General features: G+C 41.6%; 2 protein-coding genes across 10 annotated transcripts in view; both read right to left on the bottom strand.

Annotated features, from left to right (window-relative positions):
- The window catches only part of sh3glb2b (SH3-domain GRB2-like endophilin B2b), a 123,331-nt gene extending 114,570 nt beyond the window's left edge, over positions 1-8,761 (bottom strand). For all 6 annotated transcript variants that reach the window (XM_060912886.1, XM_060912887.1, XM_060912889.1 and 3 more), the window contains exon 1: positions 8,629-8,761. In XM_060912886.1, the coding sequence (XP_060768869.1) occupies positions 8,629-8,691 (63 nt within the window). In that variant the 5' untranslated portion in view covers positions 8,692-8,761. The remainder of the gene's footprint in view (positions 1-8,628) is intronic.
- Positions 8,762-19,385: 10,624 nt separating this feature from the next.
- Positions 19,386-67,697, bottom strand: pip5kl1 (phosphatidylinositol-4-phosphate 5-kinase-like 1). Of its 4 annotated transcripts, none has more exons than XM_060912264.1 (10): positions 67,596-67,697; positions 54,501-54,696; positions 39,542-39,592; positions 35,493-35,647; positions 29,799-29,923; positions 29,677-29,711; positions 29,524-29,576; positions 27,455-27,567; positions 22,892-23,054; positions 19,386-21,285 (listed from the first exon to the last, which is right to left on the bottom strand). In XM_060912264.1, the coding sequence occupies exons 2-10, from the start codon at positions 54,690-54,692 to the stop codon at positions 20,862-20,864; spliced, it is 1,311 nt and encodes a 436-aa protein (XP_060768247.1). In that variant the 5' UTR covers positions 54,693-54,696; positions 67,596-67,697; the 3' UTR covers positions 19,386-20,861. The 4 variants fall into 4 exon arrangements, with proteins under 4 accessions (XP_060768247.1, XP_060768246.1, XP_060768248.1 ...); XM_060912263.1 differs by having other exon boundaries at positions 54,501-54,692; XM_060912265.1 differs by lacking the exon at positions 67,596-67,697 and having other exon boundaries at positions 38,911-39,592; positions 54,501-54,546.
- Positions 67,698-72,089: the final 4,392 nt, after the last annotated feature.

Here is a 72,089-nt window from a genome sequence, read left to right as displayed (position 1 = left end):
TTCACAGACAGGAAAGAACTCTGCTGATACAACAGAAAACACAGGACACTAGAGTTCAACTTATTCTCAGACTCTCAGGAATGCCGCTGGTTTACTGTAGGTCTCTGCACACATACACGCGCACACATGCACAAAACCCACACAAGCTGTTCTCTTTCAAAACTCAGCACACTCACACAATCACAAATTCATGTCTATAATTCATTATATTTGTTCTACAAAGAAGATTTAACTCAAAGCCTGCAGTTATAAAAGTGTTAGATTGAGGTGGAGGGGGTGGAACAGTAGTCATTAGCAGTGTATAGCGCGCAAAAAAAAATAAAATGGCATTCACATCGCCTACTTTGTCAGATATTGTCTAACAATGTAGAGTATCAGTGTGCCCACACAGTGTTTAAAACCCCCAGCAAAGCTGCTGTATCTGATACACTCCCACCAGCACCCCACGCGCACACACACTATAGTTTGTGTGAGGCAACACTATCCATTTTAAACTATACAGAAACCAGAATGTCAACCCAAAAATTATATCTAACCCAACCAAAAACAGATAAACAGCTACTTAACTATCATAATCATGGGTTAAAGGGCATATCCTGGACCAATTTTTTTTTTTTTTGGGGGGGGGGGTTAATATGAAAGTATGTCCCTTTACAGTCTCATCCAGAAGGGTAATTTTGCACAAGGCCATCTGTCTACAGCAGAAAAAAATAAAATAAAACGCGTCTGGAAAAATCCCAAAGGAGTCTGGAGCCAGATTCGTGACATCACCTGTGGAAGCGCCAGCAGGCTGCGCGAGCTTTGCACGGTTTCAGTGCACAGCCTGTGTAGACCAAGCGCTCCCATTTCTCTCTCATTGTCCGGTCTTTTGGGAAACGCTGAGTACTAATCCCATCAAGATTGGTGTTGCTACACCCGCCGACGATACATCTGTTAACCATTTTAATAATTACGTGATAACGTTGAAGAAATTTGCAGAAAACCACCAGGTCGTTTTCTCATAAACAAACCAGCGCTGACGTAGGATTCAGAAGGAGACGTCTCGCACGCGACGTCACGAAAATCAATGTTCGCCAGGAAATCCAAATGCCAAGTTTTTTCAGAGGCGGACCAATTCGCCTCAAATGGCTTGATTTCAACTGAATGTTTCTGGTATTGCGCAAGGTAAAAAAAATTGCAGAGAATGCAGAATGTTACAGATATTTGACCAAAGTTTAATATAAAATAAGAGAATTACACTGGGCGGCACGGTGGTGTAGTGGTTAGCGCTGTCGCCTCACAGCAAGAAGGTCCTGGGTTCGAGCCCCGTGGCCGGCAAGGGCCTTTCTGTGTGGAGTTTGCATGTTCTCCCCGTGTCCGCGTGGGTTTCCTCCGGGTGCTCCGGTTTCCCCCACAGTCCAAAGACATGCAGGTTAGGTTAACAGGTGACTCTAAATTGACCGTAGGTGTGAATGTGAGTGTGAATGGTTGTCTGTGTCTATGTGTCAGCCCTGTGATGACCTGGCGACTTGTCCAGGGTGTACCCCGCCTTTCGCCCGTAGTCAGCTGGGATAGGCTCCAGCTTGCCTGCGACCCTGTAGAAGGATAAAGCGGCTAGAGATAATGAGATGAGATGAGAATTACATTGATCTTGCTCCTGAATTTACCCGTGATATGCACTTTAATGGTGGAATGGAGTTCAACTCTGAGCCAGGATTTGGGTGTTACAGGCATACAAGCACCTGTTCTAAAAACAAACACGGGTAATGTTTGATAGCTTTAGGTGTTCAGTACAAAGTCTAATGGAGCTAAATATTTGTATAGTTGAAATGAAAACTTGTTGGCATTTTGCCAATGGTAGACATGGAGGGTATGGAGCTTATAAGCTAACAAAAGTATATCCATTTTGTATACGTGTGAATTATTTACATACACCTTTTTTGTCTGTGGTGCATTTAATAAACTTTGCCCATATGTGGGTCTTCCCAAAACATACAACTCTATAGGAGGTTTGTGTTTCATTTCACTTCACTGAAGGCCTGAACCTGTTCCAGAACGATAATGTTCCTATGCACAAAGCAAGCTATATGAAAACAGTTTGCCAAGGTTGGGTTGGAAAAACTCGTGTGTCTTGCCCAGAGACTTGACTTCAACCTCACTGAACACGTTTGGGTTGGCTGAATTGGAACACTCACTGCACCACAGGCCTCCTCGGCCGGCATCAGTACCTGACCTTACTAATACTCTAATGGCTGATTGGACAAATCCACACCACCACTTTCTAAAATCCAGTGGAGGTTATTATAACAGCAACTATGGACTGCATTTGGAATGTAGTGTTCAAAAAGCACATATACAGTGGTGCTCGAAAGTTTGTGAAACCCTTTAGAATTTTCTATATTTCTGCATAAATATGACCGAAATATGATCAGATTTTCACACAAGGCCTAAAGGTAGATAAAGAGAACCCAGTTAAACACACGAGACAAAAATATTATACTTGGTCATTTATTTATTGAGGGCGGCACGGTGGTGTAGTGGTTAGCGCTGTCGCCTCACAGCAAGAAGGTCCGGGTTCGAGCCCCGTGGCCGGCAAGGGCCTTTCTGTGCGGAGTTTGCATGTTCTCCCTGTGTCCGCGTGGGTTTCCTCCAGGTGCTCCGGTTTCCCCCACAGTCCAAAGACATGCAGGTTAGGTTAACTGGTGACTCTAAATTGACCGTAGGTGTGAATGTGAGTGTGAATGGTTGTCTGTGTCTATGCATCAGTCCTGTGATGACTTGGCAACTTGTCCAGGGTGTACCCCGCCTTTCGCCCGTAGTCAGCTGGGATAGGCTCCAGCTTGCCTGCGACCCTGTAGAACAGGATAAAGCAGCTACAGATAATGAGATGAGATTTATTTATTGAGAAAAATGATCCAATATTACATATCTGTGAGTGGCAAAAGTATGTGAACCTCTAGGATTAGCAGTTAATTTGAAGGTGAAATTAGAGTCAGATGTTTTCAATCAATGGGATGACAATCAGGTGTGAGTGGGCACCCTGTTTTATTTAAAGAAGAGGGATCTATCAAAGTCTGATCTTCACAACACATATTTGTGGAAGTGTATCATGGCACGAACAAAGGAGATTTCTGAGGACCTCAGAAAAAGCGTTGTTGATACTCATCAGGCTGGAAAAGGTTACAAAACCATCTCTAAAGAGTTTGGACTCCACCAATCCACAGTCAGACAGATTGTGTACAAATGGAGGAAATTCAAGACCATTGTTACCCTCCCCAGGAGTGGTCGACCAACAAAGATCACTCCAAGAGCAAGGCATGTAATAGTCGGCGAGGTCACAAAGGACCCCCAGGGTAACTTCTAAGCAACTGAAGGCCTCTCTCACACTGGCTAATGTTCATAAGTCCACCATCAGGAGAACACTGAACAATAATGGTGTGCATGGCAGGGTTGCAAGGAGAAAGCCATTGCTCTCCAAAAAGAACATTGCTGCTCGTCTGCAGTTTGCTAAAGATCACGTCGACAAGCCAGAAGGCTATTGGAAAATGTTTTGTGGACAGATGAACTTTTTGGTTTAAATGAGAAGCATTATGTTTGGAGAAAGGAAAAACACTGCATTCCAGCATAAGAACCTTATCCCATCTGTGAAACATGATGGTGGTAGTATCATGGTTTGGGCCTGTTTTGCTGCATCTGGGCCAGGACGGCTTGCCATCATTGATGGAACAATTCATTCTGAATTATACCAGCGAATTCTAAAGGAAAACGTCAGGACATCTGTCCATGAACTGAATCTCAAGAGAAGGTGGGTCATGCAGCAAGACAACGACCCTAAGCACACAAGTCGTTCTACCAAAGAACGGTTAAAGAAGAATAAAGTTAATGTTTTGGAATGGCCAAGTCAAAGTCCTGACCTTAATCCAATGGAAATGTTGTGGAAGGACCTGAAGCGAGCAGTTCATGTGAGGAAACCCACCAACATCCCAGAGTTGAAGCTGTTCTGTATGGAGGAATGGGCTAAAATTCCTCCAAGCCGGTGTGCAGGACTGATCAGCAGTTACTGGAAACGTTTAGTTGCAGTTATTGCTGCACAAGGGGGTCACACCAGATACTGAAAGCAAAGGTTCACATACTTTTGCCACTCAGATATGTAATATTGGATCATTTTCCTCAATAAATAAGTGACCAAGTATATTATTTTGGTCTCATTTGTTTAACTGAGTTCTCTTTATCTACTTTTAGGACTTGTGTGAAAATCTGATGTTTTAGGTCATATTTATGCAGAAATATAATAAGTTCTAAAGGGTTCACAAACCTTCAAGCGCCACCGTAAATGTGATGGTCTGGTGTCCAAAAACTTTTGACCATATAGCTTATGTTATAGCTAGCTAATTGTACTTTACATGGGTGTAATTTATTACCTTGAATCAGGGCTCTTAGATCCATGTGAGCAACAGCAGTCCTCATGTGATACAGCCAGTTACTTTAGGGTACTGGGGGCGTCCCTATAAATTTATAGGGGGTATAGGAGGTCCCCATGAATTTTCCAATACAACATATCACATAGACTTGACAGTGCTTTTGTGATATATTAAGCATCCAAACAGTGCTGAGATCGATCATGGCTTGCTCGTACTCTTTTGAATCCAGTTTTTGATCCCGCCCACCAAGGTTGACAGGTGACATCATCAGTGACAGCTCATCACCTTATGGTGAGGCAGAGTTCAACCATACATCAACCATTCAAAAAAAACCTCACAACTCCATACAGTTTAATTACCTCTAAAGCAACCAACATTATTTTTTCAGAATTGTTTGCTATGACAAATATGAAATCAACGTTCCTTTGATTTGCTCATTTTTCTAGATGGTGCACAATCCACATCAAGTTCTTTATTTCTCATGAACAGAGAGAAACAGTGTATAACTCTTCCCGCATAATTATTAACCCGTGAGCCGCTTATGCCGCTTTTCCACTACCAACGCGGCTGAGTTGGGCTGAGCCGTGCCGTGCTGAGTTGAGCTGAGCGGGGCTGTTGGAGTTGCATTTCGACTACAACCGCGCTGAACCGTGCTGGCTGGAAGTGGGTGGACACATTGGGTGGAGTTAGCGAAAGTGGGTGGACGTCACGTGATGTCGTTAGGCGGCGCAAACAGTGACATCAGTGATCTTTTAAGTGGTAGTCTCACGACCCGGATAGTAAACAATAAACATGGAGTCGTTAGTGTTGCTGGTCTTGGTGCTGTGGCTTGTTGTCACCGACAACGCCAGCAGATACTGGCAGGAGCGTACAGATGAGGCGAGGCGCATAAGGCTTCAGAAATTCTCGTAATTCGTAATTCTTCTTCTTCCGGGTTTACGGTGTTTACAGATCCCAGCGTGCTAGCGGGGCATGTGTGGGCGTGTGAGGACACTCCTCCTCACCAATCAGTGCACAGGGGAGTGTCTCCTCACGCCCCTAGCCCCACTCGGCTCGGTTTGGCTCGCTTCAGCCCCACTCCAAAACCGTGCGAGTTTTGGGTGCTAAGCAGGGCTGAAGCGAGCTGAGTCGTGCTGCTCTAAGGTAGTCGAAACGCGAGCCGTGTCGGGCTGAAGTGAGCTGAAGCGAGCTGAAGTGAGCTGAAAAAGGGTAGTGGAAAAGGGCCATAAGGTAGTCGAAACGCAAGCCGTGTCGGGCTGAAGTGAGCTGAAGCGAGCTGAAAAAGGGTAGTGGAAAAGGGCCATTAGTGCAATAGTTATTATTGCACCTAGTGGTCAAAATAGGAACTGCAACAAGCGTTACCAGGTAAAATGGGACGGAGATCATTCGGACACTTATTCTGGGGAAAACACAGCAGATAGACAGCTAATAACTGGGTTGCTGGAAATTGTTGGAAGTTGCTGAAACCTGGCAACCCTGAGTAATGAGATTAGCTCTTATATGCACACCTCATTAGCAACAGGAAGACACCTGCTGTATCAAACGCTGTTGAACAAAGGTAGATCTAAAACCGCTTAAAACCAGATGATAAACTGTATGCTGGATGACTGTTGTTGACATTAAGCGGTCTATTTCAGGGTTACTCCAAAAATTCACTAGCCTATAGCATTAGTCAGTGTGATAGTCTCGTAATTGTGCTGTGTTTGAGGCAAAAAATAAAATAAAAATCTATGGTCACAAGCTACTCTTGGAAATAAAATAAATGAGCAAAGGAAAATAAAACCGACAAAGAAATGCCAAAAAGCTGAGTTTGGGCTACCGTCCGTGTGGTTTCTTTGTATGTTCTCACTGTATCCATGTGGGTTTCCTCCAAGTTCTCTGGTTTCCTCCCACTTCCCAAAAACATCCCACTAGGTGGGATGGTGACAGTAAATTTGCCCTAAATGGTAATGTGTGTTAGTGTGTGTGCACGATGTCCTGCAATGGACTGGCATCCCATTCTTCATAGCTCCACGATCCTCGGTTCAATCCTAAACTCGAGTTACTATTTGTGCGAAGGTTCACATGTTCTCCCTGCGTCTGTGTGGGTTTCTTTCCACTACACAGAATCATACAGGTGATTAAACTGCCCTGGATATGAAAGTGAATCTGAATGTTTGTGTACATGGTGCCGTGCAATGCGCTGGTGTCCCATTCAGGGTGTGTCACTGCCTTGCACTCAGTGTTCCTGGCTCCAGAGCCACTGCAGGATAAAGCAGTTACTGAAGATGAATGAAAGACTGAAGTTGAAATGTAATGTTATTTTGACTTGACTCACTGTTGCAAGATGGTATGCCTTCATTTCATTATTTGGAGTCATGTTGTTATTTTACTTAAATATTTAACATCTCACAATCTATCAGTAAGACAAATTGATCTCAATGGATATATTTTCCATTCCATTTGGCATCACACAGATAGAAAATAAGCCAGACGCTGCATCAAGAACACAATATATAGAACATAGATAAAATAAGATAAACTTCCTAGACAGACAGGCAGGCAGGCAGACACACACACAAACAGGGAGATAGATATACAGACAGACAGACACCAAGAACAAAGACAGGCACGCAGAGAAACACACACGCAGACAAAGAGGCAGACAGACACGCAGAAAAACAGACAGGTAGACAGAGACAGACAGACAAACACATGCAGAGAAAGACAGAGAGACAGACACACAAACACAGACAGGCAGAGAGACAGACACACAAACACAGACAGGCAGAGAGACAGACACACAAACACAGACAGGCAGAGAGACAGACACACAAACACAGACAGGCAGAGAGACAGACACACAAACACAGACAGGCAGAGAGACAGACACACACACAGACAGGCAGAGAGACAGACACACACACAGACAGGCAGAGAGACAGACACACACACAGACAGGCAGAGAGACAGACACACACACAGACAGGCAGAGAGACAGACACACACACAGACAGGCAGAGAGACAGACACACACACAGACAGGCAGAGAGACAGACACACACACAGACAGGCAGAGAGACAGACACACACACGCCCCTTTTCCACCAAATCAGTTCCAGGGCTGGTTCGGGGCCAGTGCTGGTTCACAACTCGTTCAACTTGCAAGCCAGCTGAGAACCAGTTTGCTTTTCCATCGCTCAGGGTGCTAAGGGAAGCCACGTCATTACGTCGCTGTATACATCAGTTATGTCGCTGCGTTTGCATAAACCTTGGCACGAACATTGAAGCAACAACAACACGGAGAAGAGAAGCAGCAACAACAACAACAACAATAATGGATGACTTCGCGTTTGTACAGCTGCTGCTTCTCGTCGCTTAAAAATGGCGATCTTTCGCGGTCTTGTTATTGTTGTTGGTCTTAACATCTCCGCCCCCCCCGCTGACGTAAGCGGTTCTTTCCTCTGGCCCAGCAGAGAGTTGGTGCTAGCCTGGAACCGGTTTTTCTGGCCCCAGAGCCAGTTCTTCGTCAGTGGAAACAGAAAACCCGGTTCCAAACTAAGCACTGGCCCCGAACCAGCCCTGGAACTGCTTTGGTGGAAAAGGGGCATGACAGACAGGCAGAGGAGACAGACACGCAGACACACAGAGAGACAGACACACAGAGAAAGACAGACACACACCGAGAAAGAGACGACAGACACACACAGAGAAAGAGAGACAGACAAGCAGATAGATAAATACACAGAACGATAGATTATTATTAATAATAATGTACATGTATCTGTGTATTATTATTATTAATAATCAGTTTGTTTGTTTTTCGACAGTTAATATGTAGACTAATGATTTTATGTGCTTTGGTGCACAGTGTGAGGCTGGGCCTGTGTGTGTGTGTGGTTCTCTCCAGGCGCCCTCCAGCAACACACACTTAGGCGCACAGCCATCAATAATAGATGCAGGCTTTAGTTTGTCCTTATCGGTTTACAGCAGCGGGGAATAAAACCGAGAGAAAACCGCAGGCGCGCGCACACTGTCCGTTTATAAAGCGTTTACAACAAACAAACAAACAAACAAACAAACAAACAGCGAAAGGGAAAATGAGCGACTCGCTCCTGTAGTCCTGCCTCCTGATCCCCTGCTGCTGCTGCTTTCATCGTCATCATCTCAAATGAAGTGAAGCAACACAAACACAGAAAGCACACACGCACATATGTTTAAACCCCACACACGCGGTCGAGTCCCCCACCTGCACAGCGCGCGTGAAGAAAACTCCAGCGTCACACGCCAGCTTTTTCACGTTGAAGTCCATGATCCGATCCGATCCGATCCGATCCGAGTCACATGAGCCGATCCTGCAGCAGGAGGACACAGGGATGGAGTGAAGCAGGCTGGAAGAAGAGTGTCGCTAATCCGCCTTCTCATCAGTTAGATCGGGCATCGTCCACACAGCCTGCTTAAAGGGACACACACGCACAGGGTGCTGATCACAGCCCAAACCCCGAGCAGCGTGCACCTGCTGAGCGCAGTGCCCTTAGTGCAGGGGTCAGCTGTTTACACACCTGCCGGTTTTACAGGACCAGCTCACACACAGGGACCTGCACAGCAGCCTAAAGATCATCTAGGGTTAATAATAAAGGGGTTTAATGTACCTCGTATAGTGAAGGCTACATCAGGGGGCAGAGCCTTTTCTTACAAAGCCCCACAGTTATGGAACAGCCTTCCAAGTAATGTTCGGGAATCAGACACAGTCTCAGCATTTAAGTCTAGGCTGAAAACATATCTGTTTAGTCAAGCCTTTTGTTAATGGTGTTTATGAGGTAAAGGAGTAGATCTGGAGGGTCCTCAGACATAGAGTGTTTTGGTAAACTGGGATGTATGGATGCTGTCAGTCCCCACTCGCTTGCTCACTCGAGTTTGTTGACGGTGTAGTGGCTGCTGCTTTATGTCCCGGGGCTCCCTCATGCCTGTGTTACCTTCTGGCTCTCCCCTTTTAGTTATGCTGTCATAGTTAGTTGCCGGAGTCCCTGCTTGTACTCGGTGCAATATGTATACTGTTCCTACTTACTCAGGTGACATTGGGCATACCGAACAACCTGTGTTTTCTTTCCCTCCCCCCCACCCCAAATCTGTCCCTCTGAGTTACATGGAGTCAACAGGAAATCTTTTGGTGGAGACGGTGGAGACCTCGACTGGCTATCATAGCCTGCAGGGAATCGGCCGTCAGACTTTCTGTCGCATGTCCCAGACCCGGTGAAATGTAACTGAATTGTCTTGGCCAGCCCTGAGGGTCCCATCTGCATCTCATCATTGCTGAGGAGTGTGCTCCCATCACCCAATCAAGCATCCAGCCAGAGCAGGTCATGATATATTTTACCATATTAACATCCCATTGTTGTGTTATGCCTGATGTAAAGACTCTCGTCTCTGCGAGCCTACCACACAGATTTAATACTTGTCATTTTTAGGGCATACCTAACAACGTGTTTTCTTTCTCTCCCCCCCCCCCCCCCCCCCCCCCCCCCCCATCTGTCCCTCTGAGTTACATGTTGATCCTGGGATTGAGATGCTGGCCTCTTCTGCCCCTCAGACCTGCTTGATCCATCCTGGTGCCCTGTGTCTGGTCGGAGTTTTATCGCCCCACTCCTGTGAAGGACGACCCCATGAGGACAGTTGAGGGTTATACCTGTTAAAACTGTTAATATTATAGTCAGGCTGTCTGTTGTTGCCCAAATGAGGATGGGTTCCCTTTTGAGTCTGGTTCCTCTCGAGGTTTCTTCCTCATGTCGTCTGAGGGAGTTTTTCCTTGCCACCGTCGCCACAGGCTTGCTCATTGGGGATAGATTAGGGATAAAATTAGCTCATGTTTTAAGTCGTTCAAATTCTGTAAAGCTGCTTTGCGACAATGTTTATTGTTAAAAGCGCTGTATAAATAAACTTGATTTGATTTGATTTGATTAATGAGGGTCCTGGCTGCAGGATGGGGCGAAGCGAGATGTCATGCACTTACCATAAGGACAATTACAGCCAGGATCCATCCAAACCCTCACATTACCATCAAGTCCAGTCGAACGACGCGGTCAAGTCAAAGTCCCTCCGGTACCAGGATCTGGTCTTCCCAGGCAGTCTCCCATCCCAGTACGAACCAGTCTTTTGAGGCACGCTGGGCGCCGCCGATCTCCGTCTCTGTAGCCCTCGGCCTTCCACCTATTATATAGCTATTTATTCTATCCACATTCACTGGATAGAATAATCTTCAGACTGTGGGGGGGGAACCCACACACCCAAACCCTCACATTACCATCAAGTCCAGTCGAACGACGTGGTCAAGTCAAAGTCCTTCCGGTACCAGGATCTGGTCTTCCCAGGCAGTCTCCCATCCCAGTACGAACCAGTCTTTTGAGGCGCACTGGGCGCCGCCGATCTCCGACTCTGTAGCCCTCGGCCTTTCACCTATTATATAGCTATTTCTTCTATCCACATTCACTGGATATGAGCAATCGCATGTTCTGATTGGCTACCCTACTCCTAGGATATCAGCTCATATACCGTCAGTAGAGAAAAACAAAATGGCGGAGCGTTTTGCTGAACCAACCGAGGATGAAATAGAAACTTGACTCAAAAACAAAACCCCAAAAAAATACAAAAAAGCAGCAAAATATAGAATAAAAGTATTTGATAATAAGAACGTATCTTTTTTATTTTTCAAGAATTATTATTATTATAGCATTTTTCATAAATTGTTAGTCATTTCACCGGTTTGTGAAATTACATTCTAAGCAGAAATGATTTTATCTGACATTTTGTATAAAGTTTTCATTTATCAAATTTGCAAAAAATAAAATAAAATTAAACTGCTCTGTTTCTCAAAATCCAGTGAATATGGATAGAATAAAACAGCTATTCCACTCAATCTCGTTGTACCACCAGTAGGTACCATTTTCATGATGGACTTTGGTATGACCCAACCATGAGTAAGGTGGTGCTTGAAAGTTTGTGAACCCTTTAGAATTTTCTGTCTCATCTCATCTCATCTCATCTCATCTCATCTCATCTCATCTCATCTCATTATCTCTAGCCGCTTAGGATGTAAAGCATCATCAGATTTTCACACAAGTCCTAAAAGTAGATAAAGAGAACCCAGTTAAACAAATGAGACAAAAATGTTATGCTTGGTAATTTATTTATTGAGGAAAATGATCCAATATTACATATCTGTGAGTGGCAAAAGGATGTGAACCTCTAGGATTAGCAGTTAATTTGAAGGTGAAATTAGAGTCAGGTGTTTTCAATCAATGGATTGACAGTCAGGTGTGAGTGGGCACCCTGTTTTATTTAAAGAACAGGGATCTATCAAAGTCTGATCTTCACAACACATATTTGTGGAAGTGTATCATGGCACGAACAAAGGAGATTTCTGAGGACCTCAGAAAAAGCGTTGTTGATGCTCATCAGGCTGGAAAAGGTTACAAAACCATCTCTAAAGAGTTTGGACTCCACCAATCCACAGTCAGACAGATTGTGTACAAATGGAAGAAATTCAAGACCATTGTTACCCTCCCCAGGAGTGGTCGACCAACAAAGATCACTCCAAGAGCAAGGCGTGTAATAGTCGGCGAGGTCACAAAGGACCCCAGGGTAACTTCTAAGCAACTGAAGGCCTCTCTCACATTGGCTAATGTTCATGAGTCCACCATCAGGAGAACACTGAACAACAATAGTGTGCATGGCAGAGTTGCAATGAGAAAGCCACTGCTATCCAAAAAGAACATTGCTGCTCGTCTGCAGTTTGCTAAAGATTACATGGACAAGCCAGAAGGCTATTGGAAAATGTTTTGTGGACAGATGAGACCAAAATTGAATTTTTTGGTTTAAATGAGAAGTGTTATGTTTAGAGAAAGGAAAACACTACATTCCAGCAAAAGAACCTTATCCCATCTGTGAAACATGGTGGTGGTAGTATCATGGTTTGGGCCTGTTTTGCTGCATCTGGGCCAGGACGGCTTGCCATCATTGATGGAACAATTAATTCTGAATTATACTGGCAAATTCTAAAGGAAAATGTCAGGACATCTGTCCATGAACTGAATCTCAAGAGAAGGTGGGTCAAGCAAGACAACGACCCTAAGCACACAAGTCGTTCTACCAAAGAATGATTAAAGAAGAATAAAGTTAATGTTTTGGAATGGCCAAGTCAAAGTCCTGACCTTAATCCAATCGAAATGTTGTGGAAGGACCTGAAGCGACCAGTTCATGTGAGAAAACCCACCAACATCCCAGAGTTGAAGCTCTTCTGTACGGAGAAATGGGCTAAAATTCCTCCAAGCTGGTGTGCAGGACTGACCAACAGTTACCGGAAACGTTTAGTTGCAGTTATTGCTGCACAAGGGGGTCACACCAGATACTGAAAGCAAAGGTTCACATACTTTTGCCACTCACAGATATGTAATATTGGATCATTTTCCTCAATAAATAAAGTGACCAAGTATAATATTTTTGTCTCATTTGTTTAACTGGGTTCTCTTTATCTACTTTTATGACTTGTGTGAAAATCTGATGATGTTTTAGGTCATATTTATGCAAAAATATAGACAATTCTAAAGGGTTCACAAACTTTTAAGCACCACTGTAGAACTTGCAACCTCTGAGTCAAGAGGCGGACACGCTAAGCACTAGGTCAACTCAGGAATGATGGTGCGTGAAGTTTAAATATGTTTAAGTGTTCATTCCTCTGCTCAGTTTGTTGTCATGAATTATAAATATTTCAACTGAAATGGACAGTTGTGTGTTCATCAATCTTTTTAATAGTTTCTGCTGTTCTTGTTTTAAAGACTTTGTCATCAAGACTTTGACAAGCATCAACTGACTATAAAAAATGTTAAAAGAATTGTACATAGTTGTGGTATTTATTAACTATCATATGGTACAGAACACACATCTTCCTATAGAGAGCTGCGCAAGCATGATTCCACCGGACATTAATACTGCTGTAGAAAACACCAGGTGAGTGAAAAATCCTGCAATTAGTAATTTCTCGTTAATCTTTTTTTCTGTTTTTCTTTGTGAATGAACGTATAGCTACAAATAAAAGCACCCCTAAGATAGAATAAACGATCTATTTGATTACAACTGGGAACGGAAAGCTTAGGTGCGTCAATCCACCAGATGGCATTGTGATTCTTGTATGTCATAGCCCCCATACAGTGGTGCTTGAAAGTTTGTGAACCCTTTAGAATTGTCTATATTTTTGCATAAATATGACCTAAAACATCATCAGATTTTCACACAAGTCCTAAAAGTAGATAAAGAGAACCCAGTTAAACAAACGAGACAAAAATATTATACTTGGTCACTTTATTTATTGAGGAAAATGATCCAATATTACATATCTGTGAGTGGCAAAAGCATGTGAACCTTTGCTTTCAGTATCTGGTGTGACCCCCTTGTGCAGCAATAACTTCAACTAAACATTTCTGGTAACTGTTGATCAGTCCTGCACACCGGCTTGGAGGAATTTTAGCCCATTCCTCCGTACAGAACAGCTTCAACTCTGGGATGTTGGTGGGTTTCCTCACATGAACTGGTCGCTTCAGATCCTTCCACAACATTTCGATTGGATTAAGGTCAGGACTTTGACTTGGCCATTCCAAAACATTAACTTTATTCTTCTTTAACCATTCTTTGGTAGAACGACATGTGTGCTTAGGGTTGTTGTCTTGCTGCATGACCCACCTTCTCTTGAGATTCAGTTCATGGACAGATGTCCTGACATTTTCCTTTAGAATTCACCGGTATAATTCAGAATGAATTGTTCCATCAATGATGGCAAGCCGTCCTGGCCCAGATGCAGCAAAACAGGCCTAAACCATGATACTACCACCACCATGTTTCACAGATGGGATAAGGTGCTTATGCTGGAATGCAGTGTTTTCCTTTCTGCAAGCATAACACTTCTCATTTAAACCAAAAAGGTCTATTTTGGTCTCATCTGTCCACAAAACATTTTTCCAATAGCCTTCTGGCTTGTCCACGTGATCTTTAGCAAACTGCAGACGAGCAGCAATGTTCATTTTGGAGAGCTGTGGCTTTCTCCTTGTAACCCTGCCATGCACACCATTGTTGTTCAGTGTTCTCCTGATGGTGGACTCATGAACATTAACATTAGCCAATGTGAGAGAGGCCTTCAGTTGCTTAGAAGTTAGAAGGGGTCCTTTGTGACCTTGCCGACTATTACATGCCTTGCTCTTGGAGTGATCTTTGTTGGTCGACCACTCCTGGGGAGGGTAACAATGGTCTTGAATTTCCTACATTTGTACACAATCTGTCTGACTGTGGATTGGTGGAGTCCAAACTCTTTAGAGATGGTTTTGTAACCTTTTCCAGCCTGATAAGCATCAACAACGCTTTTCCTGAGGTCCTCAGAAATCTCCTTTATTCGTGCCATGATACACTTCCACAAACATGTGTTGTGAAGATCAGACTTTGACAGATCCCTGTTCTTTAAATAAAACAGGGTGCCCACTCACACCTGATTGTCATCCCATTGATTGAAAACACCTGACTCTAATTTCACCTTCAAATTAACTGCTAATCCTAGAGGTTCACATCCTTTTGCCACTCACAGATATGTAATATTGGATCATTTTCCTCAATAAATAAATGACCAAGTATAATATTTTTGCCTCATTTGTTTAACTGGGTTCTCTTTACCTACTTTTAGGACTTGTGTGAAAATCTGATGATGTTTTAGGTCATATTTATGCAGAAATATAGAAAATTCTAAAGGGTTCACAAACTTTCAAGCACCACTGTATATGGTAAGTGCATGACATCTTGCTCCGCCTACATCCTGTAGGCTACAGCAAAGGGTACTTGGGGTTTATAACATACACGTAGATGGGAACAGGAACTAATTTATCTCTTGGACATCCACAACATTAAATCTCACTATAAACTATTAAAATGTGCAACATGCTGTTCATTCATAAATTAAACATTATTATATTTTCATAAATTAAATATTTCTTGGGGTGCGGAGGCTCTGAGGGTTAAGCGGAACGAGGCGCATGACATTTTGTATATCAGTACATGCTTTGAGTGCGTTATTCCTCATATTACAACGGCTCTGACAGTAGTTCCGGCTGTAATGTACAGTGCTCAGTGTAAATGAGTGCACCCCCTTTGAAAAGTAACATTTTAAACAATATCTCAATGAACACAAACAATTTCCAAAATGTTGACAAGACAAAGTTTAATATAACATCTGTTTAACTTATAATGTGAACATAAGGTTAATAATATAAACTTAGATGACACATTTTTTCAGTTTTACTCAAATTAGGGTGGTGCAAAAATGAGTACACTCCACAACAAAAACTACTACATCTAGCACTTTGTATGGCCTCCATGATTTTTAATGACAGCACCAAGTCTTCTAGGCATGGAATGAACAAGTTGGCGACATTTTGCAACATCAATCTTTTTCCATTCTTCAACAATGACCTCTTTTAGTGACTGGATGCTGGATGGAGAGTGATGCTCAACTTGTCTCTTCAGAATTCCCCATAGGAGTTCGATTGGGTTCAGATCAGAGACATATTTGGCCACTGAATCACTTTCACCCTGTTCTTCTTCAGAAATCCGACAGTGGCCTTAGATGTGTGTTTAGGATCGTTGTCATGTTGGAAAAGTGCACGACGACCAAGGGCACGGAGTGATGGTAGCATCTTCTCTTTCAGTATAGAGCAATACATCTGTGAATTCATGATGCCATCAGTGAAATGCAGCTCCCCGACACCAGCAGCATTCATGCAGCCCTACATAAGGACACTGCCACCACCATGTTTCACTGTAGGCACCATGCATTTTACTTTGTATTCCTCACCTTTGCGACGCCATACAGTCTTGAAGCCATCAGTTCCAACGGTCTCATCACTCCAGAGTATAGAGTCCCAGTAGTCATCATCTTTGTCAGCATGGGCCCTGGCAAACTCTAGGTGGGCTTTTTTGTGCCTGGGCTTTAGGAGAGGCTTCTTTCGTGGACGGCATCCACGCATGCCATTCCTCTGTAGTGTACGCCGTATTGTGTCACAGGAAATAGTCACCCCAGTTTGGCTTTCTACTTCTTTAGATAACTGCAGTGAACTTGCTTGCAGATTTTCTTCAACCCTTCTCATCAGACAATGCTCCTGTCGAGGTGTTAACTTTCGTGGATGACCTGGACGTCTCTGTGAGATGGTTGCAGTTCCATCTTTCTTAAATTTTTGTACCACTTTTGCTACAGTATTCTGACTGATAAGTAAAGCTTTGCTGATCTTCTTGTCGCCTTCGCCTTTGTGGTGTAAAGAAAGTATTTTCTTTGGGGACTTCTGTGGAGACAAGTTGAGCATCACTCTCCATCCAGCATCCAGTCACTAAAAGAGGTCATTGTTGAAGAATGGAAAAAGATTGATGTTGCAAAATGTCACCAAATTGTTCATTCCATGCCTAGAAGACTTGGTGCTGTCATTAAAAATCATGGAGGCCATACAAAGTACTAGGTGTAGTAGTTTTTGTTGTGAGGTGTACTCATTTTTGCACCACCCTAATTTGAGTAAAACTGAAAAATGTGTCATCTAAGTTTATATTATTAACCTTACTTTCACGTTATAAGTTAAACAGATGTTATATTAAACTTTGTCTTGTCAACATTTTGGAAATTGTTTGTGTTCATTGAGATATTGTTTAAAATGTTATTTTCAAAGAGGGTGCACTCATTTACACTGAGCACTGTAAATCACAGGTTTACATATGAATACACTTGTTCTAAAAACATTACAGTTTCTATAGTAACAGCTGAGCAAATATGGCAAAAGTGTCAAATAATTCAAGACTAATAATAAATAGATTTTAAAAATGTGCCTGGATAAAGAAAACCACCATCGCTGATGTGATGAAGCTTTCTGTAAGGTAAGGTTTATTTCACGTTTATGAAAAGTGTCTCCAGTGTCAGGGCATTTTAACAGTAGGTAAGTTTTCCACCATGGGACGGTCCTGAGGACAGAGGACTTTTTGCGCTTTTCAGTTTTGCTGTAACATGACCAGCTGCAGTTTTTCAAGAAAGAGAAAAAAGAGAGAGGCTGGTGATCAAACAACTGCTGTAAGCAAAAAACAGGAACTAACTTGTCTTGTGGACATTCTGGCACACGATCAAGAGTGTAGCTATACCCGAATGAATATCGACAAGGCTGTGAATATAGCATTACAGAACATGCTGTTTTTGGAAAATAATCAACTGTATGGTGGTAACAGTAACTCCATGTCACATCAGGTTGTTAGCATTGATTATTTTCCTATAAGAGAACAACCTGAAGAGAACACAAGTCATGTTTTATTCCTTACGTGTTTTATTCCTTTTATTCTTTAGCTCTTTTAGTTTATGACTATGTGTTCTTGTTGCTGATGTTTTCACACACTGAACCCAAATGCTCTACAACATTAAAACAAAACATTTTTAAGAACGGTGGGTGAATAGCACTTTCCTCTGAGTGTGATTTGCCGCCCGTGGCATTGTCTGAGCAGCAGTTCAAAAAGATGCAGTTGGCTGCCATTACATACAGTACCTCAGAGGAAGGACACGATAGCCTTTACTATCTCTTGGGTGATGCCATGGCATAATAATTAAAGAATCAGCTTTGGAGCCAAAAGGTTGTCGGTTCAATTCCCTAGACCAGCAGGAATGGCTGAAGTGCCCTAGAGCAAGGCACCTAAACTTTGGCTCCTTCTGGATAAGAACATCTGCTAAATGCCTGTAATGTGATAGGGGAGAGCTGTCTGGTGGGTGGGAACTAGTCATGACTAAATCGGGGGGAAAAATCTTTGTGTAGCTAAGCTGTTTAAATAAATAAATTCTGATGACTGCAGAATTAAAAAAAAAAAGTTTTTTATTTAAATTACAGAACTTCTCAACTGTATAGATATTATTCATATATAAGCTATGAAATGTGAATTTGCGAACACACACACACACGAGCGCACAAACACAATTACACAATTCCAATACATACCTGAAATAACAGTACTAGCACTGTGATCGCATCATCATGTTTATTGTCATTTTCTTCGACCAAAGTTTTGAATTTAATCTTTGCATACGTATATTTTTTAAATAATATCAGAACTGTGTGACATAACAGTCTTTATTCTATCCACATTCACTGGATATGAGCAATCGCGCACTCTGATTGGCTACTCTACTACTAGGATATCAGCTCATATACCATGGGTAGAGAAAAACAAAATGGCGGCGCACATCAAGTCAGATATATCACTTTGTTATCAAGTATTTCAAAGAAACAGAAATAGCTAAAAGAATATAGCCCCCCCCCCCCCCCCCCCAAATCTCCTGTTCCACACTCCAGCACAGTCGGTGGTGGAAATGCACCTTTAAAGCCTAGGTCACAACCGGACGTACGATTTTTTGGCCGTGCAATTTTTGGCGGTTCCCAAATCGCTGTGTTTTTTTTGTTCGTGGAGAAAGACGCGCGTTGGCCGTAAGTTTGTCTTGCAACCTGAAAAAAATGTAAGCGCCCGTAGAGTTTGTTTGACATGACAAAGAACCTCTGCGGCCGGTCTGCGGCTCGAAAATCAGCACGCCACACGCACGCCCTCCGTGCGTTTCTTGCATTTTTTGCACGCAGACCGGCCGGAGGAGCACGTACGGCTGGTTGTGACCGGGGCATAAGCTGGTTTGCCAATCATCAAAAAAAAACCTAAAGAAGAAGAAGAAAATGGCGGAGTGTGTTTCTGAACCAACTGAGGACGAAATGAAAACTCTACTCAAAAACAAAACCCCAAAAATACCAAAAAAAGCAATAAAATATGGAATAAAAGTATTTCATGGTAATCGAGTATCTTTTTTATTTTTCAAGAATTATTATTATTATTATCACATTTTTCACAAATTGCTACGGTCATTTCGCCGATTTGTTTACATTCTAAGCGGAAATGATTTTGTCAGACGTTTTGTATAAAGTTTTTATTTATCGAATTTGCAAAATGTAAAAATAAAAATGCTCTGTTTCTCAAAATCCAGTGAATGTGGATAGAATAAAACAGTAATTCCACTCAATCTCGTCGTACATGTCCTATAGCCAACTCGGCGCTATGTGCCTCGTCGACTATCAGCTCATGTACGACTTGATTTTGTGGAATAACTGTTAAGTATATCTCACTCATTTGCGTTGACTCAAATCTAATTTTGATAAACATTCATGTCACATGAGCTTGTGTTTGTTTTAATCCATGTGTGCAAACTGACCTAATGAATGCAAAGAAGTTCTGAGAAGTCTTCAGTTCTACTGTATGTTGCATATTAAGCTGAACAGAACTGAAAATGCTTACTCTTTTATTGAACTGCATATCAGGTCTTTTTATTTACATTTTTAAAAGTATTTTCATTTGCATGGGAGGTGCAGTGGTTAGCACTGTTGCCTCACAGCGAGAAGGTTCTGGGTTCGAGCCCTGCGGCTGACTGTGTGGAGTTTGCCTCCTCGTGTCTGTGTGGGTTTCCTCTGGGTGCTTTGGTTTCCTCCCACAGTCCAAAGGCATGCAGATTAGTTCAACTGGCTACTCTAAAGTGGATGTGGATGTGAGTGTTGGCTCTCTGATGTCAGCTGGAAATGAAATTCTCATTTATATGGCTTTGCTGAAGCTGGTTGTGTCATCTCTTTCATGTTTTGTAGCTGTTTAACATTTCAGAGGAGAAAAAAACAGCCAAGATTTATCATGACACTTCTTACAATGACCACTTCACTTCATTTTAACCGAACAGATGTCCAGATCTAGCCACAATGTTAGCACAAAAAGGAATACTTTCATTTTTACGATCACTTTTGTTGTTTAATATTTCTATATTATCTCTTAAACCACAAAAACGCTCTATTATACTTTTAAAAATTCAATCTTAAAAAAAAAACTTAGAAAGAATTTTATAATGAAAATTTACATCTATTAAACTATTTTTTAAACTTCTGAAATTAAAAAAACATTGACCACAATGGAAATAAGTGTTTTACACTTTGTTGTGCTATGCTTGGTTTAGTTTCATGTATTTAATTCAATTGTACATTTAATATATTGTCCTACTTGCATGTAATTTTATCTCAATAAATCTAATCTAATCTAGTCTAATTGAACGAGTCCACTTATAATTTTGTATCAACTTGACTATTATCATTGAACTGACAGAATCACTCCGGTGTCTTCATGAAGGGATTGTAGCGCTTGTATTTCTGTTATTTTTATCGAAAACACTTAGTATGTTAGCATTGTGGCTAAATGCTAGCCAACACACATTTCTTTACCAGAGGAAAAATTCATTCTTTTTGCTTTAGTATGACCATCTGCGAGTATCTACAGCATGTTTTTCAGCATATATGCTCATTTTCCAGTTATTACTGACTCCTCCGTCCCCCCAACACACCCACACACACCCTTTACAGTCTACTTGGTATGGTCCTGTACCCACTGGCACAGTCTCAGACAGTAGGCTGGAGGGCTGACAGTGGAGAAACTTTGCCCAGGATGTCTCAGCCTCTTCCACAGGTTCTCAAGCCTCTTCTTGAAGCCATAAACAGTGAAGATGTCAATGATGCCGATGAAATAGCGCTGCTCAGGCCCGTCTATGACATGAATCGGGTTTTTGAAGTTAGGCAAAAGTCGCCGGTTCTGGGTCTGAAACTCCAGCAGTTCAGCTGATTCTGATCCAACGTTAGAGGGCCCCTCGCTCTGCTCTCCTCCCTCTGCCTGAGCCGTCTCTGCGATCTGCCACTGTGACGTCCTTGAATCCGGTTCTGTCGCTTGGATGGTTGAGTCTTCCTCAGGCACCACTCCTGGTACAGCGGCATGGGAGCATGTGCTTACTGACCTAATGCAGAAAACCAAAGCCAATCAGAGCAAAGCAAAGCATATCATATATCATATCATATCATATATCACACACATCACTCTGGTTTGTTAGTTTGCTGGCTGATGCTTGTTAGCACTTGGATTAGCTCCAACAAATTGGCCTGTTTCAAACTCCCATGCTTTTACATCATGTGAAAATGCCATCTCAGGATGAGAAACGTAACTCGCAAGCACATGCATGGTTATGGTTAAACACTGTGTTTATGGCACGGGTTATTTTATACTGTGCTGATATGTCTTCGCTACATGCCTGCCTGCCACTGGCCTTGTGGAGAGCAAAGTGAGGGATCTGGAAACAGAGGTGAACATGGAAGTGAGAGAAGCATTTGGTGGAAACAGGAAACGAAGCATATGTATCTGTTTTGACCATGTGATGAGCAATAAACATAAAATGATGTAGCTGTGATTACATAAATTTTTTTTTTCAGTTGTGAAATCGAGCAAATCTGATGGACTAATTCTAAACTGTCCACCAGAGGACGCCATCAGAACCAATTTAAAGGAACAGTGCGGTTAAAAAAAAAGATAAACTAAAATGGTTTGTATCTAACATTTGATTCTATAGCTATGTACTGGAGCTACAGTGGCTCATGAATATGAGACGTTTATTTCACTCAAAATCTTTTAGATTACATCAATGTCCAGTACTTAAAACTACCTAAGAATGAAAAGGGCAAACTTTCCCAAAAGCATTGCAGCACAAATGTCCCTTTTCCACCAAAGCAGTTCCAGGGCTGGTTCGGGGCCAGTGCTTAGTTTGGAACTGGGTTTTCTGTTTCCACTGACAAAGAACTGGCTCTGGGGCCAGAAAAACCGGTTCCAGGCTAGCACCAACTCTCTGCTGGGCCAGAGGAAAGAACCGCTTACGTCAGCGGGGGGGGCGGAGTTGTTAAGACCAACAAAAATAACAAGACTGCGAAAGATCGCCATTTTTAAGCGACGAGAAGCAGCAGCTGTACAAACGCGAAGTCATCCATTATTGTTGTTGTTGTTGCTGCTTCTCTTCTCCGTGTTGTTGTTGTTGCTTCGATGTTTGCGCCAAGGTTTATGCAAACGGAGCGACGTAATTGACGTATACAGCGACGTAACTGACATATACAGTGACGTAATGACGTGGCTTCCCTTAGCACCGCGAGCTATGGAAAAGCAAACTGGTTCTCAGCTGGCTCGCAAGTTGAACGAGTTGTGAACCAGCACCAGCACTGGCCCCGAACCAGCCCTGGAACTGATTTGGTGGAAAAGGGGTAAAAGATGACCGTTAAATGACAGAGCGAGCAGCATAATGAAGTCTCTCTCTCTCTCTCCTAGTTAAGATGCTCTGAACGTTAAGAGGCTTTTGGGAAACCCACCCCTGACCTTTTATATAATTTCGATCATCTTTGGTACAACTGAAAGTTAACACATGCACTTCAATTTAATCAAATACCCATCTGCCACACAATGTACCTGCCAAACTGCTGGGCATTTCTAAAGCAATAAGGTTTGTGTTCACACTTTCACACTTATGATCTTGGTAACGCTCATATCCATCTAATCCCTCAAACAGAGTTGTGTAAGTCCCTCACCTCTTGGTGCGCATGATGAGGGTGGCGAAGGACAGGCTCGGGTGGCGCTCGTCGTTGTGTAGGGGCTGATGGGCCAGTAGGAGGCTGTAGTCCAGTACATTCAGTGTCTGCAGGAAGGATGTGTCGATTTGCACCTGACTTAACAGCCAGGGACGCTGTTGGTCTGCCTCACACACATAAACGCAAACACACACGCATACAAACATGTATTTCAAGGTTATGAATAAAAGGCTCTTGAATCAATAATTAAGGAAAGACATGACAGGTGAATAGGATACATTTTTTAAAACAGTGTATTTTTGTTGTATTGGAATGTTATATTTTATTATTTTACATCAGGCTTGTTGTACTCACGCCCTAATTTTAAGGACTTGTGACTCGACTCGGACTTGAGCACTGATGACTCAGACTTGGACTCGTGCATTAACTAAATTAGGACTAGGATTTTTTTCTTTATTTTTTGTAACATGTCATAATAATTTGGCATAAGATATTTATATCTACCGCATGGGTTTCCTCCGGGTGCTCCGGTTTCTCCCACAGTCCAAAGACATGCAGGTTAGGTTAACTGGTGACTCTAAATTGACCGTAGGTGTGAATGTGAGTGTGAATGGTTGTCTGTGTCTATGTGTCAGCCCTGTGATGACCTGGCGACTTGTCCAGGGTGTACCCCGCCTTTCGCCCGTAGTCAGCTGGGATAGGCACCAGCTCGCCTGCGACCCTGTAGAACAGGATAAAGCAGCTAGAGATAATGAGATGAGATGATGAGATTAATTTTGCCCTAATTTGGTGCATGCTTGGTGATAGACTCTTGGGCGCGCTCTGGACAGCGCGCGTGCCAAGCGGACTCTCGCACGCTCACTGTAAACAACTCGGACCTGCATAGGATTAAGGCACAATCAGCGCACCGATATAAAAACTGTGAAAACACACTTACTTTGCGAAGTATTGAGTTGCGTTGCTGACACATTAACGAGCCTTATTTCCTTGTTTGGTTTCCTGATCCCTGGTTTCCTGTTTCTCATCTTTGATTCTGCCGAGTCTACGATAGCCTGTTTGTGCCTCGCTCGACTTATTGCCTGTTTCACTGTTTTACGATTTTGCCTGCCATTCTGGATTGTTTACTCTCTTCACTTGTATTAATGGCGGCATGGTGGTGTAGTGGTTAGCGCTGTCGCCTCACAGCAAGAAGGTCCGGGTTCGAGCCCCGTGGCCGGCGAGGGCCTTTCTGTGAGGAGTTTGCATGTTCTCCCCGTGTCTGCATGGGTTTCCTCCGGGTGCTCCGGTTTCCCCCACAGTCCAAAGACATGCAGGTTAGGTTAACTGGTGACTCTAAATTGACCGTAGGTGTGAATGTGAGTGTGAATGGTTGTCTGTGTCTATGTGTCAGCCCTGTGATGACCTGGCGACTTGTCCAGGGTGTACCCCGCCTTTCACCCATAGTCAGCTGGGATAGGCTCCAGCTTGCCTGCGACCCTGTAGAAGGGTAAAGCGGCTAGAGATAATGAGATGAGACTTGTATTAATAAGCACACCTTCTGCACTTACATCTGTCTCCCAACCATCTCTGACCGAATACTTCGCACTCCCTGACAAAGAGAAGCACATTCACCTGTTCATACGTCATGTTCAGGAACAAACTAACGTTAATGACGCTGAAACAGCCACCGTCAAATGGTGCGGTTGGAGTCTTGTTCTCAGACTTGACTCGGCTCAATAGTGGACTCGATTCAAATTTTTTTTTAATGACTTGGACGTGACTCGGACTTGACTCAAGGTTTAGTGGCTTGACTACAACACTGTTTTACATGTATATGTATGAATATTTATTTAATGAGACTGTGACTAAAACATACTTTTTTTATTTATTATTTATTATTATTAGAAACACCTGTACACCTACTCATTCACACAATTGTCTAATCCGCCAACGGTGTGGCAGCAGTGCAAGTGCAATAAAAAGCTGCAGGAACTGCATGATGCAATCATATCAACATGAACCACAATCTCAAAGGAATGTTTACAGCACCCCATGGAATCCGTGCCATGAAGAATTGAGGCTGTTTTGAGAGCAAATGGAGGCCCTACCCATATTAGTACAGTATTCCTAATAAAGTGCTTCATGAGTATAGTTTTATTGTTCAACCAAGAAAACACAGGATACTATATTTCTCATACTGTTTTATGGCACGGTGGTGTAGTGGTTAGCACTGTCGCCTCACAGCAAGAAGGTTCTGGGTTCGAGCCCAGTCGCCAACGAGGGTCTGGAGTTTACATGTTCTCTCCGTGTCTGCTTGGGTTTCCTCCGGGTGCTCCGGGTTCCTCCACAGTCCAAAGACATGCGGGTTAGGTTAACATGGGGTGGCCACAGCCTGAAGGTCGGGTTGAAGTGCCCTTGAGTAAGGCACCTAACCCACAACTGCTCCCCGGGCGCTGTAGTATAGCTGCCCACTGCTCTGGGTATGTGTGTGTGCTCATTGCTCACTTGTGTGTGTTCACTGCTTCAGATGGGTTAAATGCAGAGGAATTTCACTGTGCTTCAGTCTGTGCTTGAGTGTACATGTGATAAATAAAGGCTTCTGGTTCTTATGCCATTTTCAATATAACATCTACCGTAAAGCCAATAGTTATCAACACTTTGGTCATTTCCTGTGTAATGTTCTTCTAAATAGGAACAGCAATGAAGAAAGTACATGAATATACATAGGTCATGTAGAAACTGTGATATTTGGTCCTTCATATAGCAAAAAATAGATTTTCAGATATGTTGTCTTGTATTTATGATCGGCTTCCCTGTGGTGGTACATGTTCGTCGTTCGTACGGACGAACATCGTACGGTCAAGCCATCAAAAATCAGGTCGATGCATCACCATATTCTCTGAAGTATGGAGCTCTGATCCACTATGAAGTTTTTTCTGCCTAATATGCAAATACTGTATGTAGTCCAGCAAAAGTCAGTAAATCTACAGTACACCAGCTTGCCGTGTGGGAAGCGCCTATCCGTTTACATAGTAAATTGCAAATGTTCGATCGCCGCGTACCAACATAAAAAGTACGTTCAGCTTCACAAGAGTTGGGTATTTTATAGGGAAAAACCTGAATTTGCACGATACTGATTACTTTTGACACGGCGATCTTTTTTCTGAATGTTGATGGTGAAACTGCTGGGCAAAGCCATGTTGGATTTCGGTCGAAACCCGATGACATGCCACCCCTGTGACGTTAGACTCTAGCTCGCTTTCTATTGGTCGACACTGGCCGAAATCAATACCAGAGGTCAGGAATAATCATGACCCCTGGTGGGCCTTTTCGCGGTAATTTTGGTCAAACCAGAAGCTGGCCAGAGACAGCGGAAGTTCTGGTCATGATCAATAGATGTGTATCCTTCTATGGAAAACAATAAAAATAGTGGATTCTGGAAGATAGAGAAAAAAAGAGAAGGTTCAGGGATGTTAACCTCAGGGATTGTTTTGAAGAAATCACATTTGATTAGAAACCTGTAATACATTGCGCTTTTGAGCGCCACCCTCTGCAAAGTAACATGTGGAACTGTGCTGCCACCTTTTGCCGTGTTGTGCCATCACATGCAATAAGGCAATTAGGCAAGTTGTAGAGAAGAGAATACAGTCAGAGAGGACAGATTTAATACTTTAAAAGGAATCTATGTAGATTGTAATTGTCCTTAATGATCTTTAGATGGGGGCGGCACGGTGGTGTAGTGGTTAGCACTGTCGCCTCACAGCAAGAAGGTCCAGGTTCGAGCTCCGTGGCCGGCGAGGGCCTTTCTGTGTGGAGTTTGCATGTTCTCCCCGTGTCCGCGTGGGTTTCCTCCGGGTGCTCCGGTTTTCCCCACAGTCCAAAGACATGCAGGTTAGGTTAACTGGTGACTCTAAATTGACCGTAGGTGTGAATGTGAGTGTGAATGGTTGTCTGTGTCTATGTGTCAGCCCTGTGATGACCTGGCGACTTGTCCAGGGTGTACCCCACCTTTCGCCCATAGTCAGCTGGGATAGGCTCCAGCTTGCCTGCGACCCTGTAGAAGGATAAAGCGGCTAGAGATAATGAGATGAGATCTTTAGATGGTGGTGTAGTGGTTAGCACTGTCGCATCACAGCAAGAAGGTCCTGGGTTCGAGCCCAGTGGCCGATGGAGTATGCATGTTCTCCCCGTGTCCGCATGGGTTTCCTCCGGGTGCTCCGGTTTCCCCCACAGTCCAAAGACATGCAGGTTAGGTTAACTGGTGGCTCTAAATTGACCGTAGGTGTGAATGTGAAGGTGTGTGAATGGTTGTTTGTCTCTATGTGTCAGCCCTGCAATGACCTGGCGACTTGTCCAGGGTGTACCCCGCCTCTCGCCCATAGTCAGCTGGGATAGGCTCCAGCTTGCCTGCGACCCTGTACAGGATACAGTAAGTGGCTACAGATAATGGATGGATGGAAAATAAAACCAGTTTTGAATTTAGAACTTCATACTCTTTCTTTTGATTTGCCACACTCCTTGATCACAACTAGACTTAAAAATGGCCTGTCATTACTACCTACACTATTCAGAGAACAGCATTACCTAATGTGATAAACTGTCCCTCAAAATTGCGATCCTTGAGAACAACGATGATCTGACTCCCCTCGGGGGCTGGGTCTGTCCACCGGCTCACTTCACAGCCCTTGATATCGTATCTATACAGGAAGAAGTATTCACAGTGTGTACATTATGCTGTGCATGCATGAATATTTGCTTTAATTTGAGAACATTTGGCACTATTTGTTTTTATTAAGAGTGGTGTTGAGTTTGACATCTGAAAGTAATACGGTCATTCAATAAATGGTACTTTTCTCAGCAACGAATGGTTCCTGGTACACTAATAATAATGCAAACTTGGAAAGGTCATATGAATTTATGCTCAGCCTTAAGCTCAGTGGCTTAAGTGCAGCTGCTCCAGGCTTTATAGTTTCAGGTCCCAGTAGAGACCTTGTATCAAAAGTAAGACATCTTGTGAAGAAGACAAAAACACGTTGATTTAAGCTGTGATTAATATACAAAAGCCAAGAAGGACTTTATACTGTATAGAGATGGGTCACGACATGTTGCTTCAAAATGTCTCTTTTTTTCAAACGTTAAACGTGAATCCAAATCAGAGCAATGTTCTTTTTATAGCATATATTCACATTTAACAGTTATTCCACCAAATCGAGTCGTACATCAGCTGATAGCCGATGAGGTGCATAGCACTGAGTTGGCGATAATCCATGTATGACGAGATTTAGTGGAATAACTGTTTGACTCTATCTACATTCACAGGATTTTGAGAAACAGAGCATTTTTATTTTTTTGCAAATTTGATAAATAAAAGGGGCAGCACGGTGGTGTAGTGGTTAACGCTGTCGCCTCACAGCAAGAAGGTCCGGGTTCGAGCCCCGTGGCCGGCGAGGGCCTTTCTGTGCGGAGTTTGCATGTTCTCCCCATGTCCGCGTGGGTTTCCTCCGGGTGCTCCGGTTTCCCCCACAGTCCAAAGACATGCAGGTTAGGTTAACTGGTGACTCTAAATTGACCGTAGGTGTGAATGTGAGTGTGAATGGTTGTCTGTGTCTATGTGTCAGCCCTGTGATGACCTGGCGACTTGTCCAGGGTGTACCCCACCTTTCGCCCGTAGTCAGCTGGAATAGGCTCCAGCTTGCCTGCAACCCTGTAGAACAGGATAAAGCGGCTACAAATAATGAGAATGAGATGATAAATAAAAACTTTACACAAAACATCCGACAAAATCATTCCCGCTTAGAATGAAAAACAAAGCGGCAAAATGACAGTAGCAATTTGTGAAAAATGCTATAATAATCTCATCTCATTATCTCAAGCCGCTTTATCCTTCTACAGGGTCGCAGGCAAGCTGGAGCCTATCCCAGCTGACTACGGGCGAAAGGCGGGGTACACCCTGGACAAGTCGCCAGGTCATCACAGGGCTGACACATAGACACAGACAACCATTCACACTCACATTCACACCTACGGTCAATTTAGAGTCACCAGTTAACCTAACCTGCATGTCTTTGGACTGTGGGGGAAACCGGAGCACCCGGAGGAAACCCACGCGGACACGGGGAGAACATGCAAACTCCACACAGAAAGGCCCTCGCCGGCCCCGGGGCTCGAACCCAGGACCTTCTTGCTGTGAGGCGACAGCGCTAACCACTACACCACCGTGCCGCCCTGCTATAATAATAATAATAATAATAAATCTTGAAAAGTAAAAAAGATATGTTCTTACCATCAAATACTTTTATTCCATATTTTGTTGCTTTTTTTGTATTTTTAGCGGTTGGCAAACCAACTTAAAGGTGCATTACCGCCACCGACTGGGCTGGAGTATCGAACACGTGATATTAGGGGGGAAAACTATATTCTTTTAGCTATTTCTGTTTCTTTTAAATACTTGATAATTTTTAGGGTTTTGTTTTCGAGGAGAGTTTTTATTTCGTCCTCGGTTGGTTCAGCAACACACTCCGCCATTTTGTTTTTCTCTACTCGTGGTATATAAGCTGATATCCTAGTAGTAGAGTAGCCAATCAGAGCGCAAGATTGCTCATATCCAGTGAATGTGGATAGAATAAATTCATAATATTTCATTAATCTTGTACCTGGCGCAGATTCTTTCATCAGGATAGAAGACACTTTGCATCACTATAAAGTACTACAGAGAGAAACAGATTTGATCATAACGTTGCACATAATTTAATCATTTATCATCACTCAGATGACAACTCAAACAGTACCAAAAAAAACCTCTCTACCTTCTTCCGATGGGCAAACTTGATTTTATGAACACCTGCGATTATGAAAAATGAGTATTATATAAAGCAGAAAATGCACTGATGCGAGACTAATAATACATTTATGGTTGTGAAACTCTCACCTAAAAACTTCACCAGGAGAGAGTGGGGGTACTTCTCCAGATGTTCCATGTAATGTTTTAGATGAGACAGGAGGAATCGAATCTCCCTTCTGCTCTGTGTCTTCAGGAAGAACCGTTTATCATTCCTATAATACAGTAAGACAAATACGAACATATGATCCTGATGAAATATTACACTGAAGAGCTTGGCGGTGAGTGTGTAAGAGAAAGAGCTTGTCCACACTTTAACCAGCATAACACACAAGCTTTTTTGCACAAGAACCCCATGACTAATGATTAGCACATACACCGAGGATATTACACAGTTGGAACAGAGGATACAGTGGGGCAAAAAAGTATTTAGTCAGTCACCAATTGTGCAAGTTCTCCCACTTACAAAGATGAGAGAGGCCTGTAATTTTCATCATAGGTATACCTCAACTATGAGAGACAAAATGAGAAAAAAAAAATCCAGAAAATCACATTGTCTGATTTTTAAAGAATTTATTTGCAAATTATGGTGGAAAATAAGTATTTGGTCAATAACAAAAGTTCATCTCAATACTTTGTTATATACCCTTTGTTGGCAATGACAGAGGTCAAACGTTTTCTGTAAGTCTTCACAAGGTTTTCACACACTGTTGCTGGTATTTTGGCTCATTCCTCCATGCAGATCTCCTCTAGAGCAGTGATGTTTTGGGGCTGTCGCTGGGCAACACGGACTTTCAACTCCCTCCAAAGATTTTCTATGGGGTTGAGATCTGGAGACTGGCTAGGCCACTCCAGGACCTTGAAATGCTTCTTACGAAGCCATTCCTTCGTTGCCCGGGCGGTGTGTTTGGGATCATTGTCATGCTGAAAGACCCAGCCACGTTTCATCTTCAATGCCCTTGCTGATGGAAGGAGGTTTTCACTCAAAATCTCACGATACATGGCCCCATTCATTCTTTCCTTTACACGGATCAGTCATCCTGGTCCCTTTGCGGAAAAACAGCCCCAAAGCATGATGTTTCCACCCCCATGCTTCACAGTAGGTATGGTGTTCTTTGGATGCAACTCAGCATTCTTTTTCCTCCAAACACGACAAGTTGAGTTTTTACCAAAAAGTTCTAGTTTGGTTTCATCTGACCATATGGCATTCTCCCAATCCTCTTCTGGATCATCCAAATGCTCTCTAGCAAACTTCAGATGGGCCTAGACATGTACTGGCTTAAGCAGGGGGACACGTCTGGCACTGCAGGATTTGAGTCCCTGGCGACGTAGTGTGTTACTGATGGTAGCCTTTGTTACTTTGGTCCCAGCTCTCTGCAGGTCATTCACTAGGTCCCCCTGTGTGGTTCTGGGATTTTTGCTCACCGTTCTTGTGATCATTTTGACCCCACGGGGTGAGATCTTGCGTGGAGCCCCAGATCGAGGGAGATTATCAGTGGTCTTGTATGTCTTCCATTTTCTAATAATTACTCCCACAGTAGATTTCTTCACACCAAGCTGATTACCTATTGCAGATTCAGTCTTCCCAGCCTGGTGCAGGTCTACAATTTTGTTTCTGGTGTCCTTTGACAGCTCTTTGGTCTTGGCCATAGTGGAGTTTGGAGTGTGACTGTTTGAGGTTGTGGACAGGTGTCTTTTATACTGCTAACGAGTTCAAACAGGTGCCATTAATACAGGTAACGAGTGGAGGACAGAGGAGCCTCTTAAAGAAGTTGTTACAGGTCTGTGAGAGCCAGAAATCTTGCTTGTTTGTAGGTGACCAAATACTTATTTTACCGAGGAATTTACCAATTAATTCATTAAAAATCCTACAATGTGATTTCCTGGATTCTTTCCCCCCATTCTGTCTCTCATAGTTGAAGTGTACCTATGATGAAAATTACCGGCCTCTCTCATCTTTTTAAGTGGGAGAACTTGCACAATTGGTGGCTGACTAAATACTTTTTTGCCCCACTGTATGAAGTTTATCTTTGAGTGGTGAATGTATATATCGTGACTGAGTTAAGCGGACGAGTGATATATTTTTCAACACGAGAAGATAAACTTCATATCTTCATGCTACCGTGTAATGTTCTTTATATTATCTGGACACATCCATAAAAAAAGAAAAAATATGCAAGTTAATCAAAAGAATTTTAATTTTGAACCGGTTCACCATTTTGACAATGCATGTTTAGTCAGCAGGAAAACACTAGGAGTGACATCATCGGAGTGAAATATCAGGAAATATTATACAAACAGGACACTTTTTCCATGGAATAAAAACGTGTTCTATTCCCTTCTAGTGGGTTTATCGATAGCATGCAATATTATTATTATATCGCTTATCCTCCGTGTATTACGTCACTCTCCCCAATGGAGAATAAGCATGCAATATTGCATGTTGTCAAGACAACACGACGTCACACGTCAGAGCTCATGTGAAGATCCAATGACAAAATTGCACAAGAACCTCATGAGTAATGATTCCCTGCCAGGAAAGAGAGAAGACGAGGCTAATCCAGTGCTGCTGCTCGGATTAAGCACTAAATAAATAAACTGAAGCTGAAACTGAAGACGCGCTGAACACCTGAAAGGCTACCAAAACTTCATTAGATACTCTTCACGCATATTTACAAGAGAAAAACATACCAACGGACATTGAAAAACTGGAAAAGAGACACGTCGGAGATGTAAAACTTCCGTGTTAGCGAGTGACTGTGACAATTTGTAAACAAACATGGCTGTGAAGTTTGCTTCGTTCAAAATGGAAGATTCTGAGAGAATTTTGGCTGCCAGGTAGCGCTGTTGTGTGCAGCTGTTGATGTTGATTTTAAAAGTACCTAAGTAAATTACACTGGGAACATAATAATAATATTCGGCTTGACTATGCTAGCATTGGCCTTCGCTAACACTATACCGGCTAGAAGGTAACTGCACTGCCACACTAACAGCACCAAGTCGCAAGTAAGCTAGCAGTGGCCTTTGAGAATGTTGATATGAAGAGGGTGTGTATGTATAATAATAATAATAATAATAATAATAATAATAATATTAGCTGGCTTTTTTTCATGGTCTATCAGATATATTCCCTTCGGCTAGCATGATATTGAACGAGTCGAAGACTCGTTCAATATCATGCTAGCCGAAGGGAATATATCTGATAGACCACTCAAAGCCAGCCAATATGATTATTATTATAATACATACAGGACACTTTTTCGATGGAATAAAAACGTGTTCTATTCCCTTCTAGCAGGTTTCATTCATTTGGTTTGATAGCATGCAATATTGTTACCATATCGCTTATCCTACATGTATTACGTCACTCTACCCAATGGAGAATGAGCGTGCAATATCATTATGTTATTGCACATTGTCAAGACAACATGACGTCACACGTCAGAGCTGATGCAAATATCCTATGACAAACTTTTCTGCTGCGCATGCGGACAACCATGTCTGCAGAGCCTAATCTAGGAATTTGAAAATAGGGGACAGATCCCTCACTAGTTGTAGAAACAGGGGACAGAAAATATTACCATGGGTAAAAATATCCCTCATTTGTTCCAGTTAGTGGGGACAGAAAAATAAGTAATACATTGGTAGATATTTTCAAGAGTACATCTATAAACAGAACAGTTTTATTAATAAAACTAAATACATGTAACAAACATTCATATCAGATGTTAATCTATATAATATCATAATTATGGCACTATACATATCCTTTCATACAGTGATATGAAAACCATATCAGCAAACACTTATCCACAGTTTATAGTATTGCACAAACATTATGATCAGATCTGAACTTTAAAAATGTAATGAAATGTGTGTTCATACTTTGTTTTTTTCTTCGTTGCATTGTCTTTAGTTTCATCGCGTTTCGATTTCGTCCCCGTTGCCTCAGGCTCAGGTTCATCGACGATAACGACAGCTGAACTCATATCTGCCTGGACTGTCACTTCGGTGGTAACATCGTCGACTTCGGTTTCATATTTCGTTTTCTTCTTGGTTGGTTCATCGGTAGTACTTGTATCGGGTTGTGTAATGTCGGCGGATTAGTATCTGTCACGTCTGTGTCTTCATTTTGTTTCCTTTTTTCTTTTTTCGTCCAAAGGTCTTTCAACGTGACCACGCGTTTTGACATTGTTATGTTTGGATGAGACAGAACGATATGCCATGTGCTTTTGGGTATTTTTAAAACACTTCACACGATTGATTGAGATACACTGTCTTCCGGTTCAGTGACCAATGATATAATAGTTCACAAAACTGTTTTACCCGCTAAATAAACCATTCGGAATACTTCGGTCCTTTCCGATATTTTCCAATTGGTGTGTAAACAATGCTATATTTACCGCGGTGCTTGCTAGCTGGTGCTGACAAATTGATATGCACAAGATTCAGTAAAATGCGACTACACACTCTCTACATATAAATGCGCGACAAAATTAATAGATACGCGATATCACTCTTGTGCCCAAAAAGTGGATGTGCGACAGACAGATAAAAAACGCATATTATCGCGTATTACGCGCCCTAGATTAGGCTCTGTTTCTGTGTTCGTCGGGAAAGAGAAAGACACGCTGAACACCCGAAAGGCTACCAAAACTTCATGATATATTCTTCACGCATAATTTTACAAGAGAAAAACATATCAACAGATATCAAAAAACTGGAAAAGAGACACATCGGAGACGTAAAACTTCCATGCTAGTAAGTGACTGTGACAGCTTGTAAACAAACATGGCCTCCAAGTTTGCTTTATATATTCTTCATGCATATTTACAAGAGAAAAACATACCAAAGGACATCGAAAAACTGGAAAAGAGACATGTTGGAGATGTAAAACTTCCGCGTTGTGACAGTTTGTAAACAAACATGGCCTCCAGGTTTGCTTTGTTAAATACGGAAGATTCTGAGAGAATTTTAGCTGCCAGGTAGCGATGTTGTGTGTAGCTGTTGATGTTGATTTTAAAAGTAACTAAGTAAATTAGAAAGGGAAAAGAATACTTAAGTATGAGTGAAAAACAGTGTATGCGTGGAAGAAGAGTCTGGAGACAGAAATCTTAGTTTCTCAGTCGTCAGCCTGTGCTACTTGCTCTCGATAACACTGGCTTGACCGCTTTATTACCATTCGCTAACACTACTCATGAACGCTACACCGGCTGGAAGGTGACTTCACTGCCGCGCTAACCCACGGGTAAGCTAGCACTGGCCTTCGAGAATGCTGATGTCCTGATATGAAGAGAGTGTGTATGTATAATAATAATAATAATAATAATAATAATAATAATATTGGCTGACGTTTTTCATAGTATATCAGATACAGTATATTCCATTCAGCTAGCATGATACTGAACAAGTCGAAGACTAGTTTTCCTCAAAAGTAAAAAAGCGAGAGAGCTGCTTTTGAGGATTTAATTCTAACTGCAGTGCAGGAGTATTACAGATATACTGACAGCATTTTCATAGACCACCATACAGAATATAAATAAACAACCAATTTAAGACTTAAACAAAATCATTACGTGCATTTATGTTTACGATTGTATAAATTATCTTTGGTTGTGCAGTATCCGAATTGAAAATGTAGTGTTAAGGACTATATATAGTAGAGAAAGGGCTTTCCTAGGCCACCACACACACACACACACACACACACACACACACGCACGCACACACACACGCACACAGAGAGTGCTGTATCTTAACTACAGGCTGTAAGTGCTGACTCACGTTAGGAAGAAATCTGCTTTGCTCTTTGAATTGCTGATGAACTGCAGGTAGCATCCTTCAGAGGAGAGAGATTGCTGATACTCTTTCTCTGTCATCCCCAGAGAGCGCCGCAGGCTGGCAAACACTGGTCCTGCAAACGTCTCCATCCGAAAGTCCTTTACACAAGCAGTCACATGAGCAAATCATTAGATTAGATTAGATTAGATTAGATTAGATTAGATTAGATTAGATTAGATTAGATTAGATTAGATTAGATTAGATTAGATTAGATTAGATTAGACAAAACTTTATTGATCCCTTCGGGAGGGTTCCCTCAGGGAAATTAAGATTCCAGCAGCATCATTACAGATAATCATGACATATTATGTACTTATTGACTGAGTGGGAGGGCTGGATGGGAAAATATTTGGCTCGAGGTCATGCCGTACGGACCAAGCTGCATGACCTCGAGCTAAATATTTTCCCATCCGGCCCGATCTAACTCTGTCGATAAGCATTGTATCATATGAGCTTTTTTAACTAACATACACAGTAGAAAACAATAAACAACGGTGTGCGAAAAACCAACCAATCAATTTTCTTTAATTTTAAGATAACATCGTTAGTAAAAGTCTGTTCAAACTCGGCTCAGCTCATGCAGACATCTTCAATACAAGCCTATTAACTCGACACGAAAGAACTTTGATTTGAAAACAAAATAGACTTCAGGACATCCTTGGACTTTTTAAAGTCTTCTTCTTTCAGGATGTTTATCTTACTGTTGTTGTTGTTGTTGTTGTTGTCAAGGTAGCGTTGAATACTTCGCAAAAAGGAAGACAAAGTGTCAGGTTCGTAGTTTAAATTTCCTTTTTTCTTCGCTTGTACTGTAAACTACATAGCAAGCTGTCTAGCTCCTTAGAGGGGATGACTGTTATGGCTCTTTCCTCCTTAACTGCAGCAAGAAATCTTTTTAAAACGTTCATGTCGTACTGAGTTTTTTTTACAGTGTTTTCCTCGTTTAAACAAATGAATTTCTTCACTCGAAAGTACATTTTTTCATTTTTTTCGACAATTTCAGCTTGTTCAATTAAGTCTGTGTCTGATAAATCATCCAGATAATAAAATTCACTTTCACTGTGCTCCGTTGTGTCGCTCATTTTTCAAAGAACTACTTCAGAGGAAAATAAAAATGCCGGAAACGAGGGAAATGGGGGCCACAGACAGCTTTTTCCGGACCGGATTAAAAAATCTGTGTCTGTCCAGTCATGTGACTTTTCCCAATGGTTTTATTAAGAGCGCGTGCGGGTCTGTGCGGGTCATATAATAATCTAGATTATTCTATCCGCATTCACAGGATATGAGCAATCGCGCGCTCTGATTGGCTACTCTACTACTAAGCTATCAGCTCATATACCGTGAGTAGAGGAAAACAAAATGGCGGAGCATTTTGCTGAACCAACCAAGGACAAAATAAAAACTCTACTCGAAAACAAAACACCAAAGAATACAAAAAAAGCAACAAAATGTGGAATAAAAGTATTTGATGGTAAGAACGTATCTTTTTTATTTTTTAAAAAATATTATTATTATAGCATTTTTCACAAATTGCTCCTGTCATTTCCAGAGGTGGACAGTAACGAAGTACATTTACTTGAGTACTGTACTTAAGTACACTTTTTGAGTTTCTGTACTTGAGTATTAATTTTTTTGGCAACTTACGACTTTAACTTCACTATATTTGAAAGACAAATATCGTACTTTTCACTCCACTACATTTCTATCAAGGTCCTCGTTACTCGTTACTACAAAGCAGCTTTGAAAGTGGATGGGTTTCTTTTCTTTTCTAAAACGTGATTGGTTTTTTCACAGGTGACACTGAGACAGACTATCAGTAATCACTAGGGTCACATCACGTCCATAGACTGGATAAAATCAAGTTCAATGATTTATCAGCAGCGTTATTTAACACGATGAGTTGATGGCAGAATGGAAGGAGGCAGTTCTTCTGGGGAACGCACGCACCCATGGCCATACCTAGAACCCATGTTTCAGTTTCCTGAAAGGATTAACAATACGTTTCATTTTAAATGTTTGCTTTGTTTGACGAAAATGAACCACATCACGGCCTACAAAAACTCGCCGTCCGACCTGCGGAAGCATATTGAGGTATATAAACGTTTTATTCCAAGAGAAAGCTTGCAATAAAGTTGTCTGTGCTTTTAGAGCTAGTGAGAACTTTGCAATAGCTATGCAGTCTGGTTAGTCAAATGACTTTCTATGGATTTGCCCGCCAAGTTGCCATCGCCTTGTCCACGGCTAACATTAACACATAGCTAGTTAACTTGGACACTGTTAGTTAGCATGTAAAAACGGAGTTACGCTAACATGAATAATGTTAACTTATCTGAAGTCCTTTCAGAAATATGTTTTAGCATAATCTTGCCAAATAAACAGAATGTAGAAATCTTTCTTTTCTAGTAGCGTTAGCTACCCAATATGATTTCGAGTTTGAAAAGAGTTTGCTAGCATGTCAGGTTGAGTTTCACTGACTAGCTAGCTTAACGTTAAACCACCATGATGGCACAGCATGCGTCCATTTTGTGAATTCATATTTCTGTCTTTGGTAACGGCATTAGGTTTTGTAAGCATTGTGGCAATAATACAACAATGCGTTGAAAGAAAATGTACTTTTAATACTTAAGTATTTTTAAAAGCAAGTACTTCAGTACTTTAACTTAAGTAAAAATTTGACTGGACAACTTTCACTTGTAATTGGAGTAACATTTGACCAGTGGGATCTGTACTTTGACTTAAGTAATGAAGTTGGGTACTTTGCCCACCTCTGGTCATTTTGCCGGTTTGTTTACATTCTAAGCAGAAATTATTTTGCCAGGCGTTTTGTATAAAGTTTTTATTTATCGAATTTGCAAAAAATAAAAATGCTCTGATTCTCAAAATCCAGTGAATGTGGATAGAATAAAACAGTTATTCCACTAAATCTCATCAGACATGGCTTACAGCCGACACAGCGCTATGCACCTCATCGGCTATCAGCTCATGTACGACTCGATTTCGTGGAATAACTGTTAAATATACGGCCCATCCTATAATTGTGGGTACATTTCAAGTGTTGACCCTGTTGGCCACCGTTAACTCCGTTATCGTTAAACTGGGCAGCCCATTAACAGAAGTGGTGATAACAGAGTTGACATTTTCCACCATTCTGTGTCTTAACTCCACATGCTAACCTCAAACGAGCTACCACCGCATGGCACGTATAAAAACAGAATGTTATGGATTTTAATCATATTATTGTTTTTAAAAAATAAGTGAGAGATTCACTCCAGTATCACAATAACAGATTTGACGAATAATGAATCTACGGCTGGTGTATCCTCAACACTTTGTTCAAATTAATGAGAGAACAAACATAACATACCTCACTGCCTTTCTGAAGTTTCCCGCCAGAGGAAGTGACATCTCTCGGTGCAGGTGTCATGTGTATTATTATTAAAAGTCTTTGTGGATTTTATGTGGTTTTATAACAGAGTTGACAAAACCATTTGGACAGATAAAAAAAATATAATTTTTTATTACTGAAATTTCACATAATACAGAAAATAGACTTTCTATGCATTTGATTTGATAACAGTTAATAGAATAAGCCCCCAAAAGACAGATTGTTAGACTGAATCACTTCATGTTTATTCGAGTTGAATGGATGAATCAGTAATCGAAGACAGCCGATAATGTGGGGGAGGGGCGGGAGTCATTTAGTTAACGTTTTATGGATAAATTGGGTCTAAAATGTACATCAAGCATTGCTATTGGTGAAAGTTTGTCATCATTTGCATTATCGTTCAAAACTGATTCAGTAAAGATTTCTTTTGTGGAAAATAACAAAAGGTTTATCGCGCGAAATGTACCCCAAATTCTAGAAAGACCCACAGGTAAAATAGCACCACATATACATATCACTTTTACACTAATACTATTATTGTGACAGCTGTTACATTATACACACACTGTATCATTTAAACTTGTAGTCACTATAATTCGTAAGTAAGTACCTTATGGATTTGTGTCACCTCAAGTTGGTAATCATCTTCAGAGAGTTCGTTCTGAAACAGCAGACATGAAATGCACATTATTGTGATGGTTTTGAGGTCGTATATCAATTATAAACACCTTTCAACTTTCCACAGAATCAGTGATGGCCATGATTCCCTGTTCTCGCAAAAGAACTGAAAATATATTTTCTCCAAATTTGCTTTTAATATTTTAATTGTTAATGGAAGTTTGTATTTGTGTTTATGTTATGTATAGATGAGTGACAAATGAAAGGACAGCACAAGTGATTCAATATTACTGCCTGCTAAAGGGTTTGCTCTCTCTGACATTGATTGGAGAGGAAAAACGAGCGTTATAATGAATATTTTAGTATTATGGATTCGCTGAAATGAGTATAAACAAATAAACACCTTCATTTGGCTGTACTAAACTGAAACGTGTTTAGGTAAGTTAAGTATGAAATAACACTGTTTGGATTATAAAATTGGTTTTTTTTTATTAAAAACTACACACACATTTGTTATTCAAAACCTGCAAGTAAACTTTTCAATCATGATACTTTTTTGGACTATTTGATATAATGGCGGGCGGCACGGTGGTGTAGTGGTTAGCGCTGTCGCCTCACAGCAAGAAGGTCCTGGGTTCGAGCCCTGTGGCCGGCGAGGGCCTTTCTGTGTGGAGTTTGCATGTTCTCCCCGTGTCTGCGTGGGTTTCCTCCGGGTGCTCCGGTTTCCCCCACAGTCCAAAGACATGCAGGTTAGGTTAACTGGTGACTCTAAATTGAGCGTAGGTGTGAATGTGAGTGTGAATGGTTGTCTGTGTCTATGTGTCAGCCCTGTGATGACCTGGCGACTTGTCCAGGGTGTACCCCGCCTTTCGTCTGTAGTCAGCTGGGATAGGCTCCAGCTTGCCTGCGACCCTGTAGAAGGATAAAGCGGCTAGAGATAATGAGATGAGATGAGATGATATAATGGCATATATATATATTATTTACCAGCTGGGAGGTCTGTATCATGAAATACCATGACTGAGGTCTTGAAAGTACTGACCGAGGCTCTCTGGGCCAAGGTCAATATTTAAGGCCGAGGTCACGGTATTTCACCAAGCGGACCGACCTTAAGCTGGTAAATAATATATTTATTTTTTTCTTTACCAAATTCTAACAGAAAACGAGAGCGCCCGAAAGGGAAAACCGAGCCGAGCCGCCATTTTGAATCCTCATTCACGGCTGTAATGGAAATGGCTTCCTCCTCGGTATACAAGTGCACTTCCATGGCAGGAAAAAAACTACATTTTGCCGCCTATGTAGTCCCCTATTTATACAAAATTGAGTAATTTAGGATTCAGACATGTTTTTGCTCAGCATTAGCAACAGTTAGAGGTTTTTAGCTTTCTCCTGAAATGTTTTCTTTTATTTCTTCTTCCTCAGGGTAGTAAAACTCGCTTTCACTGTGAACACTGTCGTTATGGCTATCCATGCTGTAAAATTAATGCTATTCTCCTGAGAAATGCTGGCAAAAATTTATAAGATTTTTGATAAAAATCTTATAAATAAATCTTATTTTTAAAAAAAGATAAATGTTGACAAAAATTGCTACTACGTTTGTTGTTGTGAACAAGCGAGTCGCCAGAGATCCGTATCTGGGGTCCGTAACTGGAGTCCGTATCGTAAAATACGGACCCGCTCACCAGCCAATCAGAGCGCAGGATTTGATGGAAACCGGACCGCAAAAAAAATTTTGATATTTAACAGTTATTCCACGAAATTTAGTCATACATGAGCTGACAGCCGATGAGTTACGTAGCGCTGAGTTGGCTATAATCCATGTACGACGAGATTGAGTGGAATAACTGTTTTATTCTCTCCACATTCACTGGATTTTGCGAAACAGAGCATTTTTATTTTTATTTTTTGCAAATTCGATAAATAATAACTTTATAGAAAATGTCAGACAAAATCATTTCCGCTTAGAATGCAAACAAATTGGCGAAATGACAATAGCAATTTGTGGAAAATGCAATAATAATAATTCTTGAAAAATAAAAAAGATACGTTCTTACCATCAAATACTTTTATTCCACATTTTGTTGCTTTTTTTTGGTATTATTTGGGGTTTTGTTTTTGAGTAAAGTTTTTATTTCGTCCTCGGTTGGTTCAGCAACATGCTCCGCCATTTTGTTTTTCTCTACTCACGGTATATGAGCTGATAGCCTAGTAGCAGAGCAGCCAATCAGAGCGCGCGATTGCTCATATCCAGTGAATGTGGATAGAATAAAATTTGATATCTTATGTAACTTCAACAACGAGCTAAATATTTATTTGGGTGTTCTGTATTAAACATCAAGTACAAGAATAAATGACCTTCTTTAGATTATGATTTGAAATCAGCAAAAATCAGTCGTAAAGTAGGTTTATTGTAGGTGAGCTACATATTACTGTCTATAACCTGTAGATAAATAAATGTTTAATAACTGAACTATAACTTTGTTGAATTCCCTTTAACTTAGTTAACTACATTATAGTTTCCCCTTTACATTGCGTTTTCCATGGTAATAAGTGTCATGTGCTTGTGTTTGTTTTGCTTTTGTTCTAGTCCTCTCTCCTCCCCGTCCTTTCATCGATTTGTTTCCCACTTCTATTCACCTTTTCTGTGTTAATTCTTGATTCGTTTGCCTTTTTTTTTAATAAATCCTGTGCCTCACTGTTCATTGTAAAATATTTTCATGCATTAATCTTTATAAGTTCAAGTTCTATCAGTCAAAAGTATTTTTTAATGATGTATTTTCCAGGTTTAGACCTTTCCCGTTTCCATCAGTTTAGACGCTTGGTGATCTTTGTTTGCCTGCTTGTGTTTTGACCCCCACTATGTACTTGGATTTGCTTAATAAAGGGTATCATCTCAATTAATAAAGCACAATAAGCTCAATAAAGCACGCATGTGCATCCTGTTTCTATTATGTTACATTCTCAACTTTGGACATGAATCATCATCATGCTTCTCACAAGAGTTTGATCTTTGTAGATCTTTATGGCTCATATTAAGATTGATCTACAACGTACAGAGAGTTCCAGTTCTCACCCAGAGAGTCCACCTTTTGAAAAAGAGGGATCATGTGACAATTAACATGTGTTTCGCTGTACCACTACAACCCCACGTTGTTTCAGAATGCAACATGCATTTCTGAGCTCCTAATTTATTAAACAATTACTAAACCTAACCACCACATCTCATCTCATCTCATCTCATTATCTCTAGCTGCTTTATCCTGTTCTACAAGGTTGCAGGCAAGCTGGATCCTATCCCAGCTGACTACGGGCGAAAGGCGGGGTACACCCTGGACAAGTCGCCAGGTCATCACAGGGCTGACACATAGACACAGACAACCATTCACACTCACATTCACACCTACGGTCAATTTAGAGTCACCAGTTAACCTAACCTGCATGTCTTTGGACTGTGGGGGAAACCGGAGCACCCGGAGGAAACCCACGCAGACACGGGGAGAACATGCAAACTCCACACAGAAAGGCCCTCGCCGGCCACGGGGCTCGAACCCGGACCTTCTTGCTGTGAGGCGACAGCGCTAACCACTACACCACCGTGCCGCCCTAACCACCACATAATACTGGTAATTAGGACTTGTCGTCATCACTGACGGAACCGATCCGGGCCTAAGGCAAACCATGTTTGGTTGACTTGGCCAGAGTTGTAGCAGTAGGGTGGCCAGTTCCTTTCTGCACACTCACACCTATGGGCAATTTAGAGTATCCAGTTAACTTAACTGCATATCTTTAGAGGAAGCTGACACAAACATGGGGAGAACATGCAAACTCCAAACAGAAAGGCCCCTGTCAGCCACTGGGCTTGAACCCAGAGCCTTCTTGCTGTGAGGCGACAGAGCTAACCGTCCAATCTGGACTTGAGATAAGTATTATTAATAATGTATTGTTATACAACATGGTGGTATGGCTTGACATGCTATCCACGTAAAGTGAAAAAGTTAATGCTGGCTAAAACAGAAAGGTGTCAGCATTAACTTTCTCAGCAGTTTGTGCTCCAGGAGCTCTTCTGTAGGATTGAACCATATGGTCAAGCCTTCGTGCCCCATGCGAATCAGTGAGCCATCGACACCCCTGATCCTGTCGCCGGTTCACCAGTTGTCCTTCTTTGGACCCCTTTTGGTAGGTACTAACCCCTGCATACCAGGAACACCCCACAAGATGTGCCATTTTGGAGATGCTCAGACCCAATCATCTCGCCATCACAATTTGGCCCTTGTCAAAGTCGCTCAGATCCTTACACTTGCTCATTTTTCCTGCTTCCAACACCTCGACTTCAAGAACTGACTGTTCTCTTTCTTGCTGCCTAATATATCCCACCCCTTGACGGGTGCCATTGTAATGAGATAATCAATGTTATTCACTTCACCTGTCAGTGTTTTTAATTTTAGGGCTGATCAGTGTATAGGAGTATTGTTGCTGACCATGTGCATCTCATTTTAGCCACCAATTTACCTTTATCTTTTCTTATAAAGACAAATTTCCAGCATGACAATACACTACATGACATAGTCATCTCAAACCAGTTCTATGAACATGATAACGCGTTCGTTGTACTTCAGTGACCTCCCCAGTCACCAGCTCTGAATCCAGTAGCGCACCAGTGGGATGTGCGAGATTTGCAGAATGAACAAATCTGCACCACGTATGTGATGCAATCATGTCAACACGGACCTGAGTCTCAAAGGAAGGTATCCAACACCTTGTGGAATCCATCCCACAAAGAATTGCATCTGTTCTGAGAGCAAATCATGATTCATTATCAAAATAAATCATAAACTGTTTAGTCTTAATTAGTTCTGTGTAGTTTCATGTAGCACCATGGTTGTGGAGGAACACTGTTACGTTTCACTGTGTACTTTTCCAGCAGTATATGGTTGAGATGACAATAAAGCCATTTGACTTGCTCATGGTATTTGTTCATACAACGATTGCGAAGCGATTTATAGCCACATAGACCTAAAACACAAGTTTGCTCGTAGAATGGGATTATTTGGATTGATGCATAATTCGAAAAGCTATGCTATGCTAAGTAACGTAAACTTTACTTGTTAGCTTAGCTACAAACCTATAGTCCCTCTTCGGTCACTGTAGCTTTGTAAAAACAATTTAAACTCGAAATCTGAAATTGCCACTGACAATTTCAAGTCTTCATCTATTTCAAACGTAAACGGACAATGTTAATGTTAACAGCCTCACGCCGAGTGACAATCGCCTCGCACCAAGCGCCATTCGCCTCGCGACATTCACCTAGCGCCTAAAGCTGTCTAAAGATTTGAATCGCCTCGCGTCAAGCGACATTCACCTAGTGGATCACTCCACAGAGAGTTACCCCTACACACCCACAAAGTTCTGTAATGTTACTCTTCTTACAATACATTTACACGACATCCAATCTACACTTTCACTGCACTATTTACCAGTTACACTTTTTAAAAGCCCGACGACAACTTCTCTTCTTACATACTGACAACCAAATATGACACAGTTCTCTTTTCAAAGAGAACTTTCTTGTTCTGTATCATTTTATCGAAACTCCATCTGTTTGCCATTTATTTCCATTACAGTATGCACTGAAGATCGTGTTTACTCCCGAAAGTATCTGTACGTGTAAACAGCTGACGAAATTAGTGCAATAAAAAATGAAAATGACCTACCTGACCTTGGAAAGTAGATCAAAGGTCAAATCTGACAGTTGCTTCAGGTAGAATGGGTGTATATTTGGGGTGGTTTACTATACCATGTTATTAGCCAAAAACATTATTTCATGGTGAAAATGACATTTTTGTCTCTTTTGATAGTTTTTCAGACTTCTGACTTTCACTTTGGCCTGAAAATATTAGAGAAGCACGCGATTTGACAGTACAAACAAAAAGAACATCTCATCTCATTATCTCTAGCCGCTTTATCCTGTTCTACAGGGTCGCAGGCAAGCTGGTGCCTATCCCAGCTGACTACGGGTGAAAGGCGGGGTACACCCTGGACAAGTCGCCAGGTCATCACAGGGCTGACACATAGACACAGACAACCATTCACATTCACACCTACGGTCAATTTAGAGTCACCAGTTAATCTAACCTGCATGTCTTTGGACTGTGGGGGAAACCGGAGCACCCGGAGGAAACCCACGCGGACACAGGGAGAACATGCAAACTCCACACAGAAAGGCCCTCACCAGCCACGGGGCTCGAACCCGGACCTTCTTGCTGTGAGGCGACAGCGCTAACCACTACACCACCGTGCCGCCCAGAAAGAACATATGTAAATTATATATAGTGAATAAGACATTTCATTTATGTCGAGGTAATAGTTTAGGCTAAAAGTAGAGAAAACACCAATGCAAAGTTTTACACGATAACCATCATATTTGAGAATTTTTGCAATTTTTATATATAGCTTTTGATAAAAATATCAATTTGTCAATAATCTACAAAAGAATATGCACTAAGGAAAAAATACAAGATCATTGTATGTAAATAAACTCTTTTTTAAAATGATTTTTTGTAAATAGTACAGTCAGAAACAGAAAATGACCTTTTTGACCTCTAAATGTAGGTCAAAGGTCAAATTTGACACTTGATTCTGGTAGAATGGGTAGATGTTTGGGGTAGTTTACTATAGCATATTATAAGCCAAAATCAATATTTCATGGTGAAATGGCTATATTGACTATTTTTGCGAACACGCAGCATACAGTAAATTCAATTTTTCGAAAACTGATTCTTTGGAAAGACTTCTTTACCCAAGAAGAACCTGCAGTGGTCCAGAGGAAGTGACAACTTTCGGCACCATTGGTGTTTTTGAACATGTCGTGGTTTTGGCTATTTAGTAAACAAACTGTTTCGATCGCGGTCCAGAACGTGTCACTTTCCGCTTAACTGGCATCGAAGCTTTTTGCGCAGGAAATGAGCACAACATTTGTTTATATATAATCTAGGGGGAAATCCTTCTTTCTTTAGTAGATACTGTAATAAATGAAATGACATTTTCAACAAAATAGGTATCCTGTGGGTACTGCTTATAAATAAAATTGTTTTCTGATACCATGTCCATACAGTAAATATAGCATACAGTGGTGCTTGAAAGTTTGTGAACCCTTGAGAATTTTCTATATTTCTGCATAAATATGACCTAAAACATCATCAGATTTTCACACAAGTCCTAAAAGTAGATAAAGAGAACCCAGTTAAACAAATGAGACACAAATATTATACTTGGTCATTTATTTATTGAGGAAAATGATCCAATATTACATATCTGTGAGTGGCAAAAGTATGTGAACCTCTAGGATTAGCAGTTAATTTGAAGGTGAAATTAGAGTCAGGTGTTTTCAATCAATGGGATGACAATCAGGTGTGAGTGGGCAACCAGTTTTATTTAAAGAACAGGGATCTATCAAAGTCTGATCTTCACAACACATGTTTGTGGAAGTGTATCATGGCACGAACAAAGGAGATTTCTGAGGACCTCAGAAAAAGCGTTGTTGATGCTCATCAGGCTGGAAAAGGTTACAAAACCATCTCTAAAGAGTTTGGACTCCACCAATCCACAGTCAGACAGGTTGTGTACAAATGGAGGAAATTCAAGACAATTGTTACCCTCCCCAGGAGCGGTCGACCAACAAAGATCACTCCAAGAGCAAGGTGTGTAATAGTCGGCGAGATCACAAAGGACCCCAGGGTAACTTCTAAGCAACTGAAGGCATCTCTCACATTGGCTAATGTTCATGTTCATGAGCCCACCATCAGGAGAACACTGAACAACAATGGTGTGCATGGCAGGGTTGCAAGGAGAAAGCCACTGCTCTCTAAAAAGAACATTGCTGCTCATCTGCAGTTTGCTAAAGATCACATGGACAAGCCAGAAGGCTATTGGAAAAATGTTTTGTGGACGGATGAGACCAAAATAGAACTTTTTGGTTTAAATGAGAAGTGTTATGCTTGCAGAAAGGAAAACACTGCATTCCAGCATAAGAACCTTATCCCATCTGTGAAACATGATGGTGGTAGTATCATGGTTTGGGCCTGTTTTGCTACATCTGTGCCAGGACAGCTTGCCATCATTGATGGAACGATGGATTCTGAATTATACCAGCAAATTCTAAAGGAAAATATCAGGACATCTGTCCATGAACTGAATCTCAAGAGAAGGTGGGTCATGCAGCAAGACAACGACCCTAAGCACACAAGTCGTTCTACCAAAGAATGGTTAAAGAAGAATAAAGTTAATGTTTTGGAATGGCCAAGTCAAAGTCCTGACCTTAATCCAATCGAAATGTTGTGGAAGGACCTGAAGCAACCAGTTCATGTGAGGAAACCCACCAACATCCCAGAGTTGAAGCTGTTCTGTACGGAGGAACGGGCTAAAATTCCTCCAAGCTGGTGTGCAGGACTGATCAACAGTTACTGCAAACGTTTAGTTGCAGTTATTGCTGCACAAGGGGGTCACACCAGATACTCAAAGCAAAAGCTCACATACTTTTGCCACTCACAGATATGTAATACTGGATCATTTTCCTCAATAAATAAATGACCAAGTATAATATTTTTGTCTCATTTGTTTAACTGGGTTCTCTTTATCTACTTTTAGGACTTGTGTGAAAATCTGATGATGTTTTAGGTCATATTTATGCAGAAATATAGAAAATTCTAAAGGGTTCGCAAACTTTCAAGCACCACTGTAAGTGTAATCCAGACAGTCGCCTAAAATGAGTTCAACACTGACCAAAGGTAGAAGATAGAGATCATGGTGAAAAAAGCTGGAGTACTCCTTTAAAAAAAAAAACCTGCCATATTGGTCCCTGCCTATTGCTCTATGCAGCAGAGACTGGGGCATTGTGATATGACTCCACCCCTCTCCTACACAGGCTTCACAATTGTGTTTGTGTCAGCAGAACTGTGATGTTCTCTTCTTCTTGTTTCTCAGGGGGCCAGGCACCGTGAGCACCCAAAACAATACAGCACACTCAATAATACAGCAAGTTCATATTCGTAAACACATGGTCACTATGGGACCAAATCTAAACACACCTCTCTCTCTCCCTCTCTCTGGGAATTCATCACCCCCCTAATTGCCTTTAAAGACAATATTTGAATCTAGTGTGTCTTTAATAATGTCTATTATATTAATAGCAGGACTGGTAATGAGTCCAGACACAGCACTTTTCTCACTCTTATACAGATATACCTTTTAATATCAGCTTCACTGTCGTCACTGAATCATAAGCCATGATTTTAAAGGGTTAAAGGCGTGAGCTGAAGTTCAGCTAAAGCGCTAAATTGGATTATCAACTATACTTTGAGAAGCTGCCTAAGTCTTCAAAGTATGTGGAGCTTTTGAGAGAAAGAAATCGCAGTAATTCTCTTCACAACACTTCCATTACACTTTTAAAACACCTTTGCCAAAACTGAGCTGTTTTTAACGACAATATATTGTGATATAATTCTAATTTCTGATAATACTTACTGCAATATGAACATTATTATCAGCATACACTCACTGGCCTCTTTATTAGGAACACCCATACATCCACCTGCTGTTTGATGCAGTTCTCTAATCAGCCGATCCCTTGACAGCAGCACGATGCATCAAATCACACAGATACAAATCAAGAACTTCAGTTAATGTTCACTTCAAACATCAGAATGGGAAAATTGTGATCTCAAAGTGCGACTTTCTTTCACTGTGGCATGGGTGTTGGTTTGAGCCAGATGGACTGGTTTAAGTATTTCAGAAACTGCTGATCTCCTGCGGTTTTCACACACAGCAGTCTCTAGAGTTTACACCGAATGGTGTGAAAACCAAAAAACATTCAGTGAGCAACGACAGTTCTGTGGGTGGAAACAAACGCCTTGTTGATAAAAGAGGTCAGAGAAAAATGGCCAGATTGGTTCAAGCTGCTAAAAGGGATAGAGCAACTCATAGCAACTCTTTACAACCGTGGTGAGCAGAAAAGCATCTCAGCATGCAACAGCAGACAGAGATTACATTGGGTTCCACTTCTGTAGCCAAGAACAGGAATCTTAGAATCAAGAACAAGTTCCTATTAAAGTGGCCGGTGAGTGTATAACTATCGTGTACTGAATATCAGTTTGTAGTTTGGTCATATAAACAGTCTATATTTATTTCTTTATATTCTGTATCAGTGTTCCTGAAATCAAGTCTGCTAAACTAAAAATGAACTTTAGACTATTTATCTGCTGGGGCGTCATTATTTGAAAAATAAGTTGCAGCACAATGTTTAATGCTTTCTTCTGGTGGAGAATGAAAAGCATGTGTGGTCACCTTTTAATTTGAAATGCTTTAAACTTTAAACAGCTAAAGCATTAACTGTTAAAAGTTACTGTTTTAATAGCATATTTTGCATAACGGAAAATCACAACTAGATAGAGACTGTGACTAAAGTCACAGTGATCTGCGCTAGCTGTTACAAACCGGGACGTCTGGTCACCGTACCATATAGATCCGAAACAGTAAGAGATAGAGACTGACGCTTAGTGAGGAAAAGCTGCACCCTGCTGCCCTGAACAAAATGAAAAAAAAATTCTGATTGAAAAAAATCATAAAACTTGACAGAGTTATAAGTGATTGAAACTTTAAAATCACAACTAGATGGCTCATTCTGGATCAGTGATCCAGATCAGCACCAAAAGTCATAGCAATGTAATTCAGCCCAGAGGTATTCTTCATGTGAAATTTGGTGATGATTGGTTAAAAACTGAGGGAGAAATAGTGTCCTAAAACATTCGAAGAAGAAAGAAAGAAAGAAAGAAAGAAAGAAAGAAAGAAAGAAAGAAAGAAAGAAAGAAAGAAAGAAAGAAAGAAAGAAAGAAAGATCCTGAGTGAGAGTAATAGTTTGCGCCAGCGCTGCTAGCACAAATTAATAAGGTAATAGATTTAAGCCGAGAGCACAGCCGGGTTTAGGATGAGCCCTGCACAGAAAACACCCTCTCACACAGCATGGTGTTTGTTGTTCATATTCATTATCAGTCACTTCTACCAATTTAGAGGATCTATGTAAAGGAGTATTCGTTATTCTTGTCAGTAATGTTGGCGCTTATCTTTAGTTGTTTGATTTGTTCCTAAATTGGAGAAAGTGTTTCATTTTCAAATTTGGGAATTTGATTACTACTTTGCTATTTGATTTTAAGATGATCTTGAATATCTGAAAATAACGCCCCGTTCCTAATTTCCTGTAATGAAGTACTGTCATAGTTAGCACTGTTACCTGATAGAAAGAAGGTTCCGGGTTGAAACCTTCCAGCTGTGGCTGACTGGGGCCTATCTATGTGGAGTTCTCATCATGCCTGTGTGGGTTTCCTCTCACAGTCCAAAGATATACAGATTAGGTCAAGTAGCTACTCTAAATTGCTCATAGGTGTGAGTGTGAATGGTTGTTCGCCTCTGTGTTAGCCCTGCAATAGACTGGATTGAGCCCATGTTTACATTAGACCGTATCAGCGGATCATCAGATTAACGTTTTTAAAACGATTAGTGTGCACACAGCAACACCAATACACGATTTGCGTGCACACAGCAACACCAATACACAGATACGCTCGGCTCCGCGGGCATCCTGCGCTCCAAATCACTTCCGCCCTGAACAGCGAGTGCCCTCTGGAGGGTGCGCACTCCGGCCCTGCGCAGCTCACAGAGCGCGCGAGTGTAGTGCACAAGCTGTGATTCAGGACTGAGCCGCTGTGTGTGTGATCTCAGTGCATATCACTTACCACTTGCAAGTGGCAAGCCTAAAGACAATCATAACTACACAATGGGCAGTATTTGCATCAGTATTTGCAGTATTTTCATACTTTTATACTCTTTAATGAAAGGTGATACAAGGCGGAAGTCCGCGCCGTTTTTCAGCAGTCGCGTCACATGACCAACGCCAGCGAATCAGGAAGGTGGATGTCACAGTGACGTTGTCCAATGACGACGCCAGCTAGAGCTCAGCACAGCGTATCTACATATTCTCAATGTTTACACAGCACCGGAGCTGACACGATCTGGATTGAATACGTGGACCCTGGCGGATTCCCGTTTCCCGGTGTTTCCAGGCGGTTTAATGTAAACGGACAGTGCATCCGCGAAGAAAACGAGACAGATACGGTCTAATGTAAACTTGGCCTTAGTCACGTGACTTTTGCCTGCGAGAATGAAGTGGTGGTCAGGTAAACCAATTTGGCTGTCATTATGCAGAGAGCTAGTGAAACCGTCTCCGACTATTTTCACAGTTTAGAGGCCAATGCATGTCAAGATACCTTCACAAAATTGCTCTTTGTGATGGGATAGATCCTTACACGCTAACAAAGAATGAGTTGGAAAATTATCCATCTGTTGAGTTCCCCGACATCTCAAACTACCTGGTGCTGCAGACATCATTCTACACGGACAAACAGATGAAAACCTGGAAGAGGATGGATGCGTACCATTTTTTTTCCTTTTTATATATGTGGCTGGGTTAAAGATCTGGGGATCAGGACACTATAAGATAAATCCTGTATTGTTTTTGCCTGGGTAAGTCGGCATTTCTGGGCTTTTTGTACGCGTCTTTGCAATGTTTGCTAGGACGCTACAAGTTTTAGTATCAGGTGTAAACAAACCACAGCCGCTCGATTCCCAATCCTCCCTGCTCTTCTCTTCCAGCTAAATCATTCACAAAGATCCACAGAAACCCCTTTAAAGACCTGGGTATTGGTGAAACAGGACAGAAAAGTTATCACGGCTCACTGTAACTGCATGGTTGGGGAAGCAGTATCGCGCTGTTAACTCATGAGCTCTGCTTTTGTGTTTCTGTGGATCGTCTCGATTATCTTATCTCTCTAGTTCAGTGTAGGAGCCCAATCTACATCATCGTCCTGGTAAAGATTGCTAGAACATCCTGATAAATAAAGTGCATGTTAGTTTACAATATGGCGATCCCGATCAAACAGTAAACAAAAACACACAAGGACTTAAAGGAGAACTGAAGGCAAATATTTTATTATCAAAATTCTATTTATCTCAGTTTATTAAATATGGGAACACATTTTGATCGCTATTTTGTCACTGCTATAGCAAATTATGAGTGTTTGAAATATGCTATGTAATATATCAGTCCATATGTCAAAGCAATGGCCGTAAACGAGATTCGTTGAGACCTGTGCGAGACATCGTAGGACGGAAGTGAAACGTACAGCGGAAATCAAAGTGACCAACATCTGCCAACACTGACAGAGCATTTTTTAACATAGTTACTGGGAGACCAAATGGTCTCCCAGTGGCCAGATTTGGTCTCCTAGTCAATGCCAAACCAGCTTCACTGGGAGACCAAATTTTAAACCAAGTTATGTTAGATTGATGCTGAAAGGTAAAACTGAAATGGGATTATGGGAGACGCTTGAATTGCTGGTCCAAATTCATAAGACTGTTTTCTTTGGATTGGAATGTTTAAGAAATATTGAAGTTGGGTTGTCAAGACTGTTCCAATTTCCAAATTATAGACTAAATATACAGTTATTTGATACTATGTTTCACAATGAGCAATAAAATTGAAGATTTTCTTATTTCTTATTTTTCACTGTTTCTTAAAATACATAATATTATGAAAGTTGATAAAACAATAACTTAAACTCATAGTGTAATTTTAGTATTTTACCATACTTATGATGAAGTTATGGTACCGTAACTTGGCACTGCATTAACTATGTTGATATTATGCTGGCTGAAACAAGGATTCATAATGCAGCAATTTGCATCACAGAATATGCTGCAGCGGTGCAGCCGCATGGACTCTGGGGCCTGTGATTGTATTGCCCAGACCAGTTGGTCTCCTAGTGGAAAATCCTTAAAAAATGCTCTGAACACTGATGTAATCAAGCCGGAGGTTTTGTTTGTTTTGATAGAAAAAAGTAGGCAGTAATCGTCATTTAAACTCATTTTTGTGCAATATTTCGTTTGGAAAACAGTTTTCAAAATGGCGGCACTGACACCTGGCTGACACTTCACATTTCGAAGTCTCGCACAAGTCTCGTGAAAATCGTGCGGATAAGCGACACCTGCCGGGGACCAAACGAACTAAATTCAACATGGCTAAAAACCGAACAGGCCGATAAGTATAATATTTAATTGCAATTAGTTGCCAATACAAGTCACGATATAAGGTTACTAAAACCGAAAACGTAATTGAATAACACGTTAATCAAGAAATAAAGCAAGTTTAAAAATGACTTCAGTTCTCCTTTAAGCATCTCCTGAACTTCAAAACATCATGAAATAACAGAAAATGGCGAGAAACGTGATTTGCGAATCCAAACGAATAAATCAAATTCAGAGGAATTTACAAACCTTTCACGAAGTGATCACTGCAAACTTGAGTGTTTTTCAACTCAGCTCCCTTCCATCGCAGAAAAAAGTTCAAGAGCCACCTTTCTCGTCAATCTTTTGGTAAAATACTTTGCCCTTTCACTCTTTATTACTTCACAGGGAACCCGTAAGAAACTTTTACCAGTTTTACGGTTTGTTTGATTCGAGCAGCACAAAACAATACAAGCGTAGGGCATTTTCACGATTATTAAGGTGCCCCAGCGATAGTAACGCTTTGTGATCAGTGAGCTTAGCTGACCACCACTTCATGTCTTGCATATCTAATGAGGCGGATGTGACATCAGATGTAACCCACCTACAGATTGGTGACCTGCCCAGGGTCACCTACCCCGCCCTTTCATCTAAATTCTCCAGCTTCCCCGGCAACCCTGACAGATAAGCAATATAGATACTGTAACTGATAGATGGACATACTGCAGATGGTATTTCACAGCACATCTATGTCAGTGCAGAATTTTTTCCAGCATCTCTGTACTCTAAAACGTCCTTGTGCTTTGAAAAGGTGCTTCTTACATTCTGTTGTTATTACTCACAGGTATTGGGTTGTCAATGGTGTTCTGCACAGCAGCAGCCAAACCCTCCTTCATCATGCAGGTGAGCGGGTAAAACTCGTGCTGCTGGTCGATTTCAAACACACCCAGAAGCTTCCAGCGCTGCCGTAGGCCTCCCCAGACCCTCCTCTTCACCACTTGCGTGCTGCTGCTGCTCGGCCCAGCCATCTCCATCTGCCTCGATTAAAAATCCAAATGCAAAACATTACTTCAGACGTCTCCATTCCACTGTCTCTGTGCAATGCCACAATAGAATGAGTTAATCTGAAGCATTTAACACTTGATTCGTGAGGAATCTTCTAACTGTTTTGGTTGGACAACAAGAGATGCCTAAGATTTATTTCCTGATAAACCTGAAGCTTAACAAGATGATCAGCATTCTGTTTATGACAAGTCTCCTGCTCCACAACAGAGAAAAGAGACGGGAATGTGATTAGCTTAGAGAGGTCTTTGTTTATAAAGTATCCACTGATTCATGTTAAGCTGTGCTACAGTCGCAGAAACAAAGATACCCAGCGGTAGTTTTACTTTTGCTAGGGTGGAGCCAGTACCTTTTGTACCTTTAGTATGTATCTTTTACCTGGGGAGGAGCATGTGATGTACCTTTAAAGAGCTTTAAGAGTAAAGATTTAAAGGTACTTGTGTTACTTAAAGTCCAACTGAGTACGGTAAATTGGTTTTCGACGAATAAAAGATGTACTATTTAGGATACCACCCCAGCAACCAGAGGGGAACCGTCAGGGCCTTCTAGGCCTTCAGAGAAGGCCCAAACATATCAGCATTTCAAATGTTATATTTCATGCTTTCATAATTTCATTATACAGTGGGGCAAAAAAGTATTTAGTCAGCCACCAATTGTGCAAGTTCTCCCACTTAAAAAGATGAGAGAGGCCTGTAATTTTCATCATAGGTACACTTCAACTATGAGAGACAGAATGGGGGGAAAGAATCCAGGAAATCACATTGTAGGATTTTTAATGAATTAATTGGTAAATTCCTCGGTAAAATAAGTATTTGGTCACCTACAAACAAGCAAGATTTCTGGCTCTCACAGACCTGTAACTTCTTCTTTAAGAGGCTCCTCTGTCCTCCACTCGTTACCTGTATTAATGGCACCTGTTTGAACTTGTTATCAGTATAAAAGACACCTGTCCACAACCTCAAACAGTCACACTCCAAACTCCACTATGGCCAAGGTCAAAGAGCTGTCAAAGGACACCAGAAACAAAATTGTAGACCTGCACCAGGCTGGGAAGACTGAATCTGCAATAGGTAAGCAGCTTGGTGTGAAGAAATCAACTGTGGGAGCAATTATTAGAAAATGGAAGACATACAAGACCACTGATAATCTCCCTCGATCTGGGGCTCCACGCAAGATCTCACCCTGTGGGGTCAAAATGATCACAAGAACAGTGAGCAAAAATCCCAGAACCACACGGGGGAACCTAGTGAATGACCTGCAGAGAGCTGGGACCAAAGTAACAAAGGCTACCATCAGTAACACACTACGCCGCCAGGGACTCAAATCCTGCAGTGCCAGACGTGTCCCCCTGCTTAAGCTAGTACATGTCCAGGCCCGTCTGAAGTTTGCTAGAGAGCATTTGGATGATCCAGAAGAGGATTGGGAGAATGTCATGTGGTCAGATGAAACCAAAATAGAACTTTTTGGTAAAAACTCAACTTGTCGTGTTTGGAAGAGAAAGAATGCTGAGTTGCATCCAAAGAACACCATACCTACTGTGAAACATGGGGGTGGAAACATCATGCTTTGGGGCTGTTTTTCTGCAAAGGGACCAGGACGACTGATCCGTGTAAAGGAAAGAATGAATGGAGCCATGTATCGTGAGATTTTGAGTGAAAACCTCCTTCCATCAGCAAGGGCATTGAAGATGAAACATGGCTGGGTCTTTCAGCATGACAATGATCCCAAACACACTGCCCGGGCAACGAAGGAGTGGCTTCGTAAGAAGCATTTCAAGGTCCTGGAGTGGCCTAGCCAGTCTCCAGATCTCAACCCCATAGAAAATCTTTGGAGGGAGTTGAAAGTCCGTGTTGCCCAGCGACAGCCCCAAAACATCACTGCTCTAGAGGAGATCTGCATGGAGGAATGGGCCAAAATACCAGCAACAGTGTGTGAAAACCTTGTGAAGACTTACAGAAAACGTTTGACCTCTGTCATTGCCAACAAAGGGTATATAACAAAGTATTGAGATGAACTTTTGTTATTGACCAAATACTTATTTTCCACCATAATTTGCAAATAAATTCTTTAAAAATCAGACAATGTGATTTTCTGGATTTTTTTTCTCATTCTGTCTCTCATAGTTGAGGTATACCTATGATGAAAATTACAGGCCTCTCTCATCTTTTTAAGTGGGAGAACTTGCACAATTGGTTTACTGACTAAATACTTTTTTGCCCCACTGTAATTATTCTCTTCTAATTCTAATTTGGCCTCATTTTCTATCAAATTTACTTCAGAAATGAAAAGGTTACAGTCCTGAAAACATTAAAATCGAGTTATCCAATGAGATTTTTTGTTTTTGTCTCTAGGCTGAGAAGAGTTTAGAGCTGGCTCACTCATTGGTTCGGACTTCATTGCCGGGACAGAAGGCCATGGTAGTGTATGTTTATGTAGGAAGTGACAGATGAATTAACCAATCAGATTTTGAGTTATAGTGGGAGGAACCAAAAATGTATCGCCCTCTGCCTTCTCGAAGGCCAATGCGAGCTTAACCGCGACTTGGTGCTGTCAGCATGGCAGTGAAGTCACCTTCCAGCCAGTGTGGCGTTCATCAGCAGTGTTGGGAGTAACACGTTACAAAAGTAACGAATTACTGTAATGCATTACTTTTTGCGGTAACACGGTAATGTAAGGCATTACAGAAAAAATTTGGTAATATTTTACTCGGTACAAATGTCAGTAACGCGCGTTACAATGCATTTTTAACCTGGAATGAAGTGGTGGGCTTTTTTTTCCCTTCATACAAATTCGCCAAAATCACGCGAGATCAGCAGAGGTGAAACGTCCGCGCAAAATGTTTCACTTCCTTTTCCTTTAGGCTAGTCAGACAGGAGAGAGAGAGATGAGTGAACCTGCAGCTGATCTAACGTCGGATAGCCCATTCTCCAGATGGGCACACGCCCATTATTTTAAGTTTGTGAAAAATAAGGATGTGAAGAACATCGTAGTCAAATGCACTTTGTGTGCTAAACCTAAAGAACTGCCCACTTCCCGAAATAGCACCAGTAATTTAACTAAGCATTTACAGAGGTGCCATAGTAACATGAAGTTAGCAAGGAAGCAAGCGGAGGATGAGAGTGGCGATAAAATCACAAAGCAGCCAAAATTAACGTTCTGCCGCTCTGAGATGCTCCTTCAGCCTCAAGAGGTTAAGAGACCTGTGGCGGAGTATGTTGTTGAATATATGCTGACAGTTTGTTTACATTTTTGTCCTGTATAACTGAGTTTTTTTTCTGGTCGGAAGTCAGACTAAAGTGATTGAGCTGCCTTTCCTTCGAGGGCTAATATGCCTAAGCACTTCAATATCATTAAAAGCACTTTGATCTTGTTATTTCTAATTCTGTTTTTCGAAATGTGACTGGGTAGCCTCATATAGCTAATAGTCATTGTCTAGCCGTGATTTAAAAGGCTTGTGGGGGTTTTTTTCAGGCCAGTTTTATTGTAGGCTACGATTTGCCATAATATGTTCATTTTTGTTAAATTTTTGAAATGGAGTCATATTCCTTAGGGCTAATCTTTTTTTTTTATGAAGCATAAACTATGCTTAATGCTGTAAACTTGAAAACAATAAAGGCATAGAAATGCTAATTTTGTATCCTGTCATATCTTTAGACATTACAATACAATACAGTTCAATTAATGTTAATGTGAATAGGCCTAAAGTTACAGTATTTCTATCACAATTTGCCAGACTTTCACCTTTTGTCTGTTCTTGCGATGATTGTTCCTTGTATTGTGCCATGAGCCATCACTGTAGCCAGGGTGCGATTTGTCAAAAAACCAGAAGGGGGGATGTTTTTTTTTAATCATGAAACGTCACAAAATTAAGGTAACAATAGGCTAACAGCTCAATAACATCCGATGATATCAAATGAATAACACTAAATGAAAACGAACACTAAACCAGAGATAGTAAATTCATCTTCCTATCTCTCTGACTAAATACACGAACACTAACACAACAAAGTTCGCATTGCTTGTCGCGTTGCTGTGATGTTTCTCTCCCTCCGGATTAAATGGACAGTGACTCGAAAATCACTAAAATACATGAATACTAAATGAACAGTTTGCTCTGATGGCGCAGTTCACATTGTGCGCAGCTTTCCGATTTAAACTGTTTTTTTCTCATCCTTATACTACTTCCTGTTTCATGGACTGTAACGGATTTGCTTATTTAGTAATTTTAATACAGAATTTACTTTGAAATTATAATCAGACACTCCAACGTCCCCCCTAAAAAAAAAAATCGGCCGTGAAAAAGGCGGCATCCGCCAAAAGGCGCGCTGTTTGCATCCCTGCATAGAACGCAAAGATATTGTTATTATCTACAATGTATCTATTTGCTGGGGACGTTCGTGAACATCAAAGCTGCCACTTCGGGTCATTTTGAAAGTGAGTGCAATGTAGACCATAGAAAACTGTGTCACAACATGCCTGTCATGTCAACTTTTTTTTTGGTTTGTTTGTTTTATTGACGGGGTTGTCCCCGAGGATTTTTTTTCAGCAGAGATAAAAACCAGAGGGGGGGATGATCCCCCCCATCCCCCCCAGCAAATCGCACCCAGACTGTAGCTATTATATTCTACTGTTTTTAACCATAAGCCGAGCTCAGTCAGATACCACATCACCTTCCACTGGATGTGTGATGAGCTAATTGAGCGTCTTGAGCTACATTTAGATTGCCAAATCCATACTTCCAGTTATTTTGGTGAGAGTAACTTAAAAGTAATGCAATAGTAGTGTAATGCCTTACATTTTAAATACAGTAATATTGTAATGTAACTAATTACTTTAAAATGACAGTAACAAGTAATAAGTAATGCAAAACAGTTTTGAAGTAATTTGCCCAACACTGTTCATCAGTAGTGTTAGTGAATGCTAATAAAGTGATCAAGCCAGTGCTATCGAGAGCAAGTAGCACAACTAAGATTTCTGTCTCCAGACTCTTTGTCAACGCACACACACTCGCTACAGTATTTTTCACTCAGACTTAAGTATTCATTTCCCGATGTAATTTACTTACTTCTAAAATCAACATCAACTACACACAACGGAACTACCTGGCAGCCTGCTGCTAATCCCTTGCAAAATCTTTTGCCCTGCTGCTTTTTTGGTGTATCTGGCTAAGTTTTGGCTGAGCTCAAGTCCCAGCTCTAATAGTAACGGTTTGCCACTGCCAGCAACAAGGTACTTTTATTTCTAAGAGTGTATGTAGAATGTCATCATGAGCTGGCCTAGTGGTTAGTGTGTCCACCTGTCGATCGGAAACTCGTGAGTACCCACGGTTGGGTCATATCAAAGACCATCATAAAAATGGTACTGACTGCCATCTGGCAAGGCACGCTGCAATACAGATGTGAGTGGGGAGTCAAACTCTTGCAGTTACTAGAGAGCCAGCCCCCCACTGTAACCCTAGTTGTGTAGGTGAGGGGCTGAGGGCTAAGGAAATGGAGATCGGTGCCACCCAGTGCACCTTAAGAGCCTGGTTAGTACTGGGATGGGAGACTGTGAAGACCAGGGCATGGCGCAGGAAGGCCTTTTGATGTGGAATGTCGCACATACTAGCACCTGCCCTTTTCTCTTCATTGTTATTTGAATACTGTTTGTATTTCTGTAGTTACAAAACTCTTGTGTATACTCTTGCATTGACTGTATCATAATATCTCATGTGTTCACTGTGTACTACTTATAATATAATATAATCTACTTTAATATTCCTCTCTGTTTGCTGATACTAGTCCTAATTTTTCACCGAACATCACATTATGCAGCTTTCAACCAAAAAAAAAAGATCTTGAATCTTCATTTTCTGCTGCCAGTAGAACCTTGTGTTTCTTTCTTTCTTTCTTTCTTTCTTTCTGGTGCACATCTTCCACTCTGAAGTGATGCTGATTCTTAGTGCAAATCCACAAGTGATATCTCTTCACACTGAGCTTGTGGAGATCATAACAGAAGACTCCAGACTTGCTGCTTCCCATCACCTTGACAACCAGACAAGTGGTAAAGAATGGAGTGTGTTTTCACTTCGAGCGCGCCCACCGTTCTACACTAATGATCTGAATAATCTCCCCTGCTCTAAAATTCAAAGTGACCATTAGAAGTTTCTGTTGGTTTCTAGGGGTTTGGTAATGATTATTGACTTTATTTTGTGTTTTCCATCTTGATGAAAAAGAGTCAAGACTCATTATTTAGCTTTCTCATACTTTCGAAAACTTGTGGTTTCTGATGGAGGCCTTGTGGTGAGAGTCTGGGGCTGATTCCATGGCCATTATGGTCGTCTGTGATTTTTGTGGTAATCTGTAATAACCCTGGTGCTTCAGATCTTCAATGTAGAAATGGAAAAGCACTGATAAGTAGCATCTATCAAGCTAGAACTGACAATTCTTCCATTAGGATACAATTCAATCAGTAAGACAATGAATATCTTCTGGATCTGTAGGTGCATTAAGAATGAGTCAGCTTCTGGCAACCATGAAATGAGATCATGTTGAAAGGTTCATTAGTAAAAGAAAGAATATAATGTAATGTTGTACTTCTGCTATGTGAGAAATAAAATATACTGTTACACAAAGATCAGTTACAGAGTCGAGCCTGAAGTTGATTATTTTCCTAAAACAGCATGTTCCAAAGTGTTTTATTCTTCTTATACCAAATCAACGCGTCAACTGGTAAGATTTTTCTATTAATTAAAGAATGACATTCATTTTGTTATCTATTTATAGTTAGATTTAATGCTGTGGAACTTCTGATAAACAAGTTAGCTATTGTTATGTCTTACGTTACAACAGCTGTCCAGTTGTTAAACTGTGATGTAATGACTGTATTTCCAGGGCCAAGCCTCGTCTTCTCTTGTTGTCTGATTCTCCTCTTCATGATGCCACATACATTCTCAGTAGGAGACAGATCTGAGCTGGCAGCAGGCCAGTCAAGCACACACACTCTGTGTCTATGAAGTCACACTGTTGTACAGTACTTACTTACTTACTTACTGCCCGTTATGCCTCCTGGCATTTAGGGCAGCAACAAAGGATCTCCACTCCTGGCGATTTTGGGCCATCTTTTGGACACTTCCCCAGGTCAGCTTCATGGTTCGCATCTCCTCCTTCACAGTCCAACCCCAGGTTTTGGGTCTTCCTCTTTTTCTTCTACCTTCTGGTGTCCAATGCAGGGCTACTCTAGGGATGCTGTTTGGCTCTCTTCTCATGGCATGCCCTATCCATTTCCAGTGCCATCTCATTATGATATACACACTGCTGTAGCCCATGCAAAATGAGGCATGGCATTGTCCTGCTGAAATAAGCATGGACTTCCCAGGAAGAGACGTTGCCTTGATGAATATGTCTCTCTAAAATCCCAATATATGCCCCAATCTATCAACGGTACCTTCACACACATGCAACTCACCCATGCCATGACTACTGATGTCCCCCATACCATCACAGATGCTGGCTCTTGCACCTTTCTCTGATAACAAACCGGATGGTCATGTTCACCTTTGGCACTGAGAACTCGACGTCCGGTTTTCCCGAAAACAAGCTGAAATGTGGACTCATCTGAACACAGCACATGTTTCCACTGTCTTTCAGTCCATCTGTGATGAGTTCAAGCCCAGAGAAATCAGCGTTCTTCCTGCATAGAATTGATGAATGGCTTCCTCTTTGCGTAATACAGTTTCAGGTTGCATTTCTGGATGCAACAGCGGACCTTGTTAAATGACAACAGTTTTCTGAAGTACTCCCGAGCCCATGTGGCTATATTTGTCACATTAGCATGACGGTTTCTCAGGCAATGCTGTCTAAGGGCTCGAAGGTCATGCACATTCAGCAGTGGCTTCCTATTTTGCCCTTTATGCACTGAGATATCGCCGAATTGCCTGAATCTTTTCACAATATTATGTACTGTAGGTTTTGAAAGACCTAAAATATTGCATTGAGAAATGTTCTTTCTGAATTGACTAACAATTCTCTCATGAATTTTGGCATAAAGGAGTGAACCACAACCCATCCTTGCTTGCAAAGACTAAGCCTTTGATGCTGCTCCTTTTATACCCAGTCATAATAGCAGTTCACCTGCTTATTGTGGAATCTTTCAAAATGGTGGTACTTGAATATCCTATCAACTTTTCAGTCTTATTTTGCCTCTGTTCCAATTTCTTTTGAGTATGTTGTAGGCATCAAATTCTAACTTCATTTATATTTACAAAATACAAGTTGGTTGACCAACTTAAAATATTAAGTTGGTCAGTAAAACTATTGAAAATCTTTTCTTTGTACTTCTGTCAGTTAAATAAAGGTTCACGTGAATTAACAAACCACATATTTTTGTTTTTATTGCATTTTGGAAAATATCCCAACTTTTCTGGAGATAGGGTTGTAGTTATAAAATGTAATATCTCCAAAAAAAGAGTTTAAAATGAAGAACAAAGAGGCGAAAGTGGTGATCCGTGATTGGTCATGGGTGGAACCATGGTTATCAGTGATTGGTCACAAGTCAGGGAGTAAACTATGAGCTGAGTGAACCTGCTTTTTAAACTCATATAACAGCGAGTGTAATGTGAGCCCGAGAGTTGTATCGAATTCAAGACAGTCACTAATGTGTGCTGGCAGCAGGCCAGTCAAGCACACACTCTCTGTGTCTATGAAGCCACACTGCTGTTAAAAAAAGGCTTTTTTTTTTAATTAAAGTAACAAAAGAAGTCTAAAAAAAATTGCCAAATCTAGTGACAAAGTCGCGTTGGCAACACTGAAGGGACGTTTGGCTCCGGAAATGGCGACTGATGTCAAAATTAACAAACGGATAAACAACAATTCCCTCACCAACTTCTCTGTTTTACATTTGCTTGAGGAACTTCTTCCAAAAATGTTTCAAAAATTAATCAAAATAAAAACACTTCACTATATCAAAAACTACTCATGTTTTAGATCTGTTTATGACGATCATCCGCAATCAAATTCCCTTTTTCAGTTGCTACTATAGAAACTATAATATATTGCACTTTAAAATAAATCTTGCATGGGGAAGCCATGGCCTAATGGTTAGATAAGCAGCATTGGGACCAAAAGGTTGCCAGTTTGAGTCCCTGGACCAGCAGGAATGGCTGAAGTGCCCTTGAGCAAGGCACCTAACCCCCCAGGCTGCTCTGGGTATGTTGTATATCACTCCTGATAAGAGTGTTAATGTAATTAATGTTATAGGAAAATTTATCAACGCACTCTGACTAATCAGGATTGAGGATCCAACAGCGCTGTGGCATAAAGGCTAGTAATTAGGAGATGTATACGCTGACATTTTACGATATTTATAGGACACTTGAATATATCGTCACTACCAAGGCATTTTATTCAGGAGATAAGCAGGGATGAGGACTAAGGAACACTGCTGCCTAAAGCGCTGAGTCAATATAAAAAAAAACTATAATGTATTTTCAATTCGCTGACATAATTTCTTCTATGAACATCTGTGATGTTGACTGATATGGCACTAAAACATTCATTTGCACATAACATCTCATCTCATTATCTCTAGCCACTTTATCCTGTTCTACAGGGTCGCAGGCAAGCTGGAGCCTATCCCAGCTGACTACGGGCGAAAGGCGGGGTACACCCTGGACAAGTCGCCAGGTCATCACAGGGCTGACACATAGACACAGACAACCATTCACACTCACATTCACACCTACGGTCAATTTAGAGTCACCGGTTAACCTAACCTGCATGTCTTTGGACTGTGGGGGAAACCGGAGCACCCGGAGGAAACCCACGTGGACACGGGGAGAACATGCAAACTCCGCACAGAAAGGCCCTCGCCGGCCACGGGGCTCGAACCCAGACCTTCTTGCTGTGAGGCGACAGCGCTAACCACTACACCACCGTGCCGCCCTGCACATAACATTTATTCATATATTCTTTTTCAGGAAGTGCTTTATTCTGGTCACGACTGCACCTAAAATAACACACAAATTGTCTTAATGCCTGCTGCCATTCCACACAGCAGCTGGGAATCAGAAGCTTCAAGGTAGTCATTCAGGTATTAAATTACTGTCAGTATCAGGCCCATTCTCAGAGCTTTGATATACACCAATCAGCTATTACATTAAAAGCACCTATCTAATATTGTGTCTCCCTTGTGCCACCAAAAACAGCTCTGATCTGTCGAGGCATGGACTCCACAAGACCTCTAAGGGTGTGAAGGTGTGAAAGAGGCCACTGCTATTAAGGATTACTGTTCCATGAAGGGGACTATTTGGTCTGCTACAATGTTTAGGTCAGTGATACATGTCAAAGTAACATCCATATGAATGCCATGACTAAAGGTTTCCAAGCAGAACGTTGCCAGGAGCGTCACACTGCCTACACTGGCTTGACTTCTTCCCACAGTGCATCTTGGTGCCATATCTTCCCCTGGTAAAAGACACACACATGCCCAGCTGGCCACATTATGTAAGTGAAAATGTGATTCCTCAGACCAGGCCACCTTCTTTCGATGTTCCATGGTCCAGTTCTGGTGCTCCTGCGCCCATTGTAGGTGCTTTCGGTGGTGGACAGGAGTCACTGACCAGTCTGTAGCCCTGTACACAGCAAGCTGTGATGCACTGAGTGTTCAGACACCTTTCTATCATAGTCAGGATTAACTTTTTCAGCAGTTTATTTAACAGTACAGCTCTTTGGTAGAATCGGTCCAGGCTAGCAGGCTAGTATTCACTCCCCATATCTTGGATGCCCATGATCCTGTCGCTGGTTCACTGGTTTTCCATCCACAAACCAGGAACACTCTACAAGCCCTGCTGTTTTGGAAATGCTCAGACCCGGTCATCTAGCCATCACAATTCGGTCCTTGTCGGAGTCGGTCAGATTTTTATATTTGCCCATTTTTCCTGCTTACTGTACAACACATCAATTTTGAAAACTGACTCCTCTTGCAACCCTGAAAGGTGCCATTGTAACAATATCCATCCATTATCTGTAGCTGTTTATCCTGTTCTATTACAGCTGACTATGGGGTACACCCTGGGGTGTACACCCTGGACAAGTCGCCAGGTTATTGCAGGGCTGACACATAGAGACAAACAACCATTCACACCTACGGTCAACTTAGAGCCACTAATTAACCTAACCTGCATGTCTTTGGACTGTGGGAGAAACCGGAGCACCTGGAGGAAACCCACGCAGACACGGGGAGAACATGCAAACTCCGGCTGCTGGGGACAAGTGCTAACCACTATTGTAATGATATAATCTATGTTATTCACTTCACCTGTCAGTTATGGCTGATCGGTGGAAGTTTGTTTTGTCTGCAGGGAAAGGCTATCCCAGCTGATCATGGGTGACAGGCAGGGTACACCCTGGACAAGTCGCCAGCTCATCACAGGGCTGACACACACACTATTCACACTCACAGTCAATTTAGAACCACCAATTAACCTAACCTGCATCATCGGCCGCTGGGTTTGAACCCAGGACCTTCTTGCTGTAAGGCAACAGTGCTAACCACTACACCACCATGCCGCCTGATCAGTGGAAGTACTGTATTGAAAATCTCATCTCATCTCATGCAGGCAAGCTGGAGCCTATCCCAGCTGACTACGGGCGAAAGGCGGGGTACACCCTGGACAAGTCATCAGGTCATCACAGGGCTGACACATAGACACAGACAACCATTCACACTCACGGTCAATTTAGAGTCACCAGTTAACCTAACCTGCATGTCTTTGGACTGTGGGGGAAACCGGAGCACCCGGAGGAAACCCACGCGGACACGGGGAGAACATGCAAACTCCGCACAGAAAGGCCCTCGCCAGCCACGGGGCTCGAACCCGGACCTTCTTGCTGTGAGGCGACAGCGCTAACCACTACACCACCGTGCCACCCTTGTATTGAAAATCTCATCTCATCTCATCTCATTATCTCTAGCCGCTTTATCCTGTTCTACAGGGTCGCAGGCAAGCTGGAGCCTATCCCAGCTGACTATGGGCGAAAGGCGGGGTACACCCTGGACAAGTCGCCAGGTCATCACAGGGCTGACACATAGACACAGACAACCATTCACACTCACATTCACACCTACGGTCAATTTAGAGTCACCAGTTAACCTAACCTGCATGTCTTTGGACTGTGGGGGAAACCGGAGCACCCGGAGGAAATCCACGCGGACACGGGGAGAACATGCAAACTCCGCACAGAAAGGCCCTCGTCGGTCACGGGGCTCGAACCCGGACCTTCTTGCTGTGAGGCGACAGCGCTAACCACTACACCACCGTGCCGCCCTTGTATTGAAAATGTTTTAAAAAATCATTTGTGCATATGTTTAGTGAATGTATTGAGTGTTCGGGTAAGATGCAGATACAGCAGTCTTCTCTGGCCAGTTCACAGAGGCTTATTTGTCTGCAGTGATGAGAATCAGCTGCTCAGAGGCAGCAGATTAAATCTGATCATTCAGCTCCCTGACATGAAGGGTATATGGTCAGTGTATGTTCACAGCTTTTTAACCTCTTCTCATGTCCTGGCATGAAACATACACATAATAAACACTGACATATAAACATAACCTGATATGGACTCTTGACTAAACTGGACTACAGAATGGGCTCTTTTTCATTCTGGAATATTTGCTTTAGAATATTTCTCACAGGAAAAAAAATCATAAAAAACTTACCTTATCTTTCCTGATAGAAAATCAAAATATAATAGAGCCAAACCTTTTTTTTCTTCTTCTTCTTCTTCTTCTGTTAGTCAACCAGAATGATCACACAGCTCAGCAGAAGCATGGACACTTCATGTGAATCCTATCTGTTAAACAGGAAACAGAAATAAGGAAGAAAATGAGAAAGATGTTACCTCTGTTTGACTCATCATGGACACACTGGTTCATGTCCACTCTGCGGTTTCAGCGCATTCTTTCTGTCCTCAGCTGGTCCATCACTCAGCGCTCTGTCTGACTGAAGCGCCGTTCAAAAGCGAGTCGGCTCTTTGAATCGGTTCTTTGATTCGACTCTTTTAGATGAACTTTGAGAGCCGACTCCTATGTTTTGTTTCTTCACCCGGAACGGAGTCCACCAGGGGGCGCAGTAGAGTAGAGTGGGGGAAAAAGCCCCCCTTAAGGAAAATTCAGTTTTTCTCCAAGTTGAAATGAACCATGTGTTTAGTTTTAATCATAGTTTTGACAACAGTGACATGAACAATAATGCCACCTAAAGTTTGCCTAAAGTTAATACTTAATTTTTTTTTTTAACAAAAACAAACATGGGTGGCACGGTGGTGTAGTGGTTAGCGCTGTCGCCTCACAGCAAGAAGGTCCGGGTTCGAGCCCCGTGGCTGGCGAGGGCCTTTCTGTGTGGAGTTTGCATGTTCTCCCCGTATCCGTGTGGGTTTCCTCCGGGTGCTCCGGTTTCCCCCACAGTCCAAAGACATGCAGGTTAGGTTAACTGGTGACTCTAAATTGACCGTAGGTGTGAATGTGAGTGTGAATGGTTGTCTGTGTCTATGTGTCAGCCCTGTGATGACCTGGCGACTTGTCCAGGGTGTACCCCGCCTTTCGCCCGTAGTCAGCTGGGATGGGCTCCAGCTTGCCTGCGACCCTGTAGAAGGATAAAGCGGCTAGAGATAATGAGATGAGATGAGATGAAAAACAAACATTGTGCCAAGGGGGCCTTTTACCCCCCCAGTGGGGTAAAAGGCCCCCTGAGGTGGGGCAATAGGCCCCCTCACTCAAAAAAAGCTGTTTGGATAGCAAAAGTGTTTACTTAAGCCTATAATGTGAAAGAAACAAGAAAATATCCCTGAATTAATGAATAGATGCATTATTTTATTATATTTTGCATTTTAATTTCAATTTTTTTTATTTTAATTATTTTTAATATTAAGTTCAAATTACTTGCTTTACTCAACCAGGTAAGTGAGATGTTATTAAAAACTATGTATCTGCTATTCAGAAATGTATGAAATACAGTAATTATGATAAAAGGAAACGATGCCCCCTGGGGGCCATTTACCCCACCATTAAGGGGGCGTTTTACCCCACAGACTACACTTTTACAAAAAAGGGTCTTACTTTCAAAATGTGATTCAACTTTTTATACCTAATGTATTTTTTTAACGTACTGACTTGTCTACTCATACCACATACACAGCTGTGATATCTGACGAAATAGCAGCTATCTAAATACAGTTTTACTGATATCTGAAAATTATATCACTTACCATGAAATTTGATTTCTCTCTGCTGCGTTGCTGATATGGGATCCACAGTGGATATTTGTATATCCCCGTTGTCAAGCCAGCCCATAGCAACAATAGAAATGTAACTTTGCGCCATCTGGTGGTTATTTTGGGTAAAACAGGCCGGGGGCGTATTACCCCACGGGGGCTTTTTCCCCCACTCTACCTACTGCTTTCAGTGGGATTTGTTAATGATATTACAGGAAAACAGCTGGACCAATCTTCATGAAACTTTCAGAATAGATAGGCATTGGTCTCAAACAGAACCTCCAACATTTTGAGGGTCATCCAGTCAAGGTCACCAAAAAGCAGGGGTGGACAGTCACGAAGTTGGGTTTTTGATTGGCTTGAGAACAATCCGGAATCCTACGATCTGGACCCCGGTTACGGACCTTTGGCGACTCGGTCGTTCACAACAACAACAAACATAGTAGCAATTTTTTATCAATATTTATTTTCGCATTTCTTAGTATAATAGCATTAATTTTACAGCATGGATAGCGATAACGACAGTGTTCACAGCGAAAGCTGATGAAAACGAAATAAAAGAAAACATTTCAGGAGAAAGCCGAGTAGCAGGTTTGGTTTCCCTTTCAGGCGCTCTCATTTTCTGTTAGAATTTGGTAAAGAAAAAAATAAATATATTATTTACCAGCTTAAGGTCGGTCCGTATCGTGAAATACCGTGACCGAGGTCTTGAAAATACTGACCGAGGCCTCTGGGCCTCGGTCAGTATTTTCAAGACCTCGGTCACGGTATTTCACGATACGGACCGACCTTAAGCTGGTAAATAATATGTATACATTTACCGTACTTGAGTACTGTACTTAAGTACACTTTTTGAGTATCTGTACTTTCAAAGTCCTTCCCATGCCATGTGGCGCATAGGGCGGCGCCGATCTCCGCTCTCGCCTATTACACAGCTAGGGTTACAGTGGGGAGCTAGTCCTCTGGTAACCGCGAGAGTCTGTACTTTACTTGAGTATTAATTTTTTTGGAAACTTATGACTTTAACTTCATTATATTTGAAAGATGAATATCATACTTTTTACTCCACTACATTTCTATCAAGCTCCTCGTTACTCGTTACGATGAAGTGGCTTTGAAAGTGGATGCTTTTTCTTTTCTTTTCTAAAACGTGATTGTTTTTTTCGCAGGTGACACTGAAACAGCCTATCAGTAATCACTAGGGTCACGTCACATCCATAGACTGTATAAAATCAAGTTCAATGATTTCTCCGCAGCTTCATTTGAACACGATCAGTTGATGGCAGAATGGAAGGAAGCGGTTCTTCTGGGGAATGCACACATACCCATACAGTTAGGTCCATAAATATTTGGACAGAGACAACATTTTTCTAATTTTGGTTCTGTACATTACCACAATGAATTTTGAACAAAACAATTCAGATGCAGTTGAAGTTCAGACTTTCAGCTTTAATTCAGTGGGTTGAACAAAATGATTGCATAAAAATGTGAGGAACTAAAGCATTTTTTAAACACAATCCCTTCATTTCAGGGGCTCAAAAGTAATTGGACAAATTAAATAATTGTAAATAAAATGTTCATTTCTAATACTTGGTTGAAAACCCTTTGTTGGCAATGACTGCCTGAAGTCTTGAACTCATGGACATCACCAGACGCTGTGTTTCCTCCTTTTTAATGCTCTGCCAGGCCTTTACTGCAGCGGTTTTCAGTTGCTGTTTGTTTGTGGGCCTTTCTGTCTGAAGTTTAGTCTTTAACAAGTGAAATGCATGCTCAGTTGGGTTGAGATCAGGTGACTGACTTGGCCATTCAAGAATATTCCACTTCTTTGCTTTAATAAACTCCTGGGTTGCTTTGGCTTTATGTTTTGGGTCATTGTCCATCTGTATTATGAAATGCCGACCAATCAGTTTGGCTGCATTTGGCTGGATGTGAGCACACAGTATGTCTCTGAATACCTCAGAATTCATCCGGCTGCTTCTGTCCTTTGTCACATCATCAATAAACACTAGTGACCCAGTGCCACTGGCAGCCATGCATGCCCAAGCCATCACACTGCCTCCGCCGTGTTTTACAGATGATGTGGTATGCTTTGGATCATGAGCTGTACCACGCCTTCGCCATACTTTTTTCTTTCCATCATTCTGGTAAAGGTTGATCTTGGTTTCATCTATCCAAAGAATGTTCTTCCAGAACTGTGCTAGCTTGTTTAGATGTTTTTTAGCAAAGTCCAATCTAGCCTTTTTATTCTTGAGGCTTATGAGTGGCTTGCACCGTGCAGTGAACCGTCTGTATTTACTTTCATGCAGTCTTCTCTTTATGGTAGATTTGGATATTGATACGCCTACCTCCTGGAGAGTGTTGTTCACTTGGTTGGCTGTTGTGAAGGGGTTTCTCTTCACCATGGAAATTATTCTGCGATCATCCACCACTGTTGTCTTCTGTGGGCGTCCAGGTCTTTTTGCATTGATGAGTTCACCAGCGCTTTCTTTCTTCCTCAGGATGTACCAAACTGTAGATTTTGCCACTCCTAATATTGTAGCAATTTCTCGGATGGGTTTTTTCTGTTTTCGCAGCTTAAGGATGGCTTGTTTCACCTGCATGGAGAGCTCCTTTGACCGCATGTTTTCTTCACAGCAAAATCTTCCAAATGCAAGCACCACATCTCAAATCAACTCCAGGCCTTTTATCTGCTTAATTGAGAATGACATAATGAAGGAATTGCCCACACCTGCCCATGAATTAGCCTTTGAGTCAATTGTCCAATTACTTTTGGTCCCTTTAAAAACAGGTGGCACATGTTAAGGAGCTGAAACTCCTAAACCCTTCATCCAATTTTAATGTGGATACCCTCAAATGAAAGCTGAAAGTCTGGACTTTATGTCCATGTCCATTATATAACTATAAATTGAATAGGTTTCAGTAAACAGGTAAAAAAAAACAAAATTTGTGTCAGTGTCCAAATATATATGGACCTAACTGTATATACATACCTAGAACCCATGTTTCAGTTTTCTGAAAGGATTAATGATTCGTTTCATTTTAAATGTTTGCTTTGTTTGCCGAAAACAAACCACATCACGGCCTACAAAAACTCGCCGTCCAACCTGCGGAAGCATATTGAGGTAT

This window comes from Neoarius graeffei, chromosome 28 (genome assembly GCF_027579695.1).
Source record: "Neoarius graeffei isolate fNeoGra1 chromosome 28, fNeoGra1.pri, whole genome shotgun sequence".
In the NCBI taxonomy this organism is placed as follows: Eukaryota; Metazoa; Chordata; class Actinopteri; order Siluriformes; family Ariidae; genus Neoarius; species Neoarius graeffei.
The sequence above is the reverse complement of the archived record's forward strand: the minus strand, read 5'-3'. Positions and strand labels throughout refer to the sequence as shown.

Excerpts from the sequence above, each read along its gene's own strand:
- pip5kl1 (XM_060912263.1), bottom strand. Across the intron at positions 39,593-54,500 it reads CCATTGACAACCCAATACCT|AACGAACTCTCTGAAGATGA; the intron begins GTGAGTAATAAC and ends CTGCTGTTTCAG. Across the intron at positions 27,568-29,523 it reads GATGAAAGAATCTGCGCCAG|ATACGATATCAAGGGCTGTG; the intron begins GTACAAGATTAA and ends CTTCCTGTATAG.